A 71,151-nucleotide genomic window follows, 5' to 3' on the forward strand; every position below is an offset into this window, starting at 1 on the left:
AATGCATTAGCCGCTTTTGGAGATTGACTTGCCTGACGATCCGCAAATCAGAACAACGCTGAGACTGGACCTAACAAATTGGTTATGTCATATAAGCGTCGTGAAGATCATCACCGAGGTGGCAGCGAAGTGACGGCGGCGTAAAGAAAGAGAGAGGAGAGAAAGCGGGAATTTCTGAAGACTTTGTATTAGTGATGGGCATAAGTGGGGCTTTTGAGAGACCGAAGCAAACGAATAATTTATTCGGAAAAAGATTTGCACTTGTGAAACGTTTGAATCATTGCATCACAGTGACATCTAGGGTGTGTTCGAAAAGCTAGTGTGCTCTCTACATAGGCAGCGTTTTACGTCATCCTGTGCGCGCTCCCGAGAATGAGGCTGTTCGAAATCCTAGATGCCTTAATATCCTCACTACTGAGGCATCTTAATATTTCAATGTTATTTTGACTCAGAAACAAGTGAGCATCCGACGCTGCCTTAGTGATCAAGGCAATCCCAGAATTCATTGCGGGTCGGGTTCTCTTCTCTCACAGAAAAATGAAATGTTTCAAAAAGTTTCGAAACAGCGTGACTTATGCCAAGTTCACACTACACGACTTTCCAAGTCGTCAGGTCACTGTACAGTTCACACTACACCACTGGATCTCTTGTAATCGGATCTGTGATAGGGGGTTTCACACTACACCATCTATCACCAACTGGAATCGCAGGCGAGCTTCTCTGGTCTCCCAAACTACGTTTTGTCACGAAAACAAACGTGAGAAGTGACGAGGGGTTTAATGATACCACGTCCAAAAATGCACGTCAACAAGTAGCGAGCGATCAAAGTTTGTGCGCTGATGTGCAGCGTAAAGTCAAGGAGGAAAAATAAATGAATCTGAGTGGATTTGGCAACACGACCAGCATGGATTGTTCTATAGTGAGTTGGAGGTTAATAAATATTTTTGCAATGCAACGTTGGTGTTTTGTTTTGTAAAGAACGATAAGGTCAGAAATACTGTAAAACTTGTGTATGTGCTGATGTATTCTGATATAAACTATATAACACCCCTGCCCCACCTTTTTACAACTCCTCCCCTGCGTATCTTGCGTTCTCATTGGCTGTTCGATATAGCACTTATTGCCAGTCGGGCAACTCAGATCCAGATATCTGACATGCTAGAAATCTCGATTCGGTCGCCAAGCGCTCGGCAATCATTCGGCAAGCCGCTCGGATCGAGTTGTTGGGTAGGCAAATGTAGCACTGACCAGTTGGTGAGTGAAAATCAGGGTGAAAATCGTGTAATGTGAACTAGGCATAAATGAAACCTTTTCTGGGACAGTCACGTGACTTTTTCATTTCGATACGGACTTCGAAGCAATGTTTCGAAACACTGAGCTTCAAATGAATCGATTCAGTTTCGAATGCGAGTTTTAAGGTTGACATCACTAGTTTGTATGGCGTGGGCGTTTCAGTTGAAAACAAACCGTCTCATCCGACTCCGAGTAGCAAACTCCACTGATGTGAAGTCATTTGTTGTGGTGTATTGTGCAGGTTCCGATTATCACCGGTGGTGAGAATTTTCTGTTTTATACCTTGTGTTAATTTAATTAATGCCAACGCTAGAAATTGGTACATGAAGTCTAACCCTTGTGTTTGTATGTGTTTGTGCCTCCTGCTCATTGTTTTGGCTCAATTACATGTACCGTCACTACGTACTGCGGTAAAGTTAGTTTAATATTCAACATTCGTTTGACATTCAGCATTCAGATCTACTGTATATAAATGGTATGTATTTTGGGGCCTCGACAAGTAAGTAAGGGTGCGACCATACATATTGCCACACATAGGAAGCCATCTGTCTAGATCAGGGGTCACCAACCCGGTGCCACACTTGCATTGATGTAGAAAATAACAATACTGAACATAAAATTAAAAAAACAAAAGTGTTGTACAAACATGGGACCGAGTTCATGGTTTGTTTTAAAATGTTGCAAAGGACGTGATGAGTACAACGGGACATGATTTGAAGATGTGTAAAAAAATGGTACAGAAGTGATCAATTGTAAAAAAAAAAAAAAAAAAAAAAAAAAAAATGGTGTTATGTGCTCATTCATACAAAACTATCAGGAACAATATTTACAAACATATCACAGATGTGATAGATATATTTCAACATGTAACATTTATCTCTATTAATCTAAATCTGTTTCAATATTTGAAAGTCAGAGCTGTGTTTACTACCATGGTAAATCATTGTTAATTTTTCTGAGGAATCATTAACATCAACATATGATCAGACTCTTCATATATATGAATATTTATAAAAATAATAATAATATTAATAATAATATAATTGAAGGTGAATCGTGCAACTTTATGTTATTCAGAAAGTTTGTATCAAACTAGTAGCCCTTTGGATTATTCAGCACCAGTGAAGTAGCTCTCGGTCTCTAAAAGGTTGGTGACCCCTACATTACCTACATTAGGTAAGTGTGTGTGTTACCCCATGTATTTTTGTTAAGACAGGTAATCCTAGAGTAGTTAGATTTTGTTTTGCCTTTTGTTTGTTAGGGGGTTAGAAATTTTGGTGTGCAGAGCAAGGAAGATTTGTTATGTTTTTAGCTTTATGAAACACTGTAATGGACCAGAGTGTTCTTGGGATTATGGGGTTCTAGGTTATGGATCCATGACTAACTTGAACAGCACTGTAAGATCTTTTTGAAGGCTGATCAGTAGAACAAATTTATATCCCAATCTACCACACTTTCATGCAAAATCAATCAGGTTTGCAAAGACAGAAAATCCTAGCATTAAGATGCATCTCACAACCATGTTGCTGTAACTCAGACAGTAGAGTTTAGTGCTCTCATTCATAGCAATCGAATCCTGCTCTGAGTGACTAAATCACAATGTGAGATCACATTTTGTCTGGACTTAAGGTGATGATCACATTCCCTAAGCAGATAAGCAGTCTTTCTGCTTGATCCCAACCTTGACCTCGCGTACACTAAAACACTCCATTTGTAAGGTGTTACAACTAATTTGGGCATACAATTTGGTCATTGCAAGTTGCTTAAGTAATACCTGAAGTGTCCTACAGGGGGCACAAGGCGCTTCAATGGTAGCAGGTCACTTTCCTTCCTCCCATTGAGTGAAACGTGAGTTTGTTCCAGTTTTCACAGGTTTTTTTTTTGTGGTCCTTTTAGGTCAGCATCCTCCTCAAAAGCTGTTCATGTGGCAATTTATTAAAAGTGTATATTTTAATAGTATATGTGTGTGTAAAATCTCCATTGTTTTTACCGACCAACACCAAAGGTGCTGGAACCCAGTTGTTTGTTAGGATTCGTTTTGTTGCTCTTACATTTACATTTTCAGCATTTAGCAGACGTTTTTAACCAAAGCGACTTACATTACAGTATACAGTCTGAGCAATTGAGGGTTAAGGGCCTTGCTCAAGGGCCCAACAGCAGCAACCTAGCAGTGGTGGGGCTTGAACCAGCAACCTTTGGATTACTAGTCCTGTGCCCTAACCACTAGGCTAAGGCTTGCCCTTCTTCTTGCTCTTCTTCTTGCTCTTCTTGTTGCTCTTCTTGTTCTTTTTCTTGTTCTTCCCTGTGACAAAACACTGTGACATCAAACAGCTACTCAGGCACTCTAGCTCAAGCCAGTTGATGGTGTCACTATGTTATAGCGTCAAACCTCAAGGTTCATCTCTTCTACCCCATTTGACATAATTCTTACTGGAGATACAAGGAGCCAAACACACCTCAGTCAAAGGCCTTTAAACATAAGTCGTTTACACCAATTTCATCTGAACTTTAAGGAATAGAAGAAAATAAGCCTAAACAATGTCATGTCCACAAGACATTGTACTGCTGAAGAAACAAGTTAGCCAATAAACAAAACACAAGAAATAAATTGCATACCATAAATGTTCTGTTAATACCAGACAATTTTACTCTTTTAAAAGCTTACAATCTGTTAGATGGCAATTCAATCCATCCAAAAACAAATCTACAATGTCTGAATACTTTCTGAATTCACTGTGCATTCTGCCAATCATGTTGCCCCCTGAAGTCTTCTATTCAAGCTCCATTTCAACTTATCACAAAAAATAACATTGTGATCTGCTTTTGCTAAATACCTACATCTCATAGTAGTGTAGTTCTTGCAGCCACTAGTCTTAAGTTTGTAACCCATGCACTTTTAATGTCATTTAATTTAAGGTACATAATACATATTTTTAAAAATGATTTTTTTACTTGTATGCTTTAATTGTAGTTCCCCACTAAAGTTAATAACCATTTTGGGTTCTACCCAAAATTAACACATTTTAAGTACCTTTAATGCAGTAAGTCTACCATGTCATTTCACAGCTGTGTAGTTATCTAAATGTACTCACAATATCTTTAATATTATTACCCATGAGTCTTCAAAGACAGTAATGGTTACAGTAATGGATATTGGTGTGGCATTATTTTCATATGCAAGCTGCATAATAATAACAGCCACAGCTTACTGTCTGTGGCAGAAGTGGAAACTCCTCCCTGTCATAACTTCCTCATGCTAATGCTTTCCAGTAAACCATGATGTATCTTTTGCGTTACTTTCATTTGAAGTAAGTCTGTCTTCTGAACATTACATGAAGTGTCCCAAAGAGGTAAATATAATACTATTAAATACTTGAGAGCTTGATTTTGGTTTAATCCAGTATTTTACCTAGTCCAAATATATATACATATAGTCACTGTCTCTTAAATGTATTCAGTAATTAAACTGTTTATGGACTTAAATGCATATGCTTTGTTTTTGTAACTACAAATAGTTTGTGTACTTGGTATGAAAAAACAAGTAATTGTGGTTTTCCAACATGATGTGAGAAAACAATCCTATGACAGTGAGAAGAGAACATTTTATGAAATGTGTATGTTTATGGCTAATGTGAAATGGTGACAAAATTTGTATTTTCTATGGGAGTTTTTTGTACTGGTATTTTTTTCTTAATTATTTTAGTAATGGGTTTTAATTAACCATGCTGAACATTCTGGCAGAAGGTTTAATCTTTGTCTTCGAACATTTATAGAAGGATATATCAGCCATAACATTAAAACCACCTCCTTGTTTCTACACTCACTGTCCATTTTATCAGCTCCACTTACCATATAGAAACACTTTGTAGTTCTTCAATTACTGACTGTAGTCCATCTGTTTCTCTGCATGCATTTTTAGCCCCCTTTCATGCTGTTCCTCAATGGTAAGGACCCCCACAGGACCACCACAGAGCAGGTATTATTTAGATGGTGGGTCATTCTCAGCAATGTAGTAACAGTGACATGGTCGTGGTGTGTTAGTGTGTGTTGTGCTTGTATGAGTGGATAAGACACAGCAGCGCTGCTGGAGTTTTTAAACACCTCACTGTCCCTGCTGGACTGAGAATAGTCCACCAACCAAAAATATCCAGCCAACAGCACCCCGTGGGCAACGTCCTGTGACCACTGATGAAGGTCTAGAAGATGACCAACTCAAACAGCAGCAATAGATGAGCGATCGTCTCTGACTTCACGTCTACAAGGTGGACCAACTAGCTAGGAGTGTCTAATAGAGTGGACAGTGAGTGGACACAGTATTTGAAAACTCCAGCAGCGCTGCTGTATCTGATCCACTCATACCAGCACAACACACACTAACACACCACCACCATGTCAGTGTCACTGCAGTGCTGAGAATGATCCACCACCTAAATAATACCTGCTCTGTAGTGGTCCTAGAGAGAGTCCTGACCATTGAAGAACAGGGTGAAAGCAGGCTAACAAAGTATGTAGAGAAAAAGATGGACTACAGTCAGTAATTGTAGAAAGTGCTTCTATATGGTAAGTGGAGCTGATAAAATGGACAGTGAGTGTAGAAACAAGGAGGTGGTTTTAATGTTATGGCTGATCAGTGTATGTTTTACTTCATAGAAATCATGCTTCATATTTGTGTAAACTTGTGTGTGGTCACTCGTTCTGGTGTTTATTTCCTGCTGTAGTTTTACTATGAGACTCTGTGGACTGCTCTTGTTGACCCTCTCTTTGGTTGTGGCTGAGGACGAGAGCAAGGAATACTATGATTATGAGCATGATGATTTTGGTCAGTAAGCTTTTATACAATTTTTACAGAAAAAAAGTGTACAAACGGGCAATTGCAGGAAAAGGTCTGTGAGGCTTTTGGAGTTACCTGGATTACTGCATTAATTCCACATGAAATGCTCTCTGATCCATATTAAATCATAATAACAGACAAACCAAAGATGAAAAAGCAAGCGTTTAATTAATTAATCCACATTAAGAAGTACAAATTGTCTAGTGAGCTCACACAGCATATTAGTTAAAAGCCACGCTAAGTTCTGGAAGTTTGAATCCAAGGATGAGCTCACAAATACAGAAGGCGGATGCTGTGGGAACCTAGCTTTTATGGGGGACACACATATAAGTGCATGCTTAGTGCTGGTCCAAAGCTTACTTAAGGACATCTGGCATAAAGACCAATTTATTAACATAATTTCAGGTTCATAATTTGAACCTTGTACAACTGTATTTCTCATCAATGAGGGCACCATTAATCCTGACCAAATCCCCAACTCCGTTTGCTTAATGCAATGCCAAACTTGCCAAACCTCCACCATGCTTCACTGCTGCCTGCACACACTCATTATTGAACAGCTCTTCAGCCCTTCTGTAAACAAACTGCCTTTCACAATTCCTCCCTGAACCTGCATGTACCTGGGTCCCACTAGTTTCTTCCAGTTAAATGTAGTTAAATTTATTAGTTAAATTTATCCATTAAATGATAAAGCAAATGGACATAAATTAATGATATACTGTATTTTACAGTAGTATATTTTTATTAATGCTGCCATGATACAATTATTCAACCCCTAAATAATATTGCTGATCTTAAAACCTGCTGTTAATGACTGTGACCTTAAGTTGGGTTACAGCATGATTAAACCATTGGGACTCAATAACAAAGTGATGTGTTATATCAATGCCACCACAAGAGAGGCGTCAGAAGCTCATTAGCACTTACAGAAATAGCTTATTAGAAGCGTTCAAAGGAAAAGAACAAAGTACTGAAACAGGGGGTTAAATAATAGATACAAGCAATTTTGATAACATAAGTCAACATGATTTTGAATCATAAAACATGATTTTAAATAATAAAAAAAATACGTCTAGTTCTCTTAACAAATGTCCATGTGCACTATCAATAAAAAATCTTACTGTTTACTGAGACTTCCAGTTTTATAATTCCATTCAATTCTATATGATAAAATCAGTTGAATATTTCATACTTTATGGAATATTTGTTAGTTTAAACAGAATTTGTTTGTCTGTGATTTTGACTTGGTTTAGACCACACTTACTGCAGTAATCCAGGTACTTTCGAAGTCGTTTTTAAGGTATCTCATAATTTATTTTTCTCTGCCATCACCGACAACACACATAATCACTCAGTTTTAACTGATGTACTTTTGTTCACAGATAATAAAAGATTGGAAATGTCTGAAATCTGTGATGAGGTACAGTACATCTCTGTTTAGAAATACAATAATGTCATGTCATAAATGTATGTAGTATAAAGTATTCATTTAAATTCTCTCTTCTCAGATGTTTCCTGAAGTGATGAAATATGAGAAGGATGATAGAAACTTTAGTAAGTCTGCCAACAAACATTTACATCTATTTTATAAATGACACTGCTGTAATCTATCCCATACATACTGTAATCTATATCCCATATATACTGTAATCAACATCCCATATATGTTGTAATCTATATCCCATATATACTGTAATCTACGTATATCACATATATACTACAATCTACAGTATATCCCATATATGTTGTACTCTACATATACTGTAATCTATATCCCATATATACTGTAATCTATATCCCATGTATACTACAATCTACAGTATATCCCATATATGTTGTAATCTATATCCCATATATACTGTAATCTATCCCATATATACTGTAATCTATATCCCATATATGTTGTAATCTCTATCCTATACATATTGCAATCTATATCCCATATATACTACAATCTACAGTATATCCCATATATGATGTAATCTACAGTATATCCTATATATACTGTAATCTATATTCCATATATACTGTAATCAATAGACCATATATACTGTAATCTATATACCATATTACTACAATCTACAGTATATCCCATATATGCTGTAATCTACAGTATATCCCATATATACTGTAATCTATATCCCATATATACTGTAAACTATATCCCATATATACTGTAATCTATAGCCCATATATACTGTAAACTACAGTACAGGCCAAAAGTTTGGACACACCTTCTCATTCCTGTGGTTTTTCTAAATGTTTTTAAATTTTCTACATTGTAGATTAATACTAAAGACATCCAAACTATGAAGGAACACATATGGAATTATGTAGTAAACAAAAAAGTGTTAAACAAACCAGAATATGTTTTATATTTTAGATTCTTCAAAGTAGCCATATTTTGCTTTAATGACAGATTTGCACACTCTTTGAAATTTTCTCAACCAGCTTTATTAGGTATCCACCTGGAATGGTTTTCAATGAATGTTTGCGCCTTGTCTAGAGTGAATTTTTGGAATTTGTTGCTTTTTTAATGTGTTTGAGACCATCAGTTGGGTTGTGCAGAGGTAGAGTTGGTAAAATATAAAACATATTCTGGTTTGTTTAACACTTTTTGGTTCACTACATAATTCTTCATAGTTTGGATGTCTTCAGTATTAATCTACAATGTAGAAAATAAAAATAATCAAGAAAAAACATTGAAGAGAAGGTGTGTCCAAACTTTTGACTGGTGTGTCCAAACTTTTGGCCTGTACTGTATATCCCATATATACTGTAATCTATAGCCCATATATGCTGTAATCTACAGTATATCCCATATATACTGTAATCTATAGCCCATATATGCTGTAATCTACAGTATATCCCATATATACTGTAATCTATATCTCATATATACTGTAAACTATATCCCATATATACTGTAATCTATAGCCCATATATGCTGTAATCTACAGTATATCCCATATATACTGTAAACTATATCCCATATATACTGTAATCTATAGCCCATATATGTTGTAATCTATATTCTATGTATACTGTAATCTATATACCATATATACTGTAAACTATATCCCATGCTGTAATCTACACCAATCAGCCATAACATTAAAACCACCTCCTTGTTTCTACTCTCACTGTCCATTTTATCACCTCCACCTACCATATAGAAGCACTTTGTAGTTCTACAATTACTGACTGTAGTCCATCTGTTTCTCTGTGTGCTTTGTTACCCCCTTTCACCCTGTTCTTCAAAGGTCAGGACTCTCACAGGACCACCACAGAGCAGGTATTATTTGGGTGGTGGATGATTCTCAGCACTGCAGTGACACTGACACCTCACTGTCCCTGCTGGACTGAGAATAATCCACCAACCAAAAATATATCCAGCCAACAGCGCCCTGTAGGCAGCGTCCTGTGACCACTGATGAAAGTCTAGAAGATGACCAACTCAAATAGCAGCAATAGATGAGCGATCATCTCTGACTTTACATCTACAAGGTGGACCTACTAGGTAGGAGTGTCTAATAGAGTGGACAGTGAGTGGACACGGTATTTAAAAACTCCAGCAGCGCTGCTGTGTCTGATCCACTAATACCAGCACAACACACACTAACACACCACCACCATGTCAGTGTCACTGCAGTGCTGAGAATGACCCACCACCTAAATAATACCTGCTCTATGGGGGTCCTGACCATTAAAGAACAGGGTGAAAGCAGGCTAAAAAAAGTATGTAGAGAAACAGATGGACCACAGTCAGTAATTGTATAACTACAAAGTGCTTCTATATGGTAAGTGGAGCTGATAAAATAGACAGTGAGTGTGGAAACAATGAGGTGGTTTTATTGTTATGGCTGATTAGTGTATATACCATATATACTGTAATCTATATTCCATATATACAGTAATTTATATCCTATATATACTGTAATCTAATCTATATTCCATGTTAAGGAGGTTACCTTCCTGTGCTACATCTATTTCTTAGAAACTGTGTTTTAGGTGACTGTATTGCTGAGCTTCCTCTTTCTCATTTCTTGTTATTAGGTTTATTTACAGAACAGTCTGTAATGTGTAGTTCCTTTGAACGTTTTGAAATCATCTGAATTTTTGCATTAATCACTTGATCTTTTAACAAGTTTAAAAAAAAATAGACAAACAATTGCACATCACATGTTTTCCCCAGAAATGTTTAAACAACAATCAAAAAATGAAAATAACAAATAGAATTATACAAATATTACTGTATTACATCAGTCAGGTCAATGTAACTGTAACTAAATCTGCCTGTTCTACAATGCGCCCAGTGCAGTTGTTTTCAACTGATCATATTGTTACACAAGCCAACAATTTTTTAACCAATGTGCTTAAAATCTTTTTATTTCTCAGGCCTAACCAATTTCTCTTGGACTGATATTTCCTGCATGATCTATAAGTGGAAATTAAATTGCTCCTGGAGTACACATACACTTCCTAAAGATGCAGACTATTCTGTTTCTACCCGGTAAGTGTTACCAATGAGTGATTTTCTATCTCTCTGTATGTATAAAGTATCGTTCATGTATGAATCCCTGGAAAAATTACAGTGGCTTGAAGAAGTCACACAACCCAATTTTAAATACAGTGCAGTAAATAAAAAAATAATAATTGCACCATTCTAGTTGACTCTGTAATTGCATATTCGACACACTAAATGATTTAACCATGCAAACTTTAAATGCAATTATGTTGGGGAAACCTTGTGTAAAACTTGATCTTAACTTAAAGGACAACACATGTCACCCTTGAAAAAAAGTAACTTCCTCCTCAGCTAAACATCTGAAATTGCATCACTTTTCTGAAGAAATGTTGTCATCAGCTGCTGGAAATGGAAGACAATTTAACCACAGGCTTGTTATCCCTATTTTTAAGTCTTAAACATATATACATTATTCAGTGTAACATTTATCCAATAAAAGAGGCCATTTTGGTTCCTGAGGGTTGCATCAGGAAGGGTATCTGGCGTAAGAACTGAAATCTAGTATGAAGACCAGATCTGCTTTGACAACCTCTCCATACAGAAGCAGGTCGAAAAATGTATACCTAAAAGAAATTCACTGGGACAGTAAAAATAATTTTAATGGTTTTAATGATTTTAATACTGTCATTTTGTCATGTTAAGTTCTCTATTTAATGGCACTGGTATGTAAGTAACTGGTGTTTTCTTTTTCCTCATTTCAGCTTATGCTCATCAAAAGTGGAACAGAATTTAGACTGTACCATTAACAGTACAAAGGAAAGAGTTGAATGCCAAGGCTTCGTATTTAACAACAGGAGTATGGTTGTTCAAGTCAACATTACAATCCCTGGTTACTGGTACGTCTTCAGTAAAAGACTTCTTCAAAGTAACATTGGTAAGAAATGTGATACCTGTTGATACAACATCTTTGCTGTATACTCACATTTTATTTCATTTTTGCTTTTTGTATTTACACACAAAGCACAGATAATGTGCCATTTTAAATTACACTTGTATTTACACTAATAATAATGTTCATATTTATAAAAGCAGGTCATTAATTGTAAATAATATTAAACTGCACTTAGAGTAAACTTTATTTTGAGTAAAACTGAACAAAAAGAAATTCATTCTTAGCTGGTTGTATTATAACTAACAAAAGAGAGCTAGGTATTTCAGCTTTTATATTCAGGATTTCAGTGTTTCTACCAGTGGTGTTTATAAAGTTTTTATAAAGACACACATAAGAATACAAAGTCTTTAACATTACTGTGGAGGAATTTTGGCTGCACTCTTCTTTGCAGGATTGTTTTAAATCACCCACATTTATGATTTGATGTGTTTCTGAACACTATATGAAAACAAACATACCCAATATAAGACATGGCCCAATATGTTGAATATATTATTGTAGTTATATACAAAGTGATCTTTTTAAATTAAAGTACTTTTGCTGGTTCTTCCTTTTCCAGAAAAGTTGGATCCTCCTCGAAATATCTCAACACAAATCAAGTCAAATAATTTAGAGTTACGATGGTCGCTGCCCGATAATATTGGTTCTTTTAACGATGACTGTTTTGATTATGAGTTAAAGATTAATAATGATGTAAGTATTTGGATTTCATGTGTCCATGCAGTTGCTTATCCACCCACCTTACACCCAAACTCACACCCACATATTAATATGTTACATGGTTACATCTACTGTCATTTTTAATTTAACACTGTATCGTTACTGCCTTAAATGTGTCATTTATTTTTGTTATTACAAGAGACTAGCATAAATATACAGTGGATTCAGAAATTAATCAGACCCCTTGACTTTTTGCACACTTTTTTTGGGGTGGATTTTGAATGGATGTAACTGGCATTTTCAACAATCTACACTTGATGAATGAAGTGAAAACATGTTGAGATTTGCGGGTGCCAGACTGACCTGTTTTTTTTAGCTGACACTGCTAAGATTTCAGCAGTGGTGGGCAAGCAGATTGTACCTCATACAAAAAGGTCTGAACTGCAGAAAGGCCAACCTAGTATCTGATAGCACTCTCTGATTAGACAGTTATTGTTGTTACATGTGCACAATGTGCAGGTGTTGTTAAAAAGCATTAGTGTCTCGTATCAAATCTCAGCTCTGCCTTCCGATTGGGCTGGGCAGCTGCGTGAACAACGATTGGCTGTTGTTCAGGGTTAGGGGTAAAAAGTCGGATCATGGGTCCTCATAACTGGTGCAACTGTGACCCCTGCTGGCTGACTGATGGCGCCTGCACAGGGCTGAGGAATAATGCTGATGGGGGTGTGGCCCTCTGTACACAGTGCCCGTCGATGTATGAACTCGACTCATTCAGGTGAGAAAATGCAGTCTGTACTGAGGGGGCGTATGTCAGTTGAGAGGCCTCAGTCAGCGGTGAAGGGTCAAATCAGTATAGAGGACGCAATCAGGGTAACTGGATACAACTAGTTTAGTGGAGAAAATGGGGAGGGGGGGGGGGTTTAAAAAAAAGCATTAGTGTCCCTAAAAATCAGCACATAGCTCCACAATGTATAAATATTTTCATTTAATCCATATTCATTTATATATTCTTTTCTGGTGTACACCTGATGTTTTTATGGTGGACCAAATATGCATGAAGGACTTGTGACATATTATATTCAAACATACAGGTTGATTTTTTTCTAGAAATGCAAATGGAAGTGTTTTAGTAATGACCTATGTGTCTAATTATCTTTTACTTCTTTCATTTCATACTTCTAATTTACCTTCTATAGTCACAGCCTGTAAAACTAACAGATTTTTTTTTACCTTAAGAATGTAGTGGTGAAAGGAAAGCTGGAATATAACAAACCCAACATTGATCCAACAAGTCGCTATGTTATTCAGATTAGAACAAATTTAAATAAAAAATGTGGTGACCCCATATACTGGAGTGAATGGAGTGAAGATGTGGGTAAGTAATTTCCTATTTTCTGTTGTTGTTTTTTTGTCTTTTTTTTTGGCAAAAATGGGTGAATCACTTCAGAATAATTGCGTATGTGTGTGCTTTTACACCAGTGGTTGAACCTTCTGAACAGAGTAACAAGCTCAATGTAGGTGTGATCGTTTCTATTGCATTAGTGCTTCCCATGATTCTTTTGGCTTTTCTGCTGGTCTGCAAGTTCCAAAGGTAAGTTGTTATTGATATTTTTTATTTGATTTGCCTTTTTTAAAATACTGTTTACAGCCTTTATGAATGCTTAAATTGTGTTTGTCTTGAAATTATGACAACAATTAAACTGGTGTTAAAATGACTTTGTATAAATTACGTAAGCTGAATTGGGAAAAGGAATGCAAAATGATTTACACAGGGTAGATTTTATAAGCCCTTTTTGAACACTAATATAACCTAAAAAGTTTTGTGGAGCCACCTTCAGATTTGACAACTGACTGAATGATGAAAAAAAAAACATGTTTTATGTCACTTTATGACATGGACATAAAAACATTGTTACACTGTGACATAAACAGTAAAACTTGCTGTGGCATAAACCCAAAAACCAACTATATAATATAAAACATATATAATATAAAGACATAGTTACACTGATCAGTCATAATATTAAAACCACCTCCATGTTTTTACACTCACTGTCCATTTTATCAGCTCCACTTACCATATAGAAGCACTTTGTAGTTCTACCATTCTGTTTCTCTACATACTTTTTAACCTGCTTTCATGCTGTTCTTCAATGATCAGGACCACCACAGAGCAGGTATTATTTAGGTGGTGGATCATTCTCAGCACTGCAGTGACAATGACATAGTGGTGGTGTGTTAGTGTGTGTTGTGCTGGTATGAGTGGATCAGACACAGCAGCGCTGCTGGAGTTTTTAAATACTGTGTCCACTCACTGTTCACTCTATTAGACACTCCTAGCTAGTTGGTCCACCTTGTAGATGTAAAGTCAGAGACGATCGCTCATCTATTGCTGCTGTTTGAGTTGGTCATCTTCTAGAGCTTCATCAGTGGTCACAAGACGCTGCCCACGGGGCGCTGTTGGCTGAATATTTTTGGTTGGTGGACTATTGTCAATTCAGCAGTGACAGTGAGGTGTTTAAAAACTCCAGCAGCGCTGCTGTGTCTGATCCACTCATACCAGCACAACACACACTAACACACCACCACCATGTCAGTGTCACTGCAGTGCTGAGAATGATCCACTATACCTGCTCTGTGGGGGTCCTGGGGATTAAAGAACAGCATTAAAGGGGGCTAACAAAGCATGCAGAGAAACAGATGGACTAGAAATTGCTTCTATATGGTCAGTGAAGCTGATAAAATGGACAGTGAGTGTAGGAACAAGGAGGTGGTTTTAATGTTATGGCCGATCGGTGTAACAGGTCGATTAGCTTCACTCGCTTAGCGACAGGAAGTGTAAATCCAACCGTTGTAGTCCAAACAGAACTACGAAACCCAGGAGCTGCGTTCGACTCTACTGAAGAGAGTCGAAACCGCGGCGCGACACTGAGTCGTTGACTTTGGCCAGTGAGATAGACGGGTGATACGTATGATTTTTTTTCTCTTTTTTAGAGATTTTTCATAATTAGCCATTTCTTGTCTCGTCTTTTTGCCTTCGACGCCTCAATGCGTCTGCACTAAAGCGCCTTTAACTTTGATTCAAACTCAGCGAGAAAAACGACTCCTCACTCGAGTCACTTCTCATTTGCCAGTTCTTTAATCTGCGAAATGAGATAGGCAAAGGTACGATCGTAAGTCATTGTGTTGGTGGATTAAGTAACGAATGCACTGGCCACGGTCGCGGTCCCACCTAGCGCTTTCACCAACTTTAGTTAGCTCGTTGCTTTTCTTTTGCGTTCAAATGAATCTTTATGAGTCGAGTCGACTTTTCGATTATTTCGTTAGACTGTTAGTTACTGTTCCGTTAAGATCGGAAAACCTGTGAAAAACTTGTTATTTATGTTGTAAATATAAGCCTAAATACCTGCTGTGTAACACTTACACAGTGAACCTTAAACTCAAAACCTGCTGTATAAAAGTTGCATAGAGTTATTAACACACTTACATACTAACTAGGCAAACTGCTGTTTATGACTTGTACAGTGGCCCCCAACCTATACCATTCCTCTGTACATAATGATAATTTCACACTGACATAAAAGTTGAGTATATTAGTCTATGATAGTCTGTTGGTTTTAAATGTTTGATAAATAGGTTGTAGAACAAGAACAACTAAGTCCTGTTTGAGGAAGTGAGGACATAGATTTCCACTACAACACTGCATGATATTAAGTGTGATGTATACACTTTCTCAGTTTATTTTAATACATCTTCAAGACCCAGAAATTGTGCTGGAACGGACAAGAATATCCCTAAAAATGACATGGTCTGGATATATGATCTTTATTGCTTTAAAATGTGGTTGTACTTCTCAGCATTACAGATGCAAGTTACCCCATGCCATTTATACTAACATGTCTCCGTACCATGACAGGCCGAGTTGTTTTTGGACAGTAGTGTCCACCTTTCTGTATTTTATTTGCTTTTGCAGATTGACAGAGAAGTTGTTTCCATCTATTCCAAATCCACCAGAAAAGATAAAAACTTTCTTTGAGGAGGAAAATGGTCAGGTGAATTAAATTTTATTTTGGCTATACATTTGTGTATTTGAGCTCTATTGGTAGTTTGAATAATAAAGCATGTGTAGCTTGATTTGATGTTTTTCCACCAGGTTATGCCACCAAAGCATGTGGACCAGTGTGGACCTGAAGGTGAAGAAGTGGAAGTAATACATCAGGTGACAGGATAGAGATGCACGGTGTTAAGAAGTCTACGTATAAACAGCATTGTCCGAAGGTACTTTTAAATACCTCTATTGGTATTTAAAAGTATTCAGACTACACAAATTTGTTACATTAATGCTTAGTTGCAAAGCTGTGATGCAACTTATTTTGTATACTGTTGAATTATTTGCACAGGAGTGTTTAAAATGTTTGCCATGGCTCTGTAGTATGTTGTGACAGAGGACGCTTGGGAGGCACCATGCTAAATTACATTAGCCCACTATGGCTGGGATCCAGGTGGTCTGCATACTGCCGTGACTGGCTGTGTCTAAGGTGGGGGATGCCCGAGCCCCTGATGAATTGGTGTACTCTTTGTGGTGTGTTACTGCATAAGATAAAGGTTGAAGCAGTGGTAAAACATGAAGAAAATTATTATAACAGCAATTGCATAAAAACTGTTTGTAGCAGAAACAAGTAAATAAATGTGGTGGCGCAACAGGTGATACATTATGTACATTAATCATTAGAACTTTATTAAAGGAAGTAATTTGAATTGTAGTGTCAGATTTACAACATTTGCTGTTATGAATGTAGATGTATTTTTACATTAGTACTTAATATTAATAGTATTCTATATTATCTAATTTCTATATTTAATGAAAACTATTACTTTTATTTGATGCATTTGAAGTCAAAACTTTACTTTTACGCTATGTAAGTTGTAGAATTTCAGGATTTTAATAATCTGTCACTTTATAATTGGAAAATCTTTGATGAATTTGAGATTTTAAACTCATGAACTGTGCTAAAAAAAAAAAGCAATTAAAAAAATACATCAATATTAATTTGATGTGTAGGAATTTTTATTGTCATTAAAATTTAGGATCCAAAATAACCTGTACAAATAATTGTCTGTAAAAACTGCCATGACTGAGCAGACCATTAAAGCAATCATTTTAGTCACATTCACTGTCTTGGTGTGAACCTTAATTAAATCAGCTTGCAAATATGTGTATATATGCACAGCTGTTTCACAAAAGTTAATATTTAAAAAAATATATATATATTTATTTAAAATTTATTCTTTACAGTGATTGTTTTATGCGTTTGGCTAATGAGTAAGGTGTGTAAGCGTATCAAAGGCAACTTAAAAGAAAAAAAACCCTCTTTGTTATAAATGTAAGCTTGTGGGTTGTGTTTAGTCATCACATTTAGATGAACACATGATGAACACCAATGTAAGTAATGATTCAGTATTAAAAACTAAAAATGTTTACTATGACTGAAATGAATAACAGAATGTGAGTCACTGGTACACAGCACTCATGTCTGCCCACATTTAGGGACTTTCCAAAAAGATTTAGTTTAATAGGTTCTGCTGCCGGAGTAAATCTGATCAACACTTTAAAAACACATTAATACCTGCCCATATTAAATGATTTTTTTCCCACTTTGGCAGTATTTTAGTACTAAATGTTTAAGATTTTATTTTTTATTTGCCTCACATAAGTGTATTAAAATGTGTTTTGTATTGTAAAGGGTTCAAATAAGTGCATAATTTGTGTATTTCAAGCATTTACTTATTGCATTTATTATTACTATTATATTGCATGTATAATTTCAATAAAAGATAAGAAAGCATGATTTGTTTGACTTGTCACAGAGAACATGTTTTGGCACTGTTTTGCACTCCTTTTAAAGTTGATAGTTGCAATACATTTCCAAAAAGTTGAAACAGGAACATGATAACTACAGTGTTACGTCATCTTTACTTTTAGGAGCACTTTAATCATTTAAGAACTAATTAATTTAGTTTGAGAAGCGTTCTGTTTAAGCTTTGTAAGCTTGTAGTTTGTGGTTAGTACCTATCAAAAGGAGAGCTGATGAACTGGTGACAGGGTCATGGGCGCCCATGGCTCACTGGTGCACACGGGAGCAGAGGCTAGTCTGTCTGTTCTAATTGTATAAAAGAACTACTAGTCTGTAGCACAAACTGATGATTTATTAAAAAATGTGGGGGTTTTTTGGTAAGCCAACTATCTTAAAGAAATGCACATACAGAATTAGTTCTTTTCTGAAGATAGAATTAATACTCAAAACTGATGGCATTATTAGTTTCTTTGACATTTTTAGTGTTACTTTGACTATCAAGATGTTTATTTTACTTGCATTTCACACTGTCCCAACAAAACTAATTTTTGTTAGTCAATTTCAGTAGGAGCTCAGTGGAACCAAGTCTCTTCTTGGCTCAATCCCAAATCTTACTCTTTATTCCCTGCATTGCCCTTGAACAAGTGCTTGTTTGCATAATGTGCATTCATAATAAAGGGTAAAAAATTTGGGACTAGGCAGTTGCTGTTTGTTCGACCACTTTGCTAGTGTTAATAGGTTTGTTCGGGTGGCAAGGTGGCTCAGTGGGTAGCACTGTTGCCTTACAGCAAGAAGGTCCTGGGTTTGATCCCAAGATGGAGTGGTTAGAGTTATTTCTGTGTGGAGTTTGCATGTTCTCCACGTGTCTGTGTGGGTTTCTTCCGGGGGCGCCGGTTTCCTCACACAGTCCAAAGACATGCAAGTGAGGTGAATTGGAGATACTAAATTGTGCATGACTGTTTGACATTAAACTTGTGAACTGATGAATCTTGTGTTAGAGTAACTACCTGTCCTGTCATGAATGTAACCAAAGTGTGTTAAAATGACGTTTAAATCCTAATAAATTAAATAAATAAATAGTTTTATTCTATATTGTTTTGTACTGAAATGCTAAATATTTTAAATACAAAAAGCAAATTTTATTACATGTTGATCACTTGAATAAGATGAATAGTGAGTTAATTTAACATCAGTCACATGAATTTAATGTAGCTGTTTATAGACATACAAATTAAAACTCCAGATCTTGGATGAGTAAATGCTGCTACATGTTTAAATGATATTTTATTAAATGCAAGAAATATAAAAAAAAACAGTATTTACCATTTGTACATTATATTCACAGTTTTTTTTGTATGCTTGTTTGTTCACTTTCTTTCTAAAGGAATGTGGATCTTTTGCAGCTGTAACAGCCTCCACTCTTTTGGAAATGCTTTTCAAAAGATTTTAAAGTGTGTCTGGAAATTTGTACCCATAAAATACTAGACAGAGCTTGGCAGGGTTAGTTTTACAAATGGGTTTAGCGGCTTCACTTACAGCATCAGGTTTGTTTCACTTATTGTTTCACAATGGAAGCAAAAAAAATGCACCAATCAAACAAAATTAAAGACAGAATACAAACTCATATTTCAAAACAGTGTCCAATCCATACAAAATGTTCACACACACACAGACACATGTTCCTGCACATTTACATACACACAGACACATCCTACACACACTCACACACACAGATACACGAGCCTACACACACTCCCACACAGACAGACACACATACACATGCCTACACACACTCACACACACAGATACACGTGCCTACACACACTCCCACACAGACAGACACACATACACATGCCTACATACACTCACACACAGACACACATTCTATATACACTCCCACACAGACACATATACAACGTAAATTCTGTTTCTCTCAGGTACTGGAGGGTCACATATCGTCATCACATCACATCTCCATGTAGAACGGTTTTTCTGTTATAAGAACACACAATAAAAAACTAGTTTATTCAGGCTAAAAAGTACAGAGATATCATCTGCACTTATAATACACAATGAGATATGTATCTGCTACCAAAGACCATGTGTAGCATTCAACAGCAAAACCAGCAAACAAATCTAACATTAAAACAGTTTTATAATTAAATTGCTTCAAATATAATTTGTACCGATTTGACATTTTTAGAAATTATTTTAAAGAGTAATGGCTTTAATAACCTAAATCCTGAATGTCAACCAGTTTGTCTGATTTTGTTTGAGCAAAATGTGGCCAAATGACAAATTTTATCAATAAAACAACAAAAAATCAGTTTATCACAACATTTACGGCGTGTCATCAAAAGTGTCTACAATTGGAAGATGTGGATGTCAGTTAAACGCAATGGACCAATTAGAATTGTTGCAGAGTTGAGATTTTCTGTTAAAGTTCTGTCACATATTTAGATTATTAAAAACCCACACACACTTAATAAAAAACCCTGCTGAATTTTGAAGAGGATGCCTGTGGCTAAACAGGAAATAGTGTAGTTTCTTTTATTTCATAACACTAATGGATTAAATTTTGTTGAGGATGTGAGAGATGTCCAAGATAGATACATTTGTTTATTTTTTATTATTTGTTTCATTTTTATTGTTTATAAATAATATTTTTTATAATTTCTTTTATAATTGTTTGCTGCCTCTTCAAGGTGTAGACTTGGGACTTGACAGATCTAGAATTTTATATTGAAATTATAATTTATTTGTTAAATACAGATAAAGTTGCACTTTCAATTTTATTTTAAATGTTTGTACGGTGCTGGTAAACAAGCCAGAAATGCTGCTAAATGTTCTGTGTGTAAAAGTGAAAATAGAAACAGCAGTTTTGCATCAGTGTGATGTTGTAGGTTCTGTATTTATTCCTTTAGAATATTAGTTTCACAGTCTGAGCGTTGTTATTTAGATATCTAGTTTAACCATGGTGCATTGAGATGTGAATTATTACTGCTTAGTTGTGTGAGAGTATAAATGACAGTATCAGATTGGTATCGGTATCGGCAGATACTCAATTTGCAGTATCTGTATCAGACATAAAAAAGTGGTATTTTTACTACTTACAATAGTCGGTAGAATCTTGTATCTTTTACATGTTTCAACCCCCACATAAAACTCACCAAAATTGTTTGAAAGTTTGTGTTTGTGGCTGTTTTCCCACAGCACACCATGGCTCACTGCTAACCCTAACAGCTCCATCAGTCAATTCAAATAGAACTGTTATGCTTTAGATAACATCTGTACTCTTTATACATCTGTAGATATAATCTCATTGTGGCAACAATCAAAATGACTCTGAACAGAATCATTTAAAAGTGATACTGTTATCGAACACAATCTGATACCGCACACTGATAACAGAAGAAGAAACACAAACCTACCCGAGTTTTGCTTCTCCACCTTTTCAATGCATCTCTTCTCAAAAGGGAAAAGAAGAGGAACCATGTTACTGGGGGTCAGTTTTCTGTAGCATGCAATCAGCTTATCCAGTGACTGGAACCACTCCAGCTTCTCTGAGTTATCGGCCTTGAAAGGTCACAGAAGAGGATGGTTAGTATCCTGCACAGTAAACGATTAGAAGCACAATTTAAAATCTGAAATCACTACGAGTTCATTTTCACTGAATCATCCATCCAACAAGCTCTTTAGTCATTTAAACCTGGATTATATAGCTTATATCACCTTACAATAATATTTCCTAGTACTAAATTAGGAGCATCACTGCTCATCAATATTTAATGCTGATGTTTGCAAGTATTTAAATTCTTTGCAGTACTGTACAATGATATTGTTTCCACCTCATGTGCATTATACAGTGAATATTTAAATTAATAGGCAAATCAGATTATTAAGACCACTTGCATTTTCATTGTTTATAGTAGTGATTTTTAATTGATATAATTGCTATTTTACCCAACAATCTACACACAATTACAATGATAAAGTGAAAACAGGATGAATAAGATAATTATAATGAATAAGAATGACCTGAATATTTCATATTTCATATATATAATGAAATTAAAGTTTTTGGATTTCTTTAAATTAATTTTTGAAAGACTCCAAAAATGTTTTCACTTTGTCATGGGTGATTATGTGTCAATTGTTGGTAAAAATAGCAATTCTATCCTTTCAAAATTAAATCCACACCACAATAAAGTGTCAAGGAGTCTTAATACTCTCTAAATTCACTGTATTTGTTTTTATTTATTTTTTTATCAAATGTAATTATGCGAATAACTGTAAAATACATTATTAATTGTATTAGAGGTTGTTTTAAGCATTTTTCATAATTTAATAGAGCTTTAAAATGAGTATCTCATATTCATTTTAAAGCTCTAATACGTTCAAGTAAGAAAAGTTTCAACCAGACTGTTGATTAGATTGTTAAACAATATGTCCTCTTGCCTTTATTTAAGAAGAAATCTTGTTTTGTCAGATAAATTACTACACAACCTACAATCCCAAAGTGAAACCCAACAATAACAGAAGTTGCTGTAACCTTGTGATTGCAGCCATATTATACTAACCTGAGAACAGTAAAGCTGTCCACTTTTTTAATGCTCTTACTTTCAGAAGCTTAAATCTGCTAGTTAGCTAAGAGTTAGCTTTAAACAGACTAGAACAACTGACCTGTGGAACAATGCAAATAAGTGCCCAAAACCTCAAATAGCACCTACAATTCTCAGAACAAAAGGTCTATAGATAGTAATAAGGTACAGTTAGTAAACCTTTGTGTGCAGTGAGCACTTTCATTTAAAAAAAGATCCTTAAGAGTTTAGGATTGTGGTTTCTACTTCCTCCTAGCAGTGCTAATATCAGATGTCGCATGGGCAGCTATTGTGACCAGAATTGGACTACATGCATGCATCAGACATAGCATTATCAAGAAATTAGACATCTAAGCATCGGTTCCTTTTTATAACCAGGACACAACGGCTGTATTTATAGGTATTTTAAGGTACTTGTTCTGCTGAAATGGGTAGTTCTGGGAAATAAATGGCTTAGAAGGAATACACATGTTATAAAGTAGAAGAAGTGAAGAATATTATAACATATGAGGGTTCTTAAAAAAGTTTCTGCACTTTTTTTTAACTCTATTTATTAAGAATTTCAGAAATAAATGACATAACTTTTCTACACAGTCACCTTTCTTTGTGATGCATTTTTTTCAGCATCGTACCATTTTAATGCCATCAGCAAAAATGTTTTTGTTTAAGCATGTAGCCACTGAAGCACTGCTGCTTTCACATCATCACATGATCACCATCATCATCTTCTTCCCCTTAAAGCTTCTTTGAGCGTCCAAAAAGTTGGAAATCAGATGGCGCTAAGTCCGGACTATAAGCATCTCTCAGTCTCTCAGACACGACCGATCACTAATCAATTACCTATAATTAACATCTATCAAAAATATGCAGTATGTAGACTGGCTGCTATGAATTGTTTGCACCATGTCCAGCATAAAATAATGTTATAAATGCCATGTTTTTACTGGAATAATCTATGAACAAGTACACTTGTACATAAATATAACATAAAACAGAATAAATAAAAAAAATCCAGTAGTGTTAGAAGTAATGTATGTTAAATGCTCTTTCTCTAATTCTGTAAATCTCTAGATAGTAACTTCTTCAGTGGCTGCAGCTTAAGTAACATATTGTTTTAGTTCAAGAGTTTAGTTAAATAAACTGTCAGATGTCAGAATTTATTTCCACATTGATACAGACTAATGTGATTTTAATAGTATTTGCGTGTGTATGAAGCCAGTAGGTACGGTATCAAGACAGACCACGCTTTCACAAACAGCCACAAACTAAAACCAAACCATATTTACTGTCTGACACGGTACACCTTCTGTTTCCAGTCTCTCTCTCTTTCTCTCTCTCTCTCTCTTTCTCTCTCTCAAAAGTAAATGTTGTAGAAAATGAAATGTTGTACAAAGCTTTAAAATAACATGGATGTTGTTTTTTGTATTTCTTTCTATTTCTTATAATTGTATTTTGGAATTACTGTTGTCAATATCATTTTCTTAGTACCAAAAAGAACAATAAAAAATAAATAAATAAATAACAAATAAATAAATGTCTTAATATTGTAGAGAAAGGATAGCTTGGCTTACCTCAACTGCCCATCCTTGGGGTGAGTGAGCAATCCTGTATGTGTGGACAAATGGAGCTTTTCTAGATATAAAAAAAGACATCTGAGTTAGTGCTTTATAAATTTAATTTGATATAAACAAATGAATTGTTCTGATTCTTTTTTTTTTTTTTTTTTTTTTTTAATAGCTGAAGGTGTAGCATAAAAATATAAATTATAATTATTATATCAAACTGAGCTGAAACCTACAGACGTGACCGAAAATATTGGTCCCCTAAATATTATTCACTCGCACTGTGAGACTGTTCTGATTTTAATTAGTCTTACAGAAATTTTCAACCTAATTAGTAGTCAAAAAGCATCAATTATGTTATATTATATTATAATATAATAATATTATATATTATAATATAATATATTATATTATATTATAATATAATAATATTATATTATATAATATATATAATATATGATGTGGGCCAGTGATAGCTCAGTGGTTCAGGTACTGGACTAATAAACAGAAGGTTGCCGGTTCAAGCCCCACCACCACCAAGTTGCCACTGTTGGGTCCTTGAGCAAGGCCCTTAACCCTCAATTGCTCATTGTGTAAGTCGCTTTGGATAAAAGCGTATGCTGAAAATGTAAATTATGATTTATTACACAATATTATTTTTTATGTTATCTGTTGCTGATACTTCATTATATTATGTTAGATTATATATTACTATAAAATAATATTATATTATATGATGTTATTATATGATATATTATTAAATTGTGATATATTACACAATATTATTTGTATTTGTCTGTGGCTGATACTTCTTCCTTATATTAGATAAAATTACATTAGATTAGATTATATATTATACAGTTGGCTGTATGGCACTACATTTACATAAATGTAAACATGCACACACCCACCTACACACACACACACACACACAATTTTTTTTTAACATGTTAATGTATGTTAAAAAACATTAAAATTAGTAAATAAATGCATGTTTGTTTGGTGCATTGGAAGCCCATGTACATTTTGTCCATTTGCAGGGTCCTGGGGACCATGTTCTTTTTTATGTCCATCTAAGTTTTCCTCCTGTTTTTTTTCTTTCATTTCTGAATACATTCCACTATGTGAACTGGCTACTTACTGTACATTATGCAAGTGAGCAAATCTGTGAAGCCCTGAGATGCATTGGAACCTTAAGGTGTATCACACCTTGCTCCAGCAATTCAGGTGGGCTATGGATCCACTGTGACCCTGAACATGATAAGCTGTAAATAAAAAAAGTATATCTAAAAATAGAAATAAATATATTTTAAAAATCTAATATTATTTCTGGCAGCACAAAGGTGGTGTGGGTGCTACATGGGTCCCAAGGCCTGGGTTCAAGCCTCACCTTTAGACTTTGGCTGTGAGAAGTTTTGCATGTTCTCTTTGTGTATTGGCTAGTCTGAATTACCTGCTACGTGTAAGTGATTTATTATATTTTTTTGTCTGGGGACAAAAGACCCTGACCAGAACAAAGCATTTTGTGGAAATATATCATTGTTATTTGGTTTTTTTATTTATTTAAGTTTTAGTGAATTTGAATATTTGTTTGTAGATTCTTCAGTTTAGATTAAGCATTCTTACACTGTGCCAACCACACTTACCATCTTGCCAATGTTGGGGCAGAACTTCAGTCATGAGTAAACTCATATTTATTTGTTTGTTTATTTTTTGTTAGTCATTTATTAACTAATAATTTTGACATTCCATAGCTGACATTACTACACCACGTCTGTGATTTACAACAAAAAGGGAAGTGTGCCAACCAACCCCGTTCTCCCCTATTTTTAATATTAGACTGTTTGATATTTTTAGGTTTTAATTTTTGAATTAATGTTTATAATTGTAAAAGGTTCCATCAGACATAAACAAGCTGAATACTTTCTTACCTGACGCAAAGACACAAAGCTCCCTGAACACTTTGGCTGTCTCTCAACAGAAAACTTCCATCTTTGCCATATTTGCCCAGTAACCTCTCAGCGTCGTGTTTACCAATTTGGCCAAAATAAAGCAGCTGGGACATGATGTCTGGGCCACTCAGTGTCTGGTGCAGGAATGTCGAGCTGCTGTTGTTTTCGTGTGTGTGTGACTGAAAGAGGCGTGACGAGAAACCTTCACTTTCACCCTTTTCCTTTGAGAGAAAAAAGTTAAAACCACAACCAAAAAACAACGAGCAAAAATGAACAAAGTAATTAACCTAAAAATGAACCTATCAAACATGAGCCTATCAGTCATGGACCTATCAAACGAACCTAAAAACATGGTCCTACCAGACATGAACCTTTCAGACATGGACCTCTCAATCATGGACCTTAAAACATGGACCCCTCAAACATGGACTTATCAGACATGGAGCTTAAAACATGGACCAATCAAACATGTACCTATCAGACATGAATTTATCAAACATTGACCTATCAGACATGGACCTCTTAAACATTGACCTATCTGACATGAACCCAATCAAACATGAACCCTTTAGACATGGACCTATCAGACATGAATTCACCAAACATGAACCTATCAAACATGGACCTATGAAACCCAGACCTATCAAACATAATAAACATAAACCTATCGGACATAAACCTATCCGACATGAACCTTTTTGACATGCACCTATCAGACATGGACCTATCATACATGGATCTCTATCACAGATGAATTCACCAAACATAAACCTATCAAACATGGACCTATCAGACATGAACTTATCAAACATGAACCTATCAGACATGAACCTATCAAACATGGACCTATCAAACATGAACCTATCAGACATGTACCTATCAGAAATAAACCTGTCAAACATGGACCATAAAACATGGATCTGTCAAACATGTGCCTCTCAAACACTGACCTATCAGACAGGGACCTCTCAAACACTGACCTATCAGACATGGACCTATCAAACATGAATAATTATCTATCTGATTTCCTAGATCTAGTCACGCAGCTCCCGGTCTTTCTTCCTGCAGGAACAGTGGTGCTCCAGGACTGGAGTTGAGAAGCCATGGAAGAATCTTTACTAGCCAGATTTAGATTGCATTATCAGAACCGAGAGTTTGTGTGAGGCCTTGTGCAGCACAAGACTAACTGTGAACAGTAATAGTGTGACTAAATACAGTCAGTGCTGAATCTGGCATGGCACATTTAAAAATGTATGTATTGTGAAACTGATCCGATTTAAACTGCTGAGTCTTTGCATTGTTGAATCAAGGTGTTAGTTGTGGGTTTTTGTCTCTGTTTGAGTGTCTGTGCCCCACAAAAACAACCTCTGTCTGGTTGGTACAGAGATTCGTATACAGTCATCAGGGAAGCTGTCAGTATGTCGACATTATAATATCTGACAAGAATAAAAATAAGAGTTAAATTATATATAAGACAAGACATTCACATTAGTAGGCTCAGTTCACATTTACTGATTTAATCAATTATTATATTTAATTATTTTGCATTATATTAAGTTTTTCCAATATTTTTCCAGCACCTTCATGCTTAAACACCTGCATTGGCTCTTGGTCCATTTCCCTATCCAGTATAAAATTGTACTCCCCTTTACACTCTCTCTGGTCCCCTGATTTCCATCTGCTTTTTGTCCCTTCCTACAGGATACGTACATTCAGTAACAGAGCTATAAGTGTTGCAGAACCCAAACTTTGGAACTCTTTACCACTGCGCCTTGGGGCATGCTGTTTCAAAAAGCAGCTAAGGCACCCAGGTGGCGCAGCGGGATATTCCATTAGTACACCGAAGACGAGGTTCTGAATTCCTCGGTTTGAAACTCGGCATTGCCATCGGTTGGGTGGGTGACACTTTTCACTTTGCTTTTCCTGATAGGTAATTTTTTTCTTCATTTGTAGGGCCGGTGATAGCTCAGTGGTTAAGGTACTGCACTAGTAAACAGAAGGTTGCCGGTTCAAGCCCCCCCACCACCAAGTTGCCACTGTTGGGTCCCTGAGCAAGGCCCTTAACCCTCAATTGCTCATTGTGTTCCGCTCACTGTGTAAGTCGCTTTGGATAAAAGCGTCTGCTAAATGCTGAAAATATAAATGTAAGTTGTTTACTGGTCTGTTATTTATTGATGATATCAAACACCTGAAGGGAATAAATTATTTAGTAATTACATAATTAAAATAATAATCTATGTATTTATTTTCAAATTTGGCTACAATAGATGCATATAATATTGGGGCATATTTGTTCAGGTAAGCAAAGTGTTGCATTAATACTGCATTTACACCCTAAAGTCCCTCATAAATGTATTGTGGGTTTTCTAAAAAAAAATCTTGGTCAAAATGTTAAGCATGTAATATTTGAAACTGAGCTGTCGCTGGTACTTTAAGACAGACAGCAGTGGTCAGTGTTCTGTACATGTATAAAACATTTTTGATTTCATTTTGACAGGGTAGTTGAATGGTTTCTGCGGGCAGACCATGTGAGCTGTTGCACAGTTACCATATACAAAGCTCACATTTGCAAGCAATCAGAACAGAAACCGTTTAGAATGGATGAGCAAAGTGCACTTGCATTTTACAGGAAATCATGATGTTGACCAAAGTTCATCAGCTCATCTTTCTGTTTTGCATTACTGTGTATTGTATTAGGTGAGTGTTTTGGGGGGGAAAAAGTCTAAATAGATTGGATGCAAAACATCTTTTAACAAATAAAAACTGTAACATTAATACTAACTCTACGTCTACAGTGCGTACCAACAAATACTGTATGTGGTAAAGATGACACAAATGTTTTAATAGTGAAATAATTTTATTTAACAGTAAAATAACTGCATGGGCTTGTTATTGCTGGCTATAATGTGTTTACTTGACACACTTATTATTTTAAGTAATTTATTATTTATTAATATTGCACTTAAAAGCAAATAAAGAAAGTTACAAATTGCTTTATGATTTTGTTAAAATAGAAATCAGAAAGACTAAAATAAACTAAAAGAAAAATATGAGACTAATAAAAAGAGAAAAACAATTGCAATCAAATGTAAAAAGTTAAGTGCTAAGAAGATTTTGTTTTCAAAGTTTGGAATATTTTACTAGGCACAGAGGTAAACAGGTTGTTATTGTACATCCAAAACAACATTCAAGAAAGACAGTACATAATTATGCAAAGTTTATAAATTTGAATACACTTGTGCAGGACATGTATTCCATGAATTGTCTAAAATACACTGGGTCCAGAAAACTGATACAGTAACTACACTACATGGTGATGGTGTGTGGTATGTCTGCAAAATTATAGTGATGTGTATAGAATTAATTAAAAGTCTTCATTAAGAGGTCTCAGTAAACAGAGACAGAATATTTATTCATTCATACAAGCTATTTTGAGAGCTTAAGTTTGAGTTTAAACAAAATGTTTTGATAAACGTCTTGGTGCACGATTATTCAACCCCCAGCCTCAGTACATGGTGGAACATCCTGTTGCTTTTAAAGTCTCTAATAAGTGATTTTGGTAAGTGCTTACAAGCTTCTGAAACCTCTTTTGTAAAATATTTGCCTATTATTCCTGTGCACAAGCTTCCAGCTCATTGAGGTTTGATGGCTTTTGTGCTGCAAGTTCTTTCTTTAAATCCCACCAAAGATTTTCAATGGGATTTAACTCTGAAGACTGAGAAGCCACTCCAGGATAATCCAGGACTGATTCATTAATCAAGCCTCGGTTGACTTTAAAGTGCATACAAAGCAGAACATTCCACCTCAAAGTTCCTGGGCATTTCTGTGAATCCATAATTCCAGTTACAAAGTCTAGATTACCAGTTCCTGCAGCAACTGGCAATCGTGTAAAGAGTATTGACAGTGTGGAGAGTATTCTGCTGGTCATAAACCTGCCTTCCTTGAGCCAGACAAACCGTTGATCTATATGGCCGAACAGTTTCAGTTTTGAATAATCGCTCCATAGAATTATGTCCCAGAACTCTGCAGGCCTACCCAAATTCCTTCTGGCGACTCTTCCTGTGCTTTGTGGTCAAGAATGGTGTCCTTGCTACATTTGTACCAGCCTTTATCAGTTTATCGGGTAAGTCTTTTGCAGTAACACAGGGTTTTCTTTGTTGCCCTGATGAGATTGCTAAGGGCTCTATACACAATTCTTTTTATACCTGTTGCCCTTTAGGTGCAAAGAATTGGGCTTCTCAGGTTTTGTAACAGCTCCTTAATTTTCACCATGGTTGCAACACTTTGGGTGTAATATTTTGGGTGGTGTTTATATAATGCATCACAGCTGAAGCTAATTAAAGGTCGGTATTGAGTTCAGAATGGTTTTATCATGTTGTGACCCAACTTTAGGCAATTCAGTCTATTGGTAGGTCGTAGGATCAGTAGTATTATGTAGGTGTTGAATAATTGTAACATGGCAGCATTAACAACAGATGCTGATACTACAGTGTTCATTGTTGGTTCATTTGCACATAATTAAAAGCAAAATTAGTCCAGAAAAGTTAAAAGTTATAAATCCTTTGAGTTTTATTATCTAAAACATATGCGATAAATATGCAAAAATAAAAGAAATTGGTAAGGCAAATGTTCCTAATGTATGTAAACCTTTGATTGTAAGTGTGTTTACTTTATATTTACTCAATGACCAAATACATTGTTATGCCATTATCTGTTGTGCGACTGCAGAAACAGAATGGTCTACCACCAAAAAATCCACCAGTGGTAACTCTGTAGCTGTTCCTTTTCACTGTTGGACAGGTATAGGGTGACTGACAAACTGTGAATTGCAGCAGTTAGGCTACAGTCAGTAATTGTACTTATGTAAATCACATCATGAGTTATATGGTAGATAAAATGGCCAAAAAACTGCAGATACAATGCCAAGAGAGTGTTATGTGAAATGTTCATTTTCATTTCAGTTTTGATTAATAACATGCATTGTGATCAAGATTTTAGGTAGTTCTCAAATGTGATGGTGTAAATACAGTTGCTGTTTCCTGTGCTGCAAATGCTCAGTGGTTTTTTGTCTTATTTTCAGGATGTGGTGAGAAACCTCGGGGGAACTGAATTTTTATTCCAGCTATGAGCGCTAAGCTGGATGGCAACATTATATCCTTATTGTAGACTGCCAATACCATTTCAGTTTCACATGAACTATTAAGCCAACTATTAACAGAAGGAAAACAACAGTAATCTGGACAAGAATCCTGATCTCAGAAAGCACACAATATTAAAATTGAGATTTTAAGCATAACAATTTTATTATAGTTATACACCCATTATCATGATTTGTGTCCAAAGTACAATAATAAATAAAAAAGTATAAGTCTAATTATGTGGCTCATTTTAAAATTTAAAACGGAATAAAATTATGACACGAAAATGCCGTCAAGTAGATTTATATTCCAGGCGACCATATCTACAGTGTTTCTCCAGAACACTGAAGACTCTTCTGATTTAAGTCTTCAGGCTTCCTAATAGCTTGTTCATTGTTTCTCTTATTGTATCCAAAATACATCTTGTTGCTGGCCATTCCCCTTCCTCTTACAGAGTGACAAATCAAAAGAAAATCCACCAATGTAAGGTGGTGAAAGGTGTTGGGCCACCTTGGGTCTTGTACTGAAGTAACTGATGTTTTGGAGAGAGCTGTCAAGCACGTTGCACAATTTCATAATGGCATGTCCAGTATACAGTGTTAGCTAAACCCACTAATTAGAAACGGTGTCTAGAACCACTGTTAGATTCATCTTAGATTCAGATGTATAAAGAAAAGTGTCTTTTGGATGTTATTTCATTTTGATACATTCACTTTGTCTTTTCTGTCAGGACTTCTGTCTTATCTTGTGCTGGAATGTTGAGATCCTTATGTTCATAGCAGAAAACACTTAAGATGGTCGTATCTTAGGGCATTTGGATTGATAAATCAAGTTGGGTGCATTTTCATGCTGACCTATAGATCCTGCAATACAGTTTATAAACCAGCCCCGTTTCTGGACTGTGTTGCTTGTTGGGGGTACAGTCAGAAAATCTGTGTGGGGGGGGGGATGTCCACCCCAGCGCCCCCATAGCGCCGGCCCTGCATGTGTTACTTTATTTTCGCCCTAAGTCGGATTCGAACCTAGGGCGGAAAAATATGCGCGCTGCGCTCTGCCCACTGCACTGCTCAAACAGCGGTGTATTAAACAGGTTGTTATGCTTATATAACCTGCGCACACACGCCGTTACTAAGACTAAAAGTGAACACTACTTAAAATAATAACCAAACGCTTTCTAATTCCCACGGTAGCGGCAGAAGCCGTTCGCCCTGTTACAGGTTCAGAAATAATGAAAAAATAGCCTTGTGTTGCTTGTGTTACGCTTGGGGGGGCAGTGAGAAAATCTGGGGGGGCAATACCCCCCCTCAGCACCCCCTAGCGCAAGCCCTATTACAAACATTGTGTTTTATTTTGTTTGAATTTCATCCAGTGTCCCAAATTTTTCAGAATAGGGTTTGTGTAAACTTGAGCACACAAATTCCGTATCCAATCACTCAACACCTAGCATCACTCAGTCAGATACTTAAACTTGGCTTTGAGCTCCTGGATCAGCTTTTGTTGTGCAGTCTCTGAGCTGTCTTCCCAGTCTAAAACCACACAGAGAATCAGTGTGAATAAAAGCATACATTTTATAACATGTTGTATAGGGTGTAAAGACTGTTTTCTCACTTGGATGTGAGCAAGACATCGGGGCAGAAAATGCAGCTTTTGATCCCTGAACTTCCTTTGTGTCTTCAAACAGCGGTCTCTGCAGATTTATTTGTGTAAACCATTGGTCCAGGACGTTCTTACAAATAGAATTAGAATCTGGGTCTGAAAAAAAAAATGCAATAAAATTATAACTTTTCGAACCTACAACTGGGACAGTGGAAGCCTAGTGGGTAGAGCTTTGGGTTATCAACTGAAAGAGATCAAATCCCAGCTTTGCCATGCAGCCACTGTTGGGCCCTGGAGCAAGGTCTTTAACCCTCTCTGCTACAGGGGCGCCGTACAATGGCTGACCATGCGCTCTGACCCCAACTTTCAAACAAGCTGGGATATGCAAAGAAAAAAATTCATTATTCTATTCTATTCTATTCTATTCTATTCTATTCTATTCTATTCTATTCTATTCTATTGTATTCTATTCTATTCTATTCTATTCTAACTTATCTGGCTTATTTTTTTCCAGCATGCTGCAAAGTAAAAACACAGGGATGTAAGTGCATACTTACAGGTTCTTTCATTTTACTATGTAATTATTATAATAGAACATATGCATCTGCTGCAGGGTCAATAATTACTCATATTTTTTACTAAACAAAACTAGTAAAAAAAACATCAACTGTTAGGACTACTTATAGATTCATATCTGGCATGATAGGTTGATGACATACTTCTCTCACTGTCATGTTTCAAGTAAAGTTCAAGTAAAAAAAAACTAAAGTTCTACCTACTTATTACCCTTTGGTCATGTGTTGTTGCACATCTATGGTTCTTACCTGGTTCTTTTCCTAGGAGGTGGAGAATGCGCCCACTGAGTTGATTGCGATTAGCTTTTTTGGTCCTTTCGCTGTTGTTCTCCATGGTGTAATTACTGAACTGAAGCTGAATGGAGCTCTTATATTTAGTAGGTGTTTGAGAAAAAGTGAGGTCTTTCTGGCCATTCATGTTCAGTAACTTGTTAATCTGAGCTTCCGTTTCCTCAAAGCTATTTAACTTTGGCAAAGCGTTGTGGCCAAAGAGCAAGGGTACAGAGCAGTGGGCTTTCTGTAGAGCGTCCAGCTTAGCTTCCGCCTCTGTGAAGCCTGTGGAATAGGTATTTTTTACATATCAGACACTGTCAGTTTTTCCATATAGAGCTATATACAGTTAAACCAAATATCTGAGCTGAAAACATTTCTAAATCTAATTTATGTCCAAATTGCCCCAACAGCATGTCAAACTCTTTGTCAGGCACAACATCTGTGCTGCCAAGGAGGAACACAGACTCCCCCCTTTCCTACACTGGAACACTCTAGCTTAATAGGAAAACATTATCAATACAATGAGTTAAACTAGCGCTGTCATAGGATGTCCCCAGGACTTTTCCAACAAGTCAGTTCATCATTACTGGCCTGCAAGTTATACTCGTCAACCATGTAAAGTGGAAACGTCTAAGAGCAATAACAGCTCAGCTTGAAAGCAGTAAGTCACACGAAGCTAAGCTGTCCTCGGCACTTACTATGGGGTGTCAAAATCAGCAGAAGTCTGCCAGGAACTAAATGGATTGGGTTTCCTTGTGTAATACCCACCATTGTCTAGATTGGTGTAAAGCATAGACCTGCTGTTACTGGAAAACATGTTCCACCAATCTGGATGTCTGACACAAAAATGTTAAGTCAGGAATTTGGCTACTATAGTTCTAATAACATTGTTTGGTGGAGGACGTTTAATGGTCTTGGGCTGTGTTCTTTATGGTCTGGACTGGGTCCAGATTAAAGGCAAATGTTGATGCTGAAGAATAACACAGAGAATTGCGTTATCCTAAATGACCCTAAAATAAAAGTAAAGCCTATAAAGAAATGTTATAAGCTGATAGAAAAGCACATAAGTGGCCTACACAGTGCCCTGACCTTAAGAAAGGCCTTATGGTCCTTATGACCTTATAGTCATTTTCCAAAACCAGATTTAGAAGGGGTGTCCCAATAATGCTGTCCATATAGTGTAAATGTGCATGAACTACCTACCTCTGCAAAAACAATAGACAGTGAAAATGTGAAATGTATAAACCACAAGTCCAATCTACTAACCTTGTCCCTCGTAGACCAGATCGTAGGTTATATCATGAAGGAAGCACATACTGTCCTCAAACTTTTCCTTTGGATGGGTGACAGACTTCTGGGTGAAATGTTGTTTCACCAGCATGGTTACCTGTTTTTCATCTTGAAGAGAGAGGCACACAAAATACAGACATCACATAAACATAGTACCACAACAACATGCAATTTATTGTAAAATTTTAAAAAAGAATTATAAAGCTGGGGTTAGGAGGCACCAGTACCCGTGTTTGGTGGCAAAATCCCCAAAGCCTGGCCAAGCAAACCATATGATTTAGAAACACCATCTTTCTTGGATTTGAAGCTATTGTTGGTTTGAAAGGTGAATTTGTCCAAGTTGATGTGCAGCTGAAAGCTGAAATTCTTTTCAGTCCTGACACTCTCCACAGTTACATTAGGAGGGCTGAGATCATAAAGCACCAGAAATTCGTCGATCTCTGTTAGAACACACAATAAAAGGCAGTTGCATTAAAAGATGGCTGGATTGCCATTGAAAAAAAGACTGACTTATATATATTCTGTAAGTTAAAGCACCAAGAACATGGTCATACAGTCACAAATGCTGTTATACACTATTGAAGTATGTGGACACCCTTTCTAATTCCATCTTTCAGCCACATCAATGGTAAACAGATGTATAAAATAAAAAATGGCAGAATTATATCATATCCCAATTTGCTTATTTAAGGGGCTGGACCTATTTCAAAAGTACACAGTCCCCACACCTCACTGATATCACTTTTATATTTCTGACATACTACTTTTTATGAGGCCAGATCTAATTTTACAGAAAGTTATACAGTGTATCACAAAAGTGAGTACACCCCTCACATTTCTGCAAATATTTCATTATATCTTTTCATGGGACAACACTATAGACATGAAACTTGGATATAACTTAGAGTAGTCAGTGTACAGCTTGTATAGCAGTGTAGATTTACTGTCTTCTGAAAATAACTCAACACACAGCCATTAATGTCTAAATAGCTGGCAACATAAGTGAGTACACCCCACAGTGAACATGTCCAAATTGTGCCCAAATGTGTCGTTGTCCCTCCCTGGTGTCATGTGTCAAGGTCCCAGGTGTAAATGGGGAGCAGGGCTGTTAAATTTGGTGTTTTGGGTACAATTCTCTCATACTGGCCACTGGATATTCAACATGGCACCTCATGGCAAAGAACTCTCTGAGGATGTGAGAAATAGAATTGTTGCTCTCCACAAAGATGGCCTGGGCTATAAGAAGATTGCTAACACCCTGAAACTGAGCTACAGCATGGTGGCCAAGGTCATACAGCGGTTTTCCAGGACAGGTTCCACTCGGAACAGGCTTCGCCAGGGTCGACCAAAGAAGTTGAGTCCACGTGTTTGGCGTCATATCCAGAGGTTGGCTTTAAAAAATAGACACATGAGTGCTGCCAGCATTGCTGCAGAGGTTGAAGACGTGGGAGGTCAGCCTGTCAGTGCTCAGACCATACGCCGCACACTGCATCAACTCGGTCTGCATGGTCGTCATCCCAGAAGGAAGCTGACGCACAAGAAAGCCCGCAAACAGTTTGCTGAAGACAAGCAGTCCAGGAACATGGATAACTGGAATGCCCTGCGGTCTGACGAGACCAAGATAAACTTGTTTGGCTCAGATGGTGTCCAGCATGTGTGGCGGCGCCCTGGTGAGAAGTACCAAGACAACTGTATCTTGCCTACAGTCAAGCATGGTGGTGGTAGCATCATGGTCTTGGGCTGCATGAGTGTTGCTGGCATTGGGGAGCTGCAGTTCATTGAGGGAAACATGAATTCCAACATGTACTGTGACATTCTGAAACAGAGCATGATCCCCTCCCTTCGAAAACTGGGCCTCATGGCAGTTTTCCAACAGGATAACGACCCCAAACACAACCTCCAAGATGACAACTGCCTTGCTGAGGAAGCTGAAGGTAAAGGTGATGGACTAAACCCAATTGAGCACCTGTGGCGCATCCTCAAGTGGAAGGTGGAGGAGTTCAAGATGTCTAACATCCACCAGCTCCGTGATGTCATCATGGAGGAGTGGAAGAGGATTCCAGTAGCAACCTGTGCAGCTCTGGTGAATTCCATGCCCAGGAGGGTTAAGGCAGTGCTGGATAATAATGGTGGTCACACAAAATATTGACACTTTGGGCACAATTTGGACATGTTCACTGTGGGGTGTACTCACTTATGTTGCCAGCCATTTAGACATTAATGGCTGTGTGTTGAGTTATTTTCAGAAGACAGTAAATCTACACTGCTATACAAGTTGTACACTGACTACTCTAAGTTATATCCAAGTTTTATTTCTATAGTGTTGTCCCATGAAAAGATATAATAAAATATTTGCAGAAATGTGAGGGGTGTACTCACTTTTGTGATACACTGTATGTCTTAAAGTATCTCTGCTCTGTATTTTACATTATTTTATAAATGTAATATTTAATTACCTTACCTGTAAAACTAATGTTCAACAGAAAACATGTCTACAAATATTATAAAGAAATTAAAGTGGTGTGCGTAGCAACTGTAATACATCTGTCATTAGGAATATGTAAATCAGAAAACACTGACCTGCTAACAAAGGAAAGTATTTTAAACTTAATTTATATCATTTGTACTGGGTTGTTTAAGTGTAAAAGGGAGATACTAGCAAGCTATCAATAAATGATGGTAGGCGTATCTGATTGACAGATGGTTTGCTTGTTCTCCAACTAAACACTCACACAGATCAAGGGTTGACAGTACACTATTAATCTTAAGTACCAGCAGAATAATATAAAACACTTACTTGATACTGCAGTGGAGGTTGTTGACTGAGTGGCTCCAGATAATGAAGGTTCTTCTGTTCCCGCAGGGTTGGAGTTCATGAAGTCCAGTGCTATCTTGGCAACGTCCTGGTGAGCCTCCTTTTTAGTTTTCCACACCTCCGAACCTTTAAAACGCTTGCCATTCACCTCCACGACACCTCTGAAACCTGAACCTGCAATGAATGCAATCAGGATGAATCTTGTATTAATATAAAAACCATACATCAAATATAAAGGAAGTCATGAATGAGTTACCATTAGCTTCTTGTTCCTCTGTAAAATCAGGGTCTGGCATTTTCCTTTTCCGAGCTTCTTCAAACAAACGATTCTTGTATTTTGGAGGATCACCACTTAACACTGAGTCTGTAAATCAGTTTAGCATTAGATGCAACATCAGTGAATAGTTATGTTATGTCACTACACAGAAGTTTAACTGTATTTAACTGTAAAAATGAGCTTCTAATGTTCAACTCAAAAAGCGACTTATTCTTTTGGATTAGCAAATAAATATTAATTATAAAACCTTTGAGAAACAAAACAGTCTGATCAAAATTTATTTGACAATAAATGATGCAAACAACAAATAAGTTGTTCGGTGAAAATATTAAAAACTTCTTGCTTGTACTTTTGTCAATCAAGTTTCAAGACCAAAACTCTTCCCATTAGGCTTCCACTGTCCCTATTAATCTTAAGTACCACGAAAACTCTTTACTTGACACTGTAGTGGAGGTTGTTGACTGAGTGGCTCCAGATGATGAACGTTCTTCTGTCCCCTCAGGATTGGATTTCATGAAGTCCAGTGCTCTCTTGGCAACGTCCTGGTGAGCTTCCTTTTTAGTTTTCCACACCTCCGAACCTTTAAAACTCTTGCTATTCACCTCCACAACACCTCTGAAACCTGAACCAACAATGAAAACAATCAGGATGAATCTTTTATTAACACAGAAATGTAATTAACCATATAGAACAGCTTGATATTTTATCCAGGAGTAAATTGTGTCTGCCTGAATTAAAATATATTTAAACTCATAAAAACATCATGTTGATTATTAAAAAAACATACATCAAATATAAAGGAAGTCATGAATGGGTTACCATTAGCTTCTTGTTCCTCTGTAAAAACAGGGTCTGCTATTTTCCTTTTTCGAGCTTCTTCAAACAAATGATTCTTGAATTTAGGTGGATCCCCACTTAACATTGGGTTTGTAAATCATAGAAGTTTAACTGTATTTAACTGTAACAAATGAGCTTCTAATGTTCAACTCAAAAAGCGACTTGTTCTTTTGTGTTAACAAATACATATTAATTACAAAACTTTTGAGAAAACAAAACAGTCTATTAACTGATAATAACAGTCTGATACCAGCAGAATCAAATAAAACACTTTACTTGACACTGTAGTGGAGGTTGTTGACTGAGTGTCTCCAGATAATGAAGGCTCTTCTGTTCCCGCAGGGTTTGATTTCATGAAGTCCAGTGCTATCTTGGCAACGTCCTGGTGAGCCTCCTTTTTAGTTTTCCACACCTCCGAACCTTTAAAACTCTTGCCATTCACCTCCACAACACCTCTGAATCCTAAACCTACAATGCACACAATGCAATCAGGTTGAATCTTTTATTATTACAGAAACATTATTAACCATATAAAACAGCTTGATTTTTTATCCAGGAGTAAATTGTTTCTGCCTGAATTAAAATACATTTAAACTCATAAAAACATCATGTTGATTATAAAAATCATACATCAAACATAAAGGAAGTCATGAATGGGTTACCATTAGCTTCTTGTTCCTCTGTAAAAACAGGGTCTGGTATTTTTCTTTTTCGAGCTTCTTCAAACAAATGATTCTTGTATTTTGGTGGATCCCCACTTAACACTGTAAATCACATTAATTAAAAATTAAAAAATTAAAAAATTAATTATAAAACTTTTGAGAAAAAAAGTATTTGACAGTGAATGGTACAAACAACAATTAACTTGTTTGGTGTAAATATTAAAAACCTCTGGTTTGTACTTTTGTCAATCGAAACTCTACCCACTAGTCTACCACTGTCCCTATTAATCTTAAGTACCAACAAAATTGTATAAAACAATTTACTTGTTGACTTACTTGATAATGAAGATAATGAAGGCTCTTCTGTCCCCTCAGGGTTGGAATTCATGAAGTCCAGTGCTATCTTGGCAATGTCCTGGTGAGCTTCCTTTTTAGTTTTCCACACTTCTGAACTTTTAAAACTCTTGCCATTCACCTCCACGACACCTCTGAAACCTGAACCAACAATGAGTACAATCAGGATGAATCTTTTATTAATAAAGACTCTGTAATCACTGTCTGTCTGCATTAAAACATAATTAACCATACAGTACAGCTGTTACAAACACAACTGCCCATGAATTATACAGCTGGTTATGACATTAATAATAATAATAATACAGATATTTAACCTTCAGTCTTAGTAATAAATACATTGTAGAATTATGTTGATAAAAAGGTTCAAAACCACTTTGCAAATGGGTTATACCTGCCAACTGTGAATTAGGTACAAATGTATAATATTGTTTTTCTAATTTGGATACGAATAGTAAACCTTGATATTTTATCCAGGAATAATTTCTGTCTATATAAATTAAAATACATTTAAAACTCATAAAAACATCATGTTGATTATGAAAACCATACATCAAATGTAAAGGAAGTCATGAATGAGTTACCATTAGCTTCTTGTTCTTCTCTAAAAACAGGGTCTGGCATTTTCCTTTTTCGAGCTTCTTCAAACAAAAGACTCTTGAATTTTGGTGGATCACCCTTAACACTGGGTCTGTAAATCAGTTTAGCATTAGATGCAATATCTGTTAATATTTATGTTTTGTCACTACATATAAATGTAACAAATGAGCATCTAAAGTTCAACATGGATAAATATTAATTATAAAACTTCTGAGAAACAATACCGCCTGATCAGGATTTATCTGACAAAAAATGGTGCAAACAGTACACTATTAAACCTAAGTGCCAGCAGAATGGTATAAGACACATGACTTACTGTCTCCAGATAATGAAGACTCTTCTGTCCACTCAGGGTTGGATTTCATGAAGTCCAGTGCTATCTTGGCAACGTCCTGGTGAGCCTCTATTTTACTGTTCCACACCTTTATACCTTTAAAACTCTTGCTATTCACTTCCACTACACCTCTGTAACCTGAACATGCAATGAACTCAGTAAGAATTAATCTTTTATTAATACAGAGATTCCGTTATCATGGGATTTAAGTCATAAACATACCTTCAGCTTCTTGTTCTTCTCCAAAAACAGGCTCTGGCATTTTCCTTTTTCGAGCTTCTTCAAACACATGATTCTTGTACTTTGGTGGATTACCACTGAACACTGGTTCTGTAAATAACCAATCGGTTTAACATGAAATGCAAGATCGGTGAATATTTATGTTTTGTCAATACAAAGAAATTTAACTGTATTTAACTGTAACAAATAATGTTGGGTTTTAAAAAATTGCGTAAGCTCTCAACAGTGGTTGGCTAGCGCATTAGAACGCCACACCATTTGAGCAACCCCATTTTATTATTATTCTCTTTTTTTGACCTACCAGGTATGTCCTTTTCCAGCTGGTCCACTCTGTCTTTTAAGTCGGTGATCTTCTGCTCATGCTCATCCACCTTCTCTTGTAACACATTAATCTGGCTTATTTGAGGGCCCAGATTCTCCAGAAGATCTTTGTTCTGATCAACAAAAGTCTTCAGACCCAGCAGCTCTTCCTAAAGCCCACATGAGAAGACATCTAGTTAATATTTTTCACCAAAGGTAATTGACAGTATACATCTAACACTAACTGCTACATCCAAACGTTTATATACACTTGTAAAAGACATGTTATGGCAGATTTGGGATTTCCCATGATTTCCAGAAAATGTTCTCTGTTGATTAAAAGACCCTTTTTTTTTTTTTATTAACTTTCACAAATTTTAGTTCTTTCATAAAGTCAATTTGAGTTTTCTCAAAATGGCTTAAAATTAAGAACACAGCAACTTTGATTATTAATGCAGTGGTGTAAAAAGTATGATATTCATTTAACCTTTTTGTTAAAATGTTCATAATTTATTTATAAATAAATAAATACATTTATTATTTATTTACTTAAATCTTACTTTAAACTCCGTTGGGTTGTCTTCTTCAAAGCGCTTGGTCAGGAATTCAAGCTTCTCCTTCAGAGCTGCTTGTTCTCTGTCCAGCAACTTTACATTGTCCACCTTGCTGTCCTCTCCACTCTGGGAATCTTCACCAGTATACATCTCCAAAACCTTACTGAACTACACAGCATGTGAAGAATTGTAATAAATCATGGTGTACTATAATTAGTCCTATAGTGTAACTCAATTGTTGCTGTATTGTGTCTGAAAGTAATTGCCCCATGTCCGGCTGCCTCTGCTATTGATGACTGTCACACTACATTATTTTAAAGCATTAAACTTAATAAAGGGAATTTGAGTAAAATGATTTAATTTCAGTTCAGTCTATTTTCATCTCTCATTCTGTCTGGGGTGTGTTACTGTCATTATGGGGAAATCAGACCCACTGCAACCCTGACCAGAATAAAGCAGTGGTAAACATAAAAATGAAATATAGGAAATGCCATTTTCATTTTGTTTGATTTTCAGTGTGACAAATGTGAAATAATAAAGGTAATCAGAAAGACACAATTTACTCTGTACCTTCTCTATCTCCTCTGATATAGTCTTAAGTCCTGGTGCATGATTCTCCAGAATCTGGGCCAGTTTTAGAACTAACTGTATACCATCAGCCATTTCATTCCTGGTAAATCTGAAGTCGGGGGAATGCATCACCTTGTTCCTTACACTGATGACCTTGATGATAAACAGAAAAAGAACATAAGGTACCAGATAGATCTCCTTTTCGGCTTTGAATGTTACTTCAAAATTCAGTCAGTTTTTTATGCAATGTAAATAATAATATTTGTTAAACTGATCATTGTTGGCACCTTTCAAAAAACTTTATTAAAAATGACCACATGTTTGCAGAAAATGAAAAGGTTTATTTATTTTTACCTTGGTCATGCTATCGCCTTTTTTAAAGCGTGCAAAGTGTTTGCAGTGATCCATGAAGTTCAAAATAGAAGAAAGGTCAAACTCCTCAAAACTGTGATGATTTTGTACTCCACGTATCATATAAACCTGAAGTCACAGCCCAAAGTACAATAAAATCAAATTACTTCTAATAACATCCTTATGTATTTTACTTTAAATACAAATGAAACACTGATAAAATCATGCAAATACAAATGAAATAATGGTGGAATGTGTGTAATTAATTCAGCTCACCTTGGCCACTTCCCATTTGTCTTGATGCCACAGGTGTGGCACAGAGTTGTTCCAATGGATATCACTTTTCTTTGAATTATGATTCTCCAAAATTGCATTTTTCCACAGCTCACACTTATCACAAAAACGAAACTGTGGATAGCAACATTTAGTTAAGAAACACATTTCTATGACTAAAAGTCAACATGCATTTTTCCAGCCCGTCACGTTATATTTACTTTACTCACATTTGTACTGCTCACAAATAAAAACATAGCAGACTACCTTGTGAACCCTAAAACCTTGTGAACTACATGGTTCCAACTGGTCCAAAACACTGCAGTTCACATTTAACAAGGACCAAAAGAAGAAAGTATAATACACTAGTACTGGTATCATTGCTCTGACTACCTGTAGCTTTTAGGGCAAATTTTAAAACCATGGTCTAAACATAACAGGCGGTCCATGGAGATAGAACATATTTATAAGTTGATAGTACAGTATTTGAGTGCTAAGGCACTGAGGTCCTCCAGCCAAGGGTATTTTGTGGTCCCAAGAACTAAACGGTTATTGCTCCCAGATTATGGAGTAGTTTGTCCATTGGCTTTTAGACTCAGTGGGTCTAAAGAGCTGTTTTAAAAAGGCTTAAGACACATCTGTATGCATAAGCTTTTGTGGATGGACACTTCCAGTCCTTCTTATATTGTGTTTGAATTTTTTATTTGTATTGTGTTTATTTTATTACATTTTAATAATGCCATGGCTAGCTGGAAGATGAGATGAGACTGCCAGTTCTTGACTTAGTATTTCCTAACTACAAACAGAATTCACCTTTGGTCCTCGTTTCCACGTTTTTAAAGTACATTTTGATGTACAGATTTCCTTCTTCAGCTGTTTCTTCAGTGTTGTGTGGTAGGTTTCGGTTTCGTTTTCCACAAATTCCCGGATATGGCTCCTTAGTATGCACAGACTCTCTGCGGTCTTCAGCCAGTTCTTGTAATTCTCGTCACGAAATCGTTTGTAGGAATCCATTAAAAATCACAAACAGTCGGTTCTTATTGTTATTTTATTGCTTTTATTAGTGTTTTGACAGAATAGCAGAGGAGCCACCAAACCTACCACTGACAGCAACTTACTCAGCTGGTCCTGTCCTGTGACGCTGGATGTGGGCAGGTCATTCTCTTAAAGGAATAGTACAAGTTTTCTCCAGACAGGAGTTTTTTTGGCAAGTGTACCATGTTTAAAAACCTGTAATTCGCATGACTTACTTGTTCTAAAAATCTGCAGTTGGCCTGCATAAAGACATAATTGGAGGAGTGGTGTGCTTGTCCAACACCTGACTAGGATAACTATAGTGCATGTGGTAGGGGAATGGCAAAGGTTAATCAAAAATGACTACATTGGAAGGAAATGGAAAAAAAAATGTTTTTAATCTTAGGAAAAATTAATTACTGCTGTTTGCACATAGGGTGGCACAGTGGCTTGGAGGAAAGCACTGTCACCTCACAGCAAAAGAGCTGCAGAAATTATTTACAAACGAAGAAAAAAAACAAGACTGCTATTAAGAACACATTCCCTTGTACTGTGGTGATAAAAGCTTGCATCTGCAATACTTGTTTACTTCATTACAGTGGTACCTCATAACTCAACTCCCCTAAACTCAAAATCTTTGAAACTCAACGCCCTTCGTCGAGAAATTGGTACCCTTAAACTCAATGTTTTCCTTAAACTCTACATGTTCAGTTTGCTTTCTAAAAATGTATTTAATTAATTTCAAATTAACAATGAACAATGTCGCTTTGTTCAGCGCTCGAATTGAGCGGTGCGGTGAAACAATCAAAGTGCGAATATGAGACAAAACTGCATTTGTGTAGAATAACCATCAGATTTACTCTGAAAGCTCCACGTTTCTGTGTTTATCTGGATTTTTCTCACTGTTTCACTTTTAAACTAAACTTGTGTTACAGCTTGAGGTTCCGAGAAAAGAATCAGCTTTTTATTTCAGTGTTTTTATATTATATTTGTGTTATTTTTAGTGTCAAAAACAATCCAATTATTTTACATTAGCCTAAAATATATGCAAGTCCACGGGACCATAGAACACATTAACAGGTTTCCCAAACATCCTTATGAGAAAAAATACTTTGGAACTCAATGTCTTTTAATCTCAGTGCCAGCCCTGGAACCAATTGTAGTTGAGTTTCAAGGTACCACTGTATTTGTAAAGTTAAAGAAATATGTGGCTTTAACACTTTGTAACTTAATGAACAAACAACTTTTCATTTGCAATTATTATAAGCCTGATTTACAGAAATAAAACACAATTGCAACAATAACTGCTTTGCATGATGTTTTATATAATGGCATGTATAAACGTAAATATAGATTTATATTTACAAATACCATACATACCTTTTTTTATTTTACAAATGTTAGGTACAATTAATACGCACATATTTTATATATCCAGATCAATTAAGCTAAACACAAGGTTCATAATGGTAAAATCGTTTTAGTGTTGTTTCATGGATACAAAGACACTTAAAAACATTCCATTCTTACAAAGAGCCCACAGCTCCAAGAACCACTTCATATTAAGGATGCACTTGAGTGAAATACAATAGGTGCACATCAGTTAAATCTGTAATGCTCAAACCCCATTAAGTAAATCCTGCATGGTAATGAGGAGCAATCCAAAACCCAAACAGACTGAACAGTAAAAAGACCTAAATGTGAAAAGCATAAATCAAATTAATTAGAAATTAGATTCTCCAGCCACAATAAAGTGCAACAATAGAGCTGTTTTATACTTGTACAACATTCACACTGAAACCGAGCATACCCCTATAACTATAAAGAATATCAAATGTAAACAACAGCTAGACTTCTATTAAAGTCATTTTTTCTTTCCTTTACTGTTTCTTCAGAAAAGTAGCTGCTTGTTACTGTGTATTTCTTTCTGTTGTTTTGCCTCCAAGTCCTTAATGCGTTGAAGTTCAGTGCTGAACTGCTCCTCAAGATCCTTTTGACTGGTCAGAAATCTATAGAACCTTTGCATGTTCTCCAGCTCCTGGAAACACAAGACAAGGGAATTGATAAGTTTCCAATAGGTTTTTAGATCAACACTAAACAACTATATAGGCATTAAATGGATTGCTTTTAGATTTTTTTCCAGACGCTAAACCATCAACTCCAATTTTAATTTCCCTTTTACACTGATGAGCCGAAACATTAAATACAGCCCCCAAATTGAGCACAACAATATCTATTTTGTATACATTTATATATGCATTTTACAGACCACCATCAGCAACCTAAATTCTATGTGTAGATTAAAGATATTAAAATAACTAAAAGAAAACAAAGTGTGTGTAAATGTGATATTACATGTAATTATTAAACAAACAGCTTTGTTGTTTTTCAATCCTTGTCATTTATTAATTTGTATTATTTAATAGCCAGCTATTTTTGCAACACAGCCTAATAAGTAAAATGTGCAGTTTGTCTTAATGGAACTATTAAATAAAGCAAACTTTTACAATCCTACAAATAACTGATAACTGGCTTGAGATGCAATGTTTCTCCAAAATAATCATTGCTCGGAGGTTATTATAAAAGTTCATAAGACTTAGGTTTAAACCTTGACTCATTGTAAGGAGTGGGTGGGTGGGTCGGTTGTGTGGGTGAGTGTGTGGGCGGATGAGCTAAACAGATGTCTGTTGTCGAACTCTCACTCACCACAGCTGTGAGATTCCCCTCATTTTCACTATTGTCTAGTAAGTCTCTCAGACTTTCCCTGAGCAGTTCAGTCTCCCACTGGCTGATTGATTCAATCAAAACTCCATCAGTTTCAGCCCCGTCCACACTGTCCACCCCTGGGATGTTCACGGACAGGTCAACTGACAGCATCTGAAAGTCAAAACATCAGTTTATAAAACAAATGTTAGGAACAAATGTTATAACTACATATGTAGTAGGCTTCTAATACTTTAATACTGTGATATTATAGTACAATACATGGCAAAGAGTACATGGACACATGAACAACACATGGAAATGACTCGGTTTTGCTATTTTAAAATTCTCCAATGTTTTCTGCTAGATTGTGGACTATGACTGCAGGTTTTTACTTTCATTGAGATACAATCATCATTGAGGCCTCGCTCTGAAGTTGTGTGATACGGCTTGGCTTTGCATAGGAAATTGTCTTTTACCTGCTGGATCTGTTGACCTGCTGCTGCCACTTCAGGGATGTGGCGTAGGGGAAGTAACACTTGCTCTAGACTCTTCTGAAAGTGTGCCATCCACTGGTCTGAGACCCGCATCTCACATGAGTGCATTAACTCATTCCTACAGCGAATTACCTACAGGGAACAAAAGGATATAACATGTACATAAACACTAGAGACCAAATGAACTAAGTTTGACCTTGACCTAAAAAAGCTGGCCACACATTACATACAAGTCATGCATTATAAGCCTGAGAAAACAGTGGCTAAAAACACATGTCCTGGGTGGCATGTTTGCATTTTTCCTGTCATTTCAGTTATAAACACACCCCCAAAAATTATTCACTTCACAAATGCAAACATGTCAGATCCACATTTAGATGTTTTGCACTACCAGGGGGCGCCCTACCCAGTTCTGGGTTGAAAATGCTGGATGCAACGCAAGAATTCATCCTGGTAAGGGAGGCAACACACACTTACAAAGCATTTACTTTCATACTTATACCAAGAGGTAATTCAGAGTAGCCATACCAGCTTCTGCATGTTTTTGGGAAGTGGGAGAAAACCATAGTACATAAAGGATCACTACATCATGATTATTTGAAAGCACAACAATCCTAAAACAAATGACCACAAGAACAAGAATTACTCACAGAAACAAAAACAAAAAGCACAAAATATCAGCTGGGTGCTAGGCAAATAGTCACTGCTTGTCCCATAAACTAGCCAAACTGTGCTCTTCCAAATCCTTACCTCTATAAGAAGTCTCCTATTAATGAAGTTAAACTGGTCACAAAAGTTGAAGAGGTTGAGCAAGGCTGCAGCATCACATTGTTCTGCTTTAGTTGAATCTGCCAGTCCTCGTGGCATGAAAGCCTGTAAAATGTTTAAACAGCCTTTAAATGCATTCAAACATTTTGAAAAAAAAAAAAAAAAAAGATAAGCAGCACACACAATGTCTTCACACTGAGTAGTTCCATTTCTATCTGGCTTAATTGTAATGACACTGTAAGCAGATGATAACATTAGCTTTGCTTCATAAACATTATTCATTTATTCTTACTTCTGCTTTATTTTGGTCAGGGTGGCTGTGGGTCTAATTCATAGGGCGAAAGGCAGAATACACCAGTCACAGAATACACCAGTGACAGATTGCCAGTCCATCACAGGGCAAACACACTCATACATTCACACACAGGCCAGTTTTAGGACCGGAGCATCAGGTGGAAACTTGGGAGAACGGGGTAACAGCACAACTCACTGCACCACCGTGCCACCTTCATAGATATTAGTTTATGACTAAGCAGCTACATTATTCTTATAGTACGCATTCTTTCTCAGTGTTTATTAAAAGTCTTACCTTGGCCAGTTCCCAGTGTTGTGTGGGCCACAGCCAGGATCTGCAGTTTCCCCAGTGAATAGTACAAGATGGCTTTGTGTGGTGCCTTAATATTTCTTTTTTCCACTCATCACAGAGGAAACAATCAGGATGAAACTGCAAAGGAATGTGGAGCAATAATAATGAGCATGTATTAAATATTTGACATACAAAATCAGAACTCCTAGACATAACATTGTACACTGACCAGGCATAACATTATGAAAAATTTTGAGCGATTTGAGCGAGTTTGACGAGGGCCAAATTGTGATGGCTAGACGACTGCAGCTCTTGTGGGGTGTTCCTGGTCTGCAGTGGTCAGTATCTATCAAAAGTGGTCCAAGGATGGAACAGTGGTAAACCTGCGACAGTGTCATGGGCGGCCAAGGCTCACTGATGCACGTGGGGAGCGAAGGCTGGCAGACGAGCTACTGTAGCTCAAATTGCTGAAGAAGTTAATCCTGGTTCTGATAGAAAGGTGTCAGAATACACAGAGCATCACAGTTTGTTGCGTATGGGGCAGCAAAAGGAGGACCAACACAATATTAAGAAGGTGGTCATAATGTTATGCCTCATCTGTGTATTTTTAAACAATACATTTTTGGTCTGTTTAAGCTTTTCTTATCTCCAGATACTCCAGTCACTATCAATTATTACCAATTATTACTATTTATGGTTGAAGGGATTTTTACTGCATGTAATAACAGGACTGGGATTTCAACCATGTTCAAGCACATGTTCCTTTCTTGTGACTGACTAAAATGAACAAAAACTGGAATGAATTTGAGTTCTTTTGTGCTTTTACTGTAGCCTAGGGGTTAAGGTACTGGACTAGTAATCGAAAGGTCGCTGGTTCAAGCCCCACCACTGCCAGGTTGCCACTGTTGGGCCCTTGAGCAAGGCCCTTAAAGCTCAATTGCTTAGACAATATACTGTCACAGTACTGTAAGTCGCTTTGGATAAGTGTCTGCCAGATGTAAATGTAATTCTGATGTATGATGGTTGGTGATTCCTCTGTAAATCTCTTACCTGAGTTCCTCTTGGTCTGCAGTTGCTCCTGCATGTGTGTTGTGATTGTAAGACAGAATTATTATAAATGACAGCCTGGTGAAAACTGCGCATCTCATGATCTGCAAATCCGCACAATCCGTCTTTCACTTTCAGGAGACAATAACCTGCTTTTAACCAGTTCTTATAACCGACCTCATTTAGCCTCGCAAATAAATCCTCATAAACCATACCCGTCACATAAAAACCACCAGGATACTGCAGCCAGCACAAACGTTTAATAAAATACGTCTTTTAAATGTGTTTTTCTCTACTAAACACCAAGACTTTTCCTTCTCATATCACGGAACCAGACAGGAGCTTTTGTTTTTGTTTGTGAACGCTTCCGTATACGATGATTTGGAAATGCATTATGGGAATTGTAGGCAGGTACGGCTCAACAAAACACACCATAAGACAAAATGCCTTTATTATCATTGCACATTGTTCACCGAAATTGACATACACCGACTAGACATAAGATTCTAACCACTGATAGGTGAAGTGAATAACACTGATTATCTCTTCATCACGGCACCTGTTAGTAGGTGGGCTATATCAGGCAGCAAGTTAACATTTTATCATCAAACTTGATGTGTTAGAAACAGGAAAAATGGGCGAGTGTGAGGATTTGAGTGAGTTTGACAGAGCATCTCCAAAACTGCAGCTCTTGTGGGGTGTTCCCGGTCTGCAGTGGAACAGCGGTAAACCGGCAACAGGGTCATGGGCGGCCAAGGCTCACTGATGCACGTGGGGAGCGAAGGCTGGCCCGTGTGGTCCGATCCAACATATGAGCTACTGTAGCTCAAATTGCTGAAGAAGTTAATGCTGGTACTGATAGATGGTCATAATGTTATGCCTTATCAGTGTAAGAACAAGAAGTATATACATGTACACATATACAAAAAATAAAGACTGCGTTATGCTTAAAGGAAAAACTGTTAACTCGATGGTTCTCAAACTTTTTCTTAGACCCCTGTTTTTAAATAAATAAACACTGACACGGGCTATGATATTATTCTTCTGCATGCTTTTAGTGAGGATGACCAAAGGTGTTGTCTTCTAGCTCATGTTAAATCCAAATTATCCATGATGAAGGTAAATATCTTGGTATTTTCTGATTTCGGTTGATGATCCACTACGGTTTACATCTGGTGAGCTAGTGGTGGGTGATTTCTCACCTGGGTCTTTTCATCGGATTTCACATCGACAACTGAATCAGAATCATTTGTAGTCACCGTCCACTGACCTTTGCACTTTGCAGGTGGGCAAATCAAATATTGGCCATAGGTAGTTTTAAAGTGATTCATATGACATCACAAGAGATGTCCAGTATCCCAAAGCCTATTGTTTTTACCATTCCATCAAATGTGATTATTTTTTACTCTTCTCAATATAATGCAATGGGACCCCCCTCTGGGCTCAGTGAGGCCCCCCAGGTTGAGAACCACTGGTCTAACTTAACATAAATACAGTGGTGGTGCTGTAATCCAAAGTGGCTAACAAGCACTTAATTTTCCTAACTACCTGCCTATAATGCTTAAGTGCTGACCACTGCTTTGAATTTAAAGAAAAAGGGTTCACTAATTCAAAGTTAAAATACCATACTAGTAAAGTTTGTTTGTTAGGATTTTAACATCATGTTTTACACATTTGGTTACATTCATGACAGGAACGGTAGTTACTCATTACACAAGGTTATATCGAGCACAGTCATGGACGATTTAGTATCTCCAATTCACATCACTTGCATGTATTTGGACTGTGGGAGGAAACCCACACGTACACAGGGAGAACATGCAAACTCCACACAGAAAGGACCCGGACCACCCAGTCTGGGGATCGAACTCAGGTCCTTCTTGCTGTGAGGTGACAGTGCTACCCACTTAGCCACTGTGCACCCCATACTGTTAAAGTTGTTGTTGTTATTATTGTTATGAGTTTAAAGTTTATAAAGTACTCTGTCATTGATGTGGAGTGTGTTACAATTCTGCTAACAGCTCCCTCTGGTGGCAAAACCTTCACCAGCTCAACATGATTGAATGGGTTACAAGACAAATCCATGTACAAACATGGAACTGCAAATTTGACTATAAAAGGGTTTTGTTTGACTGAAATTGGTTCTTGCGTAAAAAAAGAACCACTAATTTAAGCATATATTTTATCTAATGTTAGCAAACGTACCCTCTGTGATGTGAATGTACAGGAAAACACAGGCTTTAATTTTCATTTATTTATTTCAAATGAAACTTTGTCAATAAATACTAGATCCTATTATTTACAATTATGTACAGAGCCAGTTATTTACAATCATTAAAAAGTACACCAATTCCTATGACATTCAACATTCATTCGTTTAAATATACACACAGGATTCCAGTTCATTACAGGGTATACATACTCACACATTCACTCACTCACTCATTTACTCACACCTAGGGGTAACTAGGTAGCCAGTGTATCTTCTGTATGTTTATAAAAGATGCAGGATTCTAAATTATACTCTTTCATACTACGTTACTATGTAAGGATGAAATAAGACCAGACAAAATGCGCTAAAATTCTAAAAACACATCAAGACAGATCATTTACAGTGGAATGAGTTTCATGATGAATCCACGGGCTTCAGATGACAGATTTTGTGCAAAGTTCCCTTCTGATCTCAGTTCATATTTTGCAGTCCAGTCAGTGACTTTAGAAAGATGCAACAGGTGTGGCGATTACGTCTGGAATCGGTTCTCTGTTAGGAACAGTTTGTTTGTGTAGCTGACCATGTGCGCTATGCTGATAGTAATTAGGGGGTAGGGTCCCCATTTTGTGGAACATGGGTGGTTGAGGGTAACCGGGTGCTCGCAGGAGGACCGTATTATAACTGTAATCCCTCATGGAAGGAGCTTGGTTGATGGCAGGGTGATGGTGGCCGTAGGCTGGCGTCCGGTAGGCTACAGTGTACCTACCGTTGCCTATGTGAGTGCTGGTAGTGTGTACTGGGATTTCTCTTGTTCTGCATGCTCCATCTGTTAATCCAGGGTATAAGGAACCTAAAATTATAAAATAAAAAGGTTAGTTTATGTAAAAAAATAAAAGCACTTGACAAGTCTATCTTGACTTGAAACATTTAATTTAGTCATACTGTATCATCTGAATTATTAGCTCTCGCCCTGGTGACCCACTGCCCTGCACTATTCCTTTTTTACCTTCTCCCTGCACACGTGATCAATCCCAGCAAGAGCATAATAATTAGCATATATGTTTGATTAAGTGCATAAGGAACACAGAAAACTGCTGAGCAGTGAGTAACCATGAAAAGTGGTTCACAATATTTTATCAGCTGGGTCTCAATAGGACACAACAGCGGTCAAGGGCCAATCCTGTGGGCTGCATAAATGCATTAATGTCAAGGAATATTAGTCAGGAAACGTGGGCCGGCAGTCTGGGTTGCTAATGGCCAACAGGCTGCCAATTAAAAACCCTAATTTTGAAAGATGAAGGAATAAAAGACAACAGAAAACTACTAAACTCACTGTTAGCATGCTGGTGGCTGATGGTGGGAATTCTTCGGCTGGCTTGTCCGCATATGTCAGAGTCACTGTCATTGAAGTCGCTGTCTCCTTTTCCACTGTCCTTGATGCTTGACCGATCAGAGGATCCTAGTTCACTGTAAATAGAATAACAAATTATTATAACTGCACAAACATGGTAAGTCAAACCATATTTTTTAACCCATTCTAGTTTAATTATTACAGAATTTATTCTATTATACATTTGAATCTAAAATACCTTATTAAGATTAATCATACCTTGTCTGAAGTGTGTATCTGTCTCCTTGCCAAATGGAACCAGGCTCAAAACTTGTCTTATTGAGCAGAGGTCGAAACACCTAAGAAAAATGACAAACATTAAACACGTTTATTTTTTTAAATCTCAGAATTTAGGACATGATATCTTAAAGACCAGGGCAGACAACTCCAGTCATAAAAGGCCAAAGTCACAGACTGGAGTTGTGCATTCCTATTATAAACCGTAACCATTTGTAGACAACATACCTTACTGTCTGAGTCTCTACTTGGCATCTCTTCATCTGAGAAAGAAGACTCATCCCTGGTAGATGAAATCTGCTCCGTGACAGTGGCACTACCTCCAGAGATGCTGCTGGAATCTGAAGAGTCGATGCTGTGTGATGGAAATGAAGTCTTTCTGAAGTTCCCTCCAGCCATTTTGGTGATAGACCTTCCATTTCTTTGGTGCTTTCTGTATGAAACAGCGACTGCCACAATGGCAATCAGCAACACAGCACATGCAGCAGCGAGAAGCCCAATGATGATAAAAGAAGCATCAAAGGTGTGTTCGTTCTCTTCTTTAATTGATTCAAGAAGGACTAGCACTTGATCATCCAAGGGAATTGCATTCCAAATCACAAAGCGGATTGTGGCTGTGTGGACAAGGGGCATTCGTCCATGGTCGCTTACCGCCACTTTGACCTCCAGCGTCTCTCCGAGCTCGAGCGCCAGACCACGCTTAAGGGTCATCTCACCTGAGTTTTCGTTCACAACGAACAGGTGCATTTTGTCCTCTAGAATAGTGTAGGACAGCTCGGTATTTGTTCCCTCATCTGCATCACTGCCTTCAAGTCTCAGGGCCACATAACCCGCTGGAGCATTGCATGGCAAAGTCACGTCTGCTGTGCCATTGATGAGAATGGGATGAGTGAAGAAAGGTGTGTTGTCATTCTCATCCACGACTCTAATCTTGACCTGAGCTGTGCTTGAAAGCGACGGGAAGCCACCATCTGTGGCTTGGATGACTACTTCGATCTGCTGTACCGACTCATGGTCCAGAGACCTTACTGTATAGAGAGTCCCAGAAGCGGGGTCCATTGTAAAAAAAGAACTCAGTGGGACCCCATCTATTTCATTTTCAAGAAGCTTGTATGTCACTTTAGCATTGGCCGCTTCGTCAGGATCACGAGCAACCAGAGAAGCGACGTAGAGTCCTGGTGGTTTGTTTTCCATCACTGAAACTTCATAGATAGGTTTGCTGAAGGACGGGGCATTGTCATTCTCGTCGCTCACTCTGATTGTGTACTGGGTAAAAGTTTTAAATGGTGGTGAGCCGAGATCCTCAGCTATCACAGTAAGGTTGTACTCAGAAATCTTTTCTCTGTCCAAAGCTGATGTGGTGACAATCATCATGGTGTCACCATAAGCCTGCTGGAGTTTGAAATGCTCGTGTCCATGCAGACTCACCTGCACATAACCATTCGCACCTGAATCTTTGTCAGTGGTGCTAATAAGAGCAACAAAACTTTCCACCGCCGCCGCCTCCGTGATGTAGGCCATGTCTCCGCTCCTGGAGGTCATCGGCTTGATCGTGACTTCTGGTGCATTGTCATTCACATCAACAACATCAACAGTGACCATGCAGGTAGAAGGAACTGAGTTGGCACCCAGATCATACGCCTGTATGTGCAGCTCATAGGATTTTCTCGACTCATAATCTATAGTGGAATTCAGGATCACCGCTCCACTAATGGAATCAATAATAAAAGTGTTTCGGATCTCACTGGATACACCATCTGCAAAATCATATCTGACATCACCATTCTCACCATGATCCGGGTCGAAGGCTTGAACTCTGAGTAGGAGGACACCAACTGGTGCATCTTCATAGAGCTCGACTCTGAGCTTATCACTTTCAAACTGGGGACTGTTGTCGTTAGAGTCCAAAACTTTAACTTGAATGGTCAGAGATCCAGACTTTGCAGGACTTCCACCATCACTTGCGATGACTTCCAGTGTCAGGAACTCCTGGACCTCCCTGTCAAGCTCCTTCACAAGAACAAGCTGAGCAAACTTCTTGCCATCTTCTCCAGTTCCCACCTCTACACCAAAATATGTACTGTTAATGAGCTGATAACTTTGGATGTAATTGTTACCCACGTCCAGGTCACTGGCAACCTCCAAGGGAAAGCGGGTACCCAGGGCTGCATTCTCCACGATCTCAAGTTGCATCTTTTCTTGTGGAAACACAGGTGCGTGGTCGTTCATGTCTCTGACGTGGATCTCCACGTGGATCAGGTGGAACTTTTCCTTGGAGTAAACCACCACGTCTGTAGTGATCACGCACTGCATGGACGACCCGCAGAGACTTTCTCGGTCGATGCGACCCCCCACAGTGATCAGGCCGTCGTGTTTTCGCATCCGAATCAGTGATGTGTTCCCCTCTTGCATGAATCGGAAGCTCGTCTGCGGGTCCTCGGGTAACTCGGTCTTCAGGTCCATGGACAGATTTCCTATGAAAGTTCCTGGCGCGTCCTCCTCATAGGTGTAATATTTCGCTGTCGTGCCTCTTGCTGCACATGAAAAGAGCAAAACTAAACTGAAACTTAGAAACAGCTTTTTAAACTCCATCTTCGTTTCTTTTCTTCAACAAATAACTAAAAGCGATGCATCTAAAACTGGTCAGGTTTTTGCGTCTGTAAGTTTTTTTTAACCTATAATGTCCTTAATCTTGCAGGATCAGATGAGTTGTGCTGGAAGGTTGACCAAGCCTGTATTTAAGGTGGCTGTTTATGCAAATCAATCCTCCTCCCAACCAATACACGTCCTCTGATCTACCAAACGGCACCTCTGGGTTCATCCCCTAACATGTTGCACTGCGGACAAAAGTGCGACATTTATTTCTAACAAATTGCCACGTATGCTGTTACAAATTTTTTGTGCCAAAATGAGTTTGTTTTTATACCAACACTTGCTTAAGCCAGATTTAAACGCTGTATTTACTCAGCCTGGAAATTGCCATTACACATCAAGCGCAATATAACTTCTACTCACTGAGTTAATCAAATTAAAAATGTCTAGACTATTAAAAAAACAACAAATGCCAGGCTAGAGACGAATAAACTGCAGAATAAACTGCAAGGATTGAACGGGGTTGGTTGGCATATTAGTCTTTGCTGTACATAACTTATAACAACAACGTATAACTTCATTTCTTAAATAAAAGAATCCCTTTTAATGTCAGAAAAAGGTTTATTATAGGTCAAATATTATAAGTCATGCTGTGTAATTGTGCATTTCATTCTGTGGGGTGGGTTAACAGTCATAAGAATAGTTCATACTATTTAAAGATTGTTTCTTTTATATACCAAAATACAATTTATTGATTAATTACTTATAATACAAACAATATATTGATCAATTACTTATAATACAAAGAACAGCTAAGTATTTTCTTTAAAACAAGTCATTCATGACACTCTTGGAACTTTACTTATTTCTGCAAGTACAAATTTTGTGTGACAGTATTTTTATTTATTGAGGATTATTTTTACTTGTAAAAGCTATGGTGCAAATATTGTTTATATATTATAAATTATATATTATATATTATAAAATATCCTATATAAATAATAGATCATATATATATATATATATATATATATATATATATATATATATATATATATATATATATATATATATATATATAAAGAATAGCAGTGTACTTTAGACTTTTGTATCTAGTAGATATGAGAATCATCTTAACATCGTAACAATAATCCCCACTTAAAATTATAATAGTAAAAATAATCTATATTTATTTTGGTCGACTGTGTTTAACAGTTTTGCCACAGTGAACTTGTTTTGACGTGTTTATTATCAGCTGTGTATTTAATGTGTTGTGATTTTGTCACTTTATTTGTCCATATTTTAACACGAAAGGTCAAATAAAATGAACATTATGCTCATTTCAATGATACTAAAATATTTGATATGAGCTTTATTTAGACATTCTGCTGACACTAAACATTTTGTGCACTGTTTAAAGCTGACAAACGGATCGGTGCCAAATGAGCGCGTTTGTGCGCAAGTGTGCTGGAAGTGGCGAAGATTTGGCACGTTGTGTGTGTGTGTGTGTTTGTGTGTGTGTGTGTGTGTGTGTGTGTGGGTGTGTGTGTGTGTGTGCCATATGTCAGACGGCGGAATACATGGAGGTGTGAAGATGTTGCGCCTGTTGCTCATCACACTTCAGAGTTTTGAAGCCACACAGGATTTTCACAGGCCGAACTAAAACCTAAAACACTGGTGTGTGTGTTGGGGGGGGGGGGGGGGGGGGTGATTTAGAGGGGGTGAAGTACTTTATTAGATTAGTCTAACTGATTAAATTAATCTTCTCCTTAAAACAGGGCTGTAAACTAAGTTAGCACACCCTTATCACCCCTACCAATTCGTCGCAGAGACGCCTATACTCTCATTACCATATTCAGGGCTGAAAGGACACACGCATCTTTGGTTGATAAAAAACAAATAAATGCTTTTTCCTAACTTGGACAAAAGACCATGCTTTTAATACAATTCATCGTTTACCACTAGATGCAAAAATAACAATAGCAGTTGATATATAATGTATTCTTTATTTATAATTCTATCATTGTGTAAAAATTTGTCCTGAATATTCACTCTTATAAAATAAAAGTTGCTGAAAATGGTTCTTTACAGCCATAAAAACGTGTTTGATTTTTATAATTGTTTTTAACCATTTCTTGGCGTCATAAACCAAAGATTGAACATTTTAAATTGTTCTTTGGGTAGATTTAATTTATTCTTTTAATTTTTATGTGGTACCTAAACATTCCTGAAGAACATGTTGATAAATTATTTGGCTTTGCTTTAAAAAACATTTTGTGCTCTATTTTTAAGTTTAAATTCGTATTCTAGTAAAAACAACCTTGGATATCTATATATTAAAATATAAATATGAATGCATCCAGCGATTATAAAATTAGATTTTTATTAAGAAAAAGAACATTAGGTGATTCAAGCCATGACCATGGACTTGTTTATGGATTTAAACAGTTTAGTTACTAAAATGTACCAAACTAACAGATTGATTTATATTTCTAAATTCCCTTTATTTATTTGGTGATATTTGTTATAGTAAAATATGACTATACGTTCCAAGTATGTGCTCCATAAAATAATCCAGTGTTTCTAAGCATCTTTTGTGCTTTAAGAATCTCCTGTAGTGTTCATTAGTCTGGATTTAAAAGAGTTCACTTAACACGGGGGATTTTGTTGTGTATTAGAACGATGTGGAACCAATTGTTAAGATCAATGAACTTCCTGAACACACAAATTGTAGTATTAATGCACTCAGTGAAGCTTTTCAGAGTGGCATCTTGAGTGCTGCCCTTTAATTAGCCCCACCAACCTACACACACACACACACACACACACACGTGTATTGTCCCCCTGTAGATCAGATGAAGTGGAGCATAGTAACTTGACATTGCTTTGCTTGTGGAGTGAAGAGGCCTGTATTGTCTCTGATGGGGTCCTGCTAACAGGGTGCTGTTGTGGGTAATTACTTTTGCATTGTTCACTGCATTTAACTTGTTGAGTTGCTTCATCGCTGCTGCTTGCAACCTGTTACCCGCTTACCATACGGTGACCCATCCCAAAATCCCTTCCTGTTTTTATAAGATCACGAACTGCACAAATCAAAAAGTAATCCTAAATACAAAACCAACATCCAACCAACAGAAAAGTCTTTCAGCAGTTTGTAATGAGGGTGAACTGCAGTAAAATGTTCAAATATCTTTACACTCCTTACACCATCTGTATAAGCTATAGGACCTTAAGCGATTTTGTACAGAAATGCTGTAGATAACCCCTAAAAACAGAACAAGTAGAGATCTTGAATGTTAAATACAATGCTGGAAAATCCTTTTGGTAGGACCATATTTATACCAGATGAAAAACGTGCTTTTAATGCTTTTTAAAGAACAAAAATGAAGGATTTAACTTTATACAGATGCCTTGACAAAGTAGTAAATAAAGGGTCTGAAAGAGCTTTCAGATTTAATTTTTGGCAGTCAAATCTATTAATAATCACATCTACAACACAAAGTGAGCAAAAAGCAATTTATTAAAAATCAAAAATTGAAATCCTGAAAAGCATTCTGAGAGGAACTGAACATATCCATAAAGAATAAATATAATAGTATCCATAGACAAAGAAGGTTACTGAGATATATTAGTCAAGTTTTCTAATTTTTACAAAGCTATTTCTAAGGTTGTAAGACACCAGAGGTCCAGAGAAAACTGAGAAAGCAGACCCAGTATCCAAACTGAGAAAACGTGCACCAGTGGTTCCTCCTTAAAATGCCCACCATGCCAAACAACAAACACCTACAAGAGCAGATCAATGGCTAATTTAGAAAGTCAAAAAAACAAGATGAAGAACTAAGGTGCTACAAGCCTCACTTGCCTTAAAATGTCAGCATGCATGATTTCAGCATTGGAAGACTGAGATTAAAAACCATTGCTGACAAAAAGCATACAAGTCTTACATTTGCAAAAATCACCTCGATGAGCCCCAAGCCTTTTTGGAAAATGTTTTGTGGACTGATAAGTTAAAAGAAACAGGTACTTTTATATCTGGTGTAAGGCTAACACAACACTCCACAGTAAGAACATTCATTATACCAATAGTAATGTTTGTATGATTAGTGGTAGTGAGATGGTGCAGGCATGTTCTGATGCTTCAAGGCCTGAGTATTTTATTCCAACTGATGGAATCTTAAATTCCTAAAATATCTGTCTATTATCTGGAGCTTAAGTGCAAGAACATAAAAAACAAGTCCACCTCTTACTGGAATAAAAATGAATGCTTTGTAGTCTTAGTTGAGTTATTGTGAGAGGATCATAAGTGGCACGTTTAAATAAAGACTTTTAATATAGCCGAATTTAAGCAGTTCTGGAAATAAATACCAATGTTGATACCAATGTTAAAGACTAATCATTATTTAAACCAGTTAATACCTTTTGGGGCATTTACCTTTTCCACCTGGGTTATATAGGTGTAGCAGAAACGTTTTACTTGAGTAAATAAAAAAATAATTTAGAAACTTTGCTTTGTGTTTTCTTGTTTTTATTGTATCTTATATTAAAAATTGTATGAAGACCTAAAACCATTAAATGTGAAAAATATGCAAAAATAGTAAAAATCAGAAGGGAGCAAATATATTTTCATGGCAGTGTGTATGTATGTTGTTATATGCTATTAGTTCCAGGACTTGTATCACCCTTGATTAAAGTAGTATATAAATATCGGTACATACAGAATCACTAGGAATCTCAAAAGTCAAGTATTGTTTCCTTTAATAATGACTGTTTAGGGTTTTTAAAGTAAATTACTACAGCTGATCTGGCAAATGGTCATCAGTGGCTTCTTCTTTCAAAGTTCACTGTGTAAGAATAATCACTTTGGAATAGACCACGTTCAATGTTAGTGGCACATCATCCTAAATAATTAACTATCTATCTATCTATGCACAGATTAATTGTGTGTAATTATTTGGTGCAAATAAACTTCACTCATTACAAATTCACACAATATAGTGATGCACCACTTGACTGGATTTTACAAATACTACTTTATTGTCTTGAAGATAAATTTGCATCATAGAATAAAAAAGTTGACATTAAGTGCCAATGGCCTCTTAAAATGGTCCTCTGGAAATAAGGCGCAATTACACTACACATTTTTGATGACAAACCTGTCGATGTATTGATGTTAATTATATTCCAGTATACATTTTATGGACAAATATTGAAAAATAATTTATTAATGCTGTACAACTAGCTCACAGTCACCAGCAGTAATAGGCAATGATAATCACTAATGAAGAATAAAAAGACCATGTCATTAAGTCAGCCCAGCATATTTTCAGAGAACCTCCGGGTACTATATTAACTAAAACATATTTCAGATGACAAGGTATATTAATTATTAAAAAAGTATGTTTAACTGTCCAGTCACACAAAATTATTTAGATTCTACGATTCAGTTTTAAAGTGTATGTAAACATTTAACTATAGTAAGAAATATGTTTGGGCATGTCTGAGCAGAGATACTTGATTGGAATTTCCAAAGAAAGCTAAGAAAAAAAGAATCTGTAATGCCATTTAATTACAATAATTAATGCAAACTAAGCTCCACATGTCAGTTTAAGAATAATCTGCTTTTAAGCAGCCTGCCTAAAAAGCTTAATTTCTCAACGTCTTGCTTCAGTCTGACTGAAAATGTAAAAACTTCTTCAGTTATGGCAGCACATGTTCAGCTACATGTACTGCATTAGTTCTGCACCAGATTTCCATCAAGAGTGAGATTTGGATTAAAAGAGAATCAGACAGGACTTGATGGCAAGTGGAGGTTCACATGACCTCAAATTACTGCTTGTTTGACACGTCGGTGGGGAGCTAAACCCAGATCACAGACACGATTAGTGCCTTGAGCACTGGATCTAAGAGCATTACCGCTTAGTTAGTCAGGATGTGCCATGTGTTTAGGTGAGATCAAGATGTGTTGTTGAGAGGAACTGAGATGCTCTCAAGCTGCAAAACAAACACTTGCTGTAAAAAGCAGAACCTGATGCATCTTTTAGATAAAAACAAATGCATTTATGATTTCTTAAAACTATTTAAGTATTCTGCATTAAATTACAGTTAAAATGTACTAGAAGTACGGAAACTGAAAAATGCATTAGGTATCAGTCTATATACAATATATGTCCAAAAGTAAATGGACATCCTTTCAAATAAGTGGTTTAACTGTTTCAGACTCTACATTAGTTTGTTTGTTTGCTTATTAGGATTTTAACGTAATGTTTTACACTTTGGTTACATTCATGACAGGAACGATAGTTACTCATTACACAAGATTCATCAGTTCACAAGGTTATATCAAACACGGTCATGGACAATTTTAGTGTCTCCAATTCACCTCACCTGCATGTCTTTGGACGGTGGGAGGAAACCCACGCAGACACGGGGAGAACATGCAAACTCCACACAGAAAGGACCCAGACCGCCCCACCTGGGGATCAAACCCAGGACCTTCTTGCTGTGAGGCGACAGTGCTACCCACTTTGCCACAGTGCCGCCCACCCCTACATTAGTAAAAGTCATTTATTTATTTATTAGGAATTTATTAGAAATTTAAAGTCATGTTTTACACACTTTGTTTACATTCATGATAGGACAGGTAGTTACTGGTTACACAATATTCCTCACTTGCATGTCTTTGGACTGTGGGAGGAAACCAGAGCTCCCGAAGGAAACCCACACAGACACGGGGAGTACATGCAAACTCTGCACAAAAAGAACATGGTTTGTTTCACCTCAGAATCAAACCCAGGACCCTGTAGCTACTGAGCCACCGCTCCACCCTTGTAAAAGTCAACATGCCCATGTAATAAGATTACATTCGCTGTGGCTGTATAATCAAGTGTTGTAATATTTAAGCATACTGGAAGTCTGATCCAGTCCTGACCCTAACCACAAGATTAATTGCAGGCCATACCTTCATGTAAGTGCCACACTATAGCACTAATTCCCATAGACACATTCCAATATCTTGTGGAAAGCCTTCTCAGAGAAGTAGTTGTTATAGGTGCGAAGAACCAGCTCAGAACCAGATGAACCATGTTCATGCCTGTACATTAACAGCATTTAGCAGACGCTTTTGTCCAAAGAGACTTACAATTATGAATGAATACAATCTTAACAATTGAGGGTTAAGGGCCCAGCAGTGGCAACTTGGCAGTGGTGGGGTTTAAACTGGCAATCTTTTTACTACTAGTCCAGTACCCTGACTGTTAAGCTACCATTGCCAATAGTTTTAGAAAATGATGTTTAACAAGTTTATGGTCAGGGGTTCACATACTTTTGGCCATATAATGTATATTTAGGCATGTAGTGAACATTAAACTAATCCTAATCTAATTAAAATACTCATAACAATGATAAATTTGCCCTGGTCAATAAACAATGCATATGTATTACAAAAGCAACTAAAATTGTATCATAATTTAATTTTAGTTTTTAATAAGAGTTTATAGATCTTTATGTCTTTAAATTCTTTTCCCACAATACGTCCATTAAAATCCTACACATAAACCTTGGTGTCCTCTTATGTTCTGTATACATGTCACCTTCGAGGTGACACAAGGACAGCTGCCACTGGAGCAAGGTGACACATTATTTGAACCTTTTGGGCTGATCTGAAAAGCTGGATTAGGTTAGTCTGAGTAAAGAGCTAAAGTGACAAATGGAAGGGTGTGAGTATGTGCGGACAGCAGATGGGAGGCTAACAAATTAGTGCCACTTGAGCCAGTTCCAGAGACTTAACACCTTTAACCCTCGCTATGTGTGTTCAGGCAGAGTGGAGGAAGCAAAGCTGGGCATTCGAGGGTTTCTATAAACTTGTGTCAGAATGTATTTCATTTCTGAAGCAGTTCTTTAAATGGGAGCATATATATATATATATATTTATATTTTTTAGGTTTATTCCTAAACCCTAGATTCAGTCTTCAATTATTTTTGTTTGCATAGAAAGTTCTTTGAAATGACTTTATTTGATGCACTTATTCTCTTCTCTCTGTACATATACAGTGGACTCAGAAGTATTTAGACCCCATGACCTTTTACACACTTATAACTTTGTTTCTGAATGAAAATATTTGCCATGTTTACCCATCAGTCTACACTGGCTTTGTTTTTTTGTCCTTACAGTTGTGGGCCCTATTAGACCCAGGTGTGTGACTTTCCAAACTATGTCCAGTAATTTTAGATAGCAACAGATGGACTTTAATTCAGTTTTAGACACAATTAAGAATAATTAAAACAAACAGAATGTACTCAACCAAAAATGTGCGTGCCACATCAAAGGGGTTGAAGACTTTTGGAAATAATATTTTTTATTTATTTTTAAAAAATGTAGATTAAACGGAGATTGATAGATTAAAAAAATGGTAATTGTATTCATTTAAAAATAAACCCACAACACAATAAATTGTGGAAAAAGTGGAAGGGTCGGAAAATGTTCTGAAACCAATATGTATATACGTATATCATTTATTTTACATGTATTTTTTTTCACCTTTCTAACAACATGTCAGTAGGTAAACTGGCTTCTCAAATTGCCAGTGGTTGTGAGTGAATATGTGGGAGGGGGGTGATAAAATGTCACCCTCTCCTAGGTGAATACTGTGTGTGGTGAGTTCAGTAAAAAAGCACAAAGGTACAAAATAATGAAATGAGTGCTCAGGTCATGCCACAGTCTAAGGTGCTGGCATGGGTGGTGGAGGAATTAACAAGATCCTTTGACTGAGCATGTCAGAGACTCTCCCTCCCATTTGTCACAAGAATCTGCCAATGGCCATTGGAAAGAATACCAGGTCAGTCAGCGGTACCAGCAATCAGCTCATAGGTGGCATGTGCTAGTCTGCAGCACACGACAAAAAGCATTTTTCAACCTAATATATATAAGCATACGATATGGTTTGTAGTTTTTGCTTCCCAAAATTTTACATAACACAAATGGCAACATACATCACACTATTTTGACGAGAGTTCAAAGTAGAACTCAAAATAGTGTGTGTGTGTGTGTGTGTGTGTGTGTGTGGAGGGGGGGTGGGTAGATGGGTGCATGTATGACTTCTGAAAGCTTAACAAGAAATTCAGTGGGACACAACGATATGTAGCTCAGGATCACAGCAAGAGCATTTTTGAAAGTCAGTGGAGATCAAAAGAATAATTAGCATACCAAAATGAAGCACATACAATCCCCCATCCCCCTGCTACCCAGATACACCCGCACACACGCTTCATGGCTTAATTAAAATCCTCCAATCCATACCCTCTTGCAGATGAAGGAACAAAAGCACTGTGACCATTTGCTAATTAACCCTAAAGCTTGAATGGTGTAAAATTGGTATTCAAAATGCATATTACTAGCATGGACAGGAAATAAATATAAACGATTTTTTCTTTGGCCTTCCTCCTATTTGTTGGACCTTTGAAACATTTGTTTGTTTATGATCACCCATTAAGTAAAAGGAAACATTCCACAAAATGCACCCACAACTGGATTCATACAGTATAATACAGTGTATGTAAATTGAATAAATACATTCAACATGTGACCAAATAAAAACAGACCCCCTGTAGTGGTTCAGAAGGAGCAAGGTCCACTGGGAACACTGTATCTTTCAGCTCACTCTGAAATGCTGTACAGAAAAGAGCTGTTCTACCCTTTATACTAATCCATTATGAGCTCATATTTAGTTTGATTGTAATAGACATGAGCTGATCTTTAGAAGATAAAATTTTTTTAAAAGAGTAAGAATCTGAAAAAGCAAAAAGAACTAGCTAATGTTTTTACATTTTTAAACGGTGGAGCAACTTCTATAGAAAGTAAAGTTACTGATAGTCACTAAGGTTGAAAGACAGTGGCCCCTGCAGGACTGAAATGACCTTTACATTTCCCAAAACACCAAAATACTGTGTAGCAAGTCAAGTACCCACCATGGCTGCCTGTTTCGGTGATGATAACGATAGGGCTCTTATGAAAATCACATCTGCTGATCACATCTACTACATTTAACATGAGCACTACGAGTAACTATAATCTACATTAACTCAAATTAATATCTACAGTAACTACATTTAATATATTCCTGATTGTGGTGTGCACAAGTGTTATGAAATAGACATTATTACCATGTACATTTTTGGGGGTGGGGAATGTGGAGTCCTTATGTCTTGGCTTTGTATATGTTTTAATAAAAGCATAGAGGTAAAATAGAGGTTATAGATATTCCATTTCTGTTAAATTCATGGGTGGCTCGGTGGGTAGCACTGTCGCCTCACAACAAGAAGGTCCTGGGTTTGATCCCCATGCAGGCCGGGCCGGGTCCTTTCTGTGCAGAGCTTGCATGTTCTCCTCGTGTCTGTGTGGGTTTTCTTGGGAAGCTCTGGTGTCCTCCCACAGTCCAAAAACATGCAGTCAGGTTAATTGGAGACACTGAATTGCCCTATAAGTGAATGGGTGTGTGTATGTGTGTCTGCCCTGCGATGGACTGGCGCTCCGTCCAGGGTGTTACTGTGTGCCTTGCGCCCATTGAAAAGCCCCCCCACACACACACACAATCCTAATTGGATACGCGGTTAAGAAAGTAAGTGAGTGTTTCATTCATATAGAAATAACAAAAATGTGCATGTTACTTTTAATAATTCAACTTGGCATGTTATTCTAACAATCCAACAAGTTTCTAAAAACAAACTACATTTTAATTATTCCCACCTTGTAAATGCTGCATAGACAAAAACACTCAACAAACAGTGAATAAAATTATGCAAATCCCTTGTAATCTAAGTTGTCCCTTGTAATCTACAGAAAAATGATTTTAGTCATGTTTATTTTTGCATTTGCATTCCTGAACCAAGGCCAGAGTGAACTCTAATAAACCTCCCTTTCATTTGGAGTTAGCGTGTGCAGTAAGGGAGGATGAAAGTGTCCTTTTGAAGAGCCTGTTCTGCCCATATGAATATGCAAATAAATTCCTCATGCTGCGTCTTCCTCACAGCTATTCCAGTGTTGTGTTGACCCAATTTCACACTACATATTGCATTTTGTCACCTCAAGCAAGAGGTGATGGCAATTCAGACCGACAAGCAACCTGTTCCTCCCAAAGCTGCCTGAACAGAGTGTTTCTCAGACAAGCACATGCATTTCATACCAAAGTTGCATTTGTTTCAGTGTGCCCTGACAAGCATGCTAAATTACTGCACATGCGTAAACAAACGATTGCACTGTTATATGCAAGTGTGACTGTTTCAGATCTCAAGGTCACAGTGCTCAAGTCCTGAATAAACACACTAGGCTACACTAAAACATATATACAGATTTATTGACTTGGTGAGGTCACAGTTGTTGAATTCATTACTTTTATTTGCTTTCTTCGCCAAACAACACATTGCTGCAGACATACAAACCTCTTTTTCAGGAGGGCAGCATGTGAAAAACAAAAAGCTGTGATTTGTATGTTTTCTTAGACTTGGATTTAATTATGAACAGCACAAAAACATCATGTTTATTGTTTAACCACATCAGCTCTGTTGTGTCTCATGTGATTTTTATTTGATCTCCAAAAGTTGAAAGAAGAGCATTTGTTTGTAAGGATGTAAAGATACCCTATACCCACGATGTGATGCGATTCACGATACTGGGTTTATGATAAAAAAATTTCCTGATTTTTTTTATGACAAAGTTTCTTTTTATTATTTCTTCTTAAAAAAAATTAATAAAATATTGTATTTGTGCTTATCTTTTATGTATCTAAATAATGAATGCCCTTTTATTTTTGAGGTTGGTACAAACTATGCAAAACAATGCTGCACAATTCCCTTTCTGTGTAAAAAAAATTACATTAAATAAATGAATAATACAAATAAAGAAAGTATCCTCACATAAATAAATTTGGCCGGAAAATTCCGAACCTGGCAACCCTGTAGTGATGTCAACCAGGTGAAGTGAATAGTGCCAGCGCCCTCTGCTGTTTAAAGTGAATATCGATTCATTATACATGTAAACCGATTTGAATATTTACACGTGAATCGATTGTGGTGCATCGTTACATCCCTATTTGTTTGAGGTCTAAAACATTTGATACAGCTTTAAATCTCCTTTTGTCATTCTATTTGTAGTCTTTAGCTGTATACAGCCTTTGTTTCATACTTTGACACTGACATGGTGGTGGTGTGTTAGTGTGTGTTGTGCTGGTATCAGTGGAGTGGATCAGACACAGCAGTGCTGTGTGCTGAGTTTTTAAACACCTCATTGTCCCTGCTGGACTGAGAATAGACCAACCAAAAATATCCAGCCAACAGTGGGCAGTGGGCAGCGTCCTGTGACCACTGATGAAGGTCTAGAAGATGACCGACTCAAACAGCAGCAATAGATGAGCGATCGTCTCTGACTTTACATCTACAAGGTGGACCAACTAGGTAGGAGTGTCTAATAGAGTGGGCAGTCTGTGGGCACGGTATTTAAAAACTCCAGCAGCATTGCTGTGTCTGATCCACTCATACCAGCACAACACACACTAACACACCACCACCATGTCAGTGTCACTGGAGTGCTGAGAATGATCCACCACCTGAATAAAACCTGCTCTGTGGTGGTCCTGGGAGAGTCCTGACCATTGAAGAACAGCATGAAAGGAGGTTAAAAAAGCATGCAGAGAAACAGATGGACTACAGTCAGTATTTGTAGAACTACAAAGTGCTTCTGTATGGTAAGTGGAGCTGATAAAATGGACAGTGAGTGTAGAAACAAGGAGGTGGTTTTAATGTTATGACTGATTGGTGTATGTCTTTGGGTCTGAATAAATGGATGTTGTACCCAGACGCAGCCGTTAGATGGCAGAAGAGAGTAAGTAATGGCCATCGTTGCGAACAGCCGCCATGAGCCTGAATAAAATGAGTCAGACACATTAGCGGTGGAGGAAGATCAGAGCTGCCACTTTTTATTTCGGCTGCATTCATTTTTTATCAGATGTTTAAGTAATGTGGGATAAATTATACCTTTCTGCATTCCTGCATCATTTTTATAAGCTGAATGTAATGACACTAAAATTGCCGGAATGCCAGTTCCAAAATTGTGGCATAATTACAGTTATTATAGTTATTTAGGGCTAATGCCAACAATTTGCCTTTGTTATTGACCTTTACTAAAGCTTATGATGTGTGACAGATAGAAAAGAAGTAAAAGTGAACTAACATGAATTTGTATTAGGTACCATGTCTGGTCCCCATTTAGAATAATCTAATCCTCCAGCTCCAGCATCTCCAGTATGTTCCGGTCCCTTGATTGGGGCTTTTCCCCCCACATTCCCAGCTGCTGTAGGATTCTGCCTCCACCTTAAATATGCAACAGCATATCACAATCATCATTCACAGTGAAATGATTTTAATATCTGCACCTCAAGAGCCCCAGGGTTTTATATATCACAAAACCCCTCCACTCGATTTTAAGACAAAACCCATATTCTCAGCTACAGCCTCAATTTTAGAAATACGATCACGCACATTTGTCTCAAACATTTTTCCTAGGGTTAGAAGGGTGTTGTTGATATAAGCCATTTTGTACATTCTGCTTTTCCCTCCTTGTGGTCCGCACACTGATTCTACCCTTGCTAATACCCTAATCTCCCCAAGGGCCAGCTGTCCGCCACCTTTAGCCGACGGCTCTGTTTTTCCTTCCTTGGCTCGCTGCTCATGGCTCAGAGAGGAGCACCAGAATAAATCCTTTCTGTGGCCCGTGGTAGCCGCTTCGCCGTGCTAGCATCCCCGGAGACTCGGCTTCTGCCATAACAATGGATGATGCTGTCGAAGCCTCTCTGTAGCGCAGCCAAGGGGAGCTGGAGGTGTGGTGTGTGAGATGCAGGAGTGTTGTTTCATTGTAACATGCCCTCCAAGGGGCCCTCATTGGAGGAAGGTTGGATGTTGTTTTGGGAGGCTGAGGACAGGCTTTGTGTAGCTGTGTAGCAGAGTGTCCTGACAGCAGGGGTGGTGCGGTTATTACAAACTCTTTAAATGCCAAAACGCCAAAGGCACATGCTAATGAACTAATCAGGTGCAAATTTATTAGGTTAAAACTTACAAGGTGCTCTCTAATAAACATGGTGCTCCCTAACCTACACTTTATAGATATAATTTTACATGACCCAGTAGTATTTTGTTACCTCCATCTCAATCATCAATTAAAATCGTCTTCCATAGGATCACCCACTGAGAGGGTGATGGACCATTCTCACCTCTGCAATGACATTGTAGTGTTGTTGTGCAGCCTGAAACACGCCTTGCTACAGAGAGCACGAGGCAGATCCACACACACCTGCAAGAATAGAAATAGAACCCAATTTGTAAAAATCTAATAAAGGTTGAACAGCATTGTGACTAAAAAGCCACAAACAAAAGAGGACAATTGCAAATAAATAAGCTGGCGACACGATGGCTAAGTGGGTAGCACTGTCGCCTCACAGCAAGAAGGTCCTGGGTTTGACGTTAAAACTCCTAGACTGTAGGAGGAAACCGGAGCACCAGGAGGAAACCCACGCAGACACGGGGAGAACATGCAAACTCCACTCAGAAAGGACCCGGACCGCCCCACCTGGAGATCGAACCCAGGACCTTCTTGCTGTGAGACGACAGTGAGCCACTGTGCCGCCCCAGGGAGGAGTAAGACAGATTGTATTTGTATTGAAAATAATCATTTGGTATTAACTCTGGATAAAGTATTATGAATCTACATGATTTGTTCAATGTGTTGATGTGCTTGTTAAAATGAGGCAGTCTGGTAAAAAGTGTGATAAATTAATTAGCAGACCGCTTTCTTGTTATCAAGTTATCAAGCCCTGGCGTTTGTTCTTGCTCACAAAGTCATAATTTAAA

General features: G+C 37.1%; 6 protein-coding genes across 6 annotated transcripts; 1 reads left to right on the forward strand and 5 right to left on the reverse strand.

Moving 5' to 3' along the window:
- The first annotated feature begins 1,462 nt into the window (after window positions 1-1,462).
- Window positions 1,463-17,139, forward strand: LOC134329381 (interleukin-5 receptor subunit alpha-like). The gene is made up of 11 exons (XM_063010626.1): window positions 1,463-1,553; window positions 6,012-6,112; window positions 7,507-7,544; window positions 7,633-7,678; window positions 10,523-10,637; window positions 11,354-11,526; window positions 12,104-12,237; window positions 13,441-13,579; window positions 13,684-13,795; window positions 16,178-16,256; window positions 16,358-17,139. Exons 2-11 carry the CDS (start codon window positions 6,019-6,021, stop codon window positions 16,433-16,435), a joined length of 1,008 nt encoding a protein of 335 aa, XP_062866696.1. The 5' UTR covers window positions 1,463-1,553; window positions 6,012-6,018; the 3' UTR covers window positions 16,436-17,139.
- Window positions 17,140-19,418: 2,279 nt separating this feature from the next.
- Window positions 19,419-26,302, reverse strand: LOC134329412 (SH2 domain-containing protein 1A-like). The gene is made up of 4 exons (XM_063010668.1): window positions 26,154-26,302; window positions 24,232-24,292; window positions 21,491-21,635; window positions 19,419-20,051 (listed from the first exon to the last, which is right to left on the reverse strand). Exons 1-4 carry the CDS (start codon window positions 26,285-26,287, stop codon window positions 20,026-20,028), a joined length of 366 nt encoding a protein of 121 aa, XP_062866738.1. The 5' UTR covers window positions 26,288-26,302; the 3' UTR covers window positions 19,419-20,025.
- A 5,150-nt stretch (window positions 26,303-31,452) lies between these two features.
- Window positions 31,453-39,150, reverse strand: LOC134329217 (uncharacterized). Its single transcript, XM_063010412.1, has 8 exons — window positions 38,575-39,150; window positions 38,118-38,225; window positions 37,844-38,035; window positions 35,274-35,486; window positions 35,023-35,154; window positions 33,733-34,038; window positions 32,921-33,064; window positions 31,453-32,838 (listed from the first exon to the last, which is right to left on the reverse strand). Exons 1-8 carry the CDS (start codon window positions 38,651-38,653, stop codon window positions 32,759-32,761), a joined length of 1,254 nt encoding a protein of 417 aa, XP_062866482.1. The 5' UTR covers window positions 38,654-39,150; the 3' UTR covers window positions 31,453-32,758.
- Window positions 39,151-39,256: 106 nt separating this feature from the next.
- LOC134329389 (uncharacterized protein CXorf38 homolog) lies at window positions 39,257-44,513 on the reverse strand. The gene is made up of 12 exons (XM_063010639.1): window positions 44,027-44,513; window positions 43,217-43,348; window positions 42,944-43,069; window positions 42,590-42,742; window positions 42,026-42,187; window positions 41,467-41,635; window positions 41,148-41,255; window positions 40,908-41,063; window positions 40,576-40,682; window positions 39,974-40,132; window positions 39,638-39,739; window positions 39,257-39,443 (listed from the first exon to the last, which is right to left on the reverse strand). Exons 1-10 carry the CDS (start codon window positions 44,225-44,227, stop codon window positions 40,109-40,111), a joined length of 1,338 nt encoding a protein of 445 aa, XP_062866709.1. The 5' UTR covers window positions 44,228-44,513; the 3' UTR covers window positions 39,257-39,443; window positions 39,638-39,739; window positions 39,974-40,108.
- A 1,102-nt stretch (window positions 44,514-45,615) lies between these two features.
- Window positions 45,616-50,130, reverse strand: LOC134329335 (uncharacterized protein CXorf38 homolog). Its single transcript, XM_063010570.1, has 6 exons — window positions 49,832-50,130; window positions 48,785-48,919; window positions 48,178-48,300; window positions 47,410-47,559; window positions 46,934-47,104; window positions 45,616-46,265 (listed from the first exon to the last, which is right to left on the reverse strand). The coding sequence occupies exons 1-6, from the start codon at window positions 50,039-50,041 to the stop codon at window positions 46,119-46,121; spliced, it is 936 nt and encodes a 311-aa protein (XP_062866640.1). The 5' UTR covers window positions 50,042-50,130; the 3' UTR covers window positions 45,616-46,118.
- A 2,413-nt stretch (window positions 50,131-52,543) lies between these two features.
- On the reverse strand, window positions 52,544-56,259 carry pcdh8 (protocadherin 8). The gene is made up of 4 exons (XM_063010657.1): window positions 53,896-56,259; window positions 53,650-53,729; window positions 53,374-53,507; window positions 52,544-52,890 (listed from the first exon to the last, which is right to left on the reverse strand). Exons 1-4 carry the CDS (start codon window positions 56,257-56,259, stop codon window positions 52,544-52,546), a joined length of 2,925 nt encoding a protein of 974 aa, XP_062866727.1.
- Window positions 56,260-71,151: the final 14,892 nt, after the last annotated feature.

This window comes from Trichomycterus rosablanca, chromosome 15 (genome assembly GCF_030014385.1).
Source record: "Trichomycterus rosablanca isolate fTriRos1 chromosome 15, fTriRos1.hap1, whole genome shotgun sequence".
Taxonomy (NCBI): domain Eukaryota; kingdom Metazoa; phylum Chordata; class Actinopteri; order Siluriformes; family Trichomycteridae; genus Trichomycterus; species Trichomycterus rosablanca.

What these genes read in the sequence shown, in the direction of transcription:
- LOC134329412 (XM_063010668.1), bottom strand. Translation starts at nt 26,287, where the DNA reads ATGTCCCAGCTGCTTTATTTTGGCCAAATTGGTAAACACGACGCTGAG. An exon ending in GCTTTGTGTCTTTGCGTCAG is followed by an intron (nt 24,293 to 26,153) that starts GTAAGAAAGTAT and finishes TTTTATATCTAG; the next exon opens with AAAAGCTCCATTTGTCCACA. An exon ending in CCCAAGGATGGGCAGTTGAG is followed by an intron (nt 21,636 to 24,231) that starts GTAAGCCAAGCT and finishes TGACCTTTCAAG; the next exon opens with GCCGATAACTCAGAGAAGCT.
- LOC134329335 (XM_063010570.1), bottom strand. Translation starts at nt 50,041, where the DNA reads ATGGTTTATGAGGATTTATTTGCGAGGCTAAATGAGGTCGGTTATAAG. An exon ending in GCAGACCAAGAGGAACTCAG is followed by an intron (nt 48,920 to 49,831) that starts GTAAGAGATTTA and finishes ATTCCTTTGCAG; the next exon opens with TTTCATCCTGATTGTTTCCT. An exon ending in AGGGGAATCTCACAGCTGTG is followed by an intron (nt 46,266 to 46,933) that starts GTGAGTGAGAGT and finishes TTGTGTTTCCAG; the next exon opens with GAGCTGGAGAACATGCAAAG.
- LOC134329389 (XM_063010639.1), bottom strand. Translation starts at nt 44,227, where the DNA reads ATGGATTCCTACAAACGATTTCGTGACGAGAATTACAAGAACTGGCTG. An exon ending in CGTGGAAACGAGGACCAAAG is followed by an intron (nt 43,349 to 44,026) that starts GTGAATTCTGTT and finishes TGCTATCCACAG; the next exon opens with TTTCGTTTTTGTGATAAGTG. An exon ending in AAGGCGATAGCATGACCAAG is followed by an intron (nt 42,743 to 42,943) that starts GTAAAAATAAAT and finishes TTTATCATCAAG; the next exon opens with GTCATCAGTGTAAGGAACAA.
- pcdh8 (XM_063010657.1), bottom strand. Translation starts at nt 56,259, where the DNA reads ATGGAGTTTAAAAAGCTGTTTCTAAGTTTCAGTTTAGTTTTGCTCTTT. An exon ending in GTAGAGACTCAGACAGTAAG is followed by an intron (nt 53,730 to 53,895) that starts GTATGTTGTCTA and finishes CATTTTTCTTAG; the next exon opens with GTGTTTCGACCTCTGCTCAA. An exon ending in AGATACACACTTCAGACAAG is followed by an intron (nt 53,508 to 53,649) that starts GTATGATTAATC and finishes TTCTATTTACAG; the next exon opens with TGAACTAGGATCCTCTGATC.
- LOC134329381 (XM_063010626.1), top strand. Translation starts at nt 6,019, where the DNA reads ATGAGACTCTGTGGACTGCTCTTGTTGACCCTCTCTTTGGTTGTGGCT. An exon ending in TTATGAGCATGATGATTTTG is followed by an intron (nt 6,113 to 7,506) that starts GTCAGTAAGCTT and finishes TTTTGTTCACAG; the next exon opens with ATAATAAAAGATTGGAAATG. An exon ending in TGAATGGAGTGAAGATGTGG is followed by an intron (nt 13,580 to 13,683) that starts GTAAGTAATTTC and finishes CTTTTACACCAG; the next exon opens with TGGTTGAACCTTCTGAACAG.
- LOC134329217 (XM_063010412.1), bottom strand. Translation starts at nt 38,653, where the DNA reads ATGAAATCCAATCCTGAGGGGACAGAAGAACGTTCATCATCTGGAGCC. An exon ending in AACCTCCACTACAGTGTCAA is followed by an intron (nt 38,226 to 38,574) that starts GTAAAGAGTTTT and finishes ACTGATTTACAG; the next exon opens with ACTCAGTGTTAAGTGGTGAT. An exon ending in GATGTCTTGCTCACATCCAA is followed by an intron (nt 32,839 to 32,920) that starts GTGAGAAAACAG and finishes GTGTGGTTTTAG; the next exon opens with ACTGGGAAGACAGCTCAGAG.